This window comes from Bidens hawaiensis, unplaced genomic scaffold (genome assembly GCF_021521415.1).
Source record: "Bidens hawaiensis isolate Kalapana, Puna unplaced genomic scaffold, B.hawaiensis_p1.1 tig00005061_1, whole genome shotgun sequence".
In the NCBI taxonomy this organism is placed as follows: domain Eukaryota; kingdom Viridiplantae; phylum Streptophyta; class Magnoliopsida; order Asterales; family Asteraceae; genus Bidens; species Bidens hawaiensis.
In genome coordinates this window covers 1,757,683-1,829,771 of record NW_027491322.1, presented here as the reverse complement: position 1 = coordinate 1,829,771, position 72,089 = coordinate 1,757,683, and the positions used below count along the sequence as shown (strand labels likewise).

At 36.2% G+C, this 72,089-nt stretch overlaps 4 protein-coding genes and 1 pseudogene across 4 annotated transcripts in view; 3 read left to right on the top strand and 2 right to left on the bottom strand.

Moving 5' to 3' along the window:
• The window catches only part of LOC143628794 (uncharacterized), a 1,801-nt gene extending 778 nt beyond the window's left edge, over nt 1–1,023 (top strand). The window contains exon 2 of the mRNA XM_077098279.1: nt 200–1,023. Within this exon, the coding sequence (XP_076954394.1) occupies nt 200–862 (663 nt within the window). The 3' untranslated portion in view covers nt 863–1,023. The remainder of the gene's footprint in view (nt 1–199) is intronic.
• Nucleotides 1,024–37,114: 36,091 nt separating this feature from the next.
• On the top strand, nt 37,115–41,536 carry LOC143628793 (uncharacterized). Its single transcript, XM_077098278.1, has 5 exons — nt 37,115–37,255; nt 37,478–37,746; nt 37,865–37,958; nt 38,455–38,566; nt 41,287–41,536. Exons 1-5 carry the CDS (start codon nt 37,117–37,119, stop codon nt 41,456–41,458), a joined length of 786 nt encoding a protein of 261 aa, XP_076954393.1. The 5' UTR covers nt 37,115–37,116; the 3' UTR covers nt 41,459–41,536.
• Nucleotides 41,537–44,694: 3,158 nt separating this feature from the next.
• Nucleotides 44,695–48,927, bottom strand: LOC143628718 (putative disease resistance protein At5g66900). The gene is made up of 5 exons (XM_077098222.1): nt 48,360–48,927; nt 47,566–47,969; nt 47,144–47,484; nt 46,519–46,721; nt 44,695–45,566 (listed from the first exon to the last, which is right to left on the bottom strand). The coding sequence occupies exons 1-5, from the start codon at nt 48,925–48,927 to the stop codon at nt 44,725–44,727; spliced, it is 2,358 nt and encodes a 785-aa protein (XP_076954337.1). The 3' UTR covers nt 44,695–44,724.
• Nucleotides 48,928–50,933: 2,006 nt separating this feature from the next.
• On the bottom strand, nt 50,934–56,650 carry LOC143628717 (putative disease resistance protein At5g66900; annotated as a pseudogene).
• A 944-nt stretch (nt 56,651–57,594) lies between these two features.
• Nucleotides 57,595–59,959, top strand: LOC143628716 (uncharacterized). Its single transcript, XM_077098219.1, has 4 exons — nt 57,595–57,607; nt 57,646–57,882; nt 57,972–58,648; nt 59,136–59,959. The coding sequence occupies exons 1-4, from the start codon at nt 57,595–57,597 to the stop codon at nt 59,796–59,798; spliced, it is 1,590 nt and encodes a 529-aa protein (XP_076954334.1). The 3' UTR covers nt 59,799–59,959.
• Nucleotides 59,960–72,089: the final 12,130 nt, after the last annotated feature.

Genomic DNA, 72,089 nt, shown 5'->3' with positions numbered 1-72,089 from the left:
GGTAAATATGAAGTTTTTGAAAATTAGCGGTAAAATTGTCATTTCTTTAACCGTTTTTTTGTTGAAATGTGTATTTTTAGTATTTTAAGTAGTTTTAAAGGGCATACATAATATTTATGTTTCTGTTGGTATATGAGAGGCATATATGAAGTTCACTTGTTTCTATAAATACTGAATGAACTTATTCAAATATGACCAGACCGCGCCAGACATGACGGTCCAAGCTCGGTGGTCTCAGGTACCCGCATCACCGCTTCATCCGGTCCCTATGTCACTGCCCTTACAGCAACAAACTGAAGCCATAACCGGACCTTCCCAGTTTAGCAGCCATGTAGGGCACTCAGTTGATCAGTCAACATTTCCTCCCAATAGATTATCCGAACCTCAACCTTCAAACCCTTCTCTGGTGTACCCGGTTGTTAGAGACTCAACCATCACCCATTTCCCAGACGAGTTCGGGTTGGTTGACTCATCCGGGCCACCCTCTTCCGTCACATCAGCTCTGGTTACCGTCAGTCACATCTCTTCAGGAACCATAAAGAACAACAATAATAGTGGCGGAGGTGTTGAGTTCAAGAATCAACACCAACCGGTGAAAACCTCGTCTTCTCAACATTACAATAATAACCATGCTGGCGGTTACGGGTATCAAAGAGGCGGTTTAGGCGTGTCTCCAAAGAACAAACCCGTTGGCGGCCAGTGGGCTCACCGTAGGCCCGGGTTTCATGGAAGATACCACCACCAACAATCCATGGGGACAGATAAAGGTTTCCCGTCTTCGACGAAAGTAAAACAGATTTATGTTGCAAAACAGCCGGGGCCAGGTGGGTCTGGGTCGGGTTCGGGTTCTACAATGGGTTGAGGTTTTTGTGTTTTGTTTTGAGGTTTGATTGAATAGTTATTTATGTAGAAGGTTTTAGAACAATTATGGGGTTGGAAATTAGCAAGGGAAGAGAAGAATTTAGAATGTTATGTTTTTTGTTTATTGGTTGGTGTTGATGTATTGATGTTTGATTTACTTGTTTTTCAAGGTGTAATAAAACTGAACCCAATACAACTAATATTTCACACATGACTTGTTTAGATTATACACAACTTGTTACTTCATTTACAAAACACACATATGTGACTATCAACAACTACTTAAAAAAACCCATCTTTTTAATGAAAACACAATTCAGAAAACAACAAAATCTCATTCACATTTAAGAAAAACACAGCGCCACCGATCGATTGTGACTAGCAGCGAAGAAAGTTGATCGATTGTGACTAGCAGCGAAGAAAGTAGCACTGGTGAGTTGTCTAACTCCGCCGCTTCAATCTTACTTTATCCATTTTCTTTCTTGTTCCTTTCTCTCCCTTTGAACTCTTGTTAAGACATCACTATTGTGACAATGTTATGGAAGGGGATAAGTTAACCAAAAGTATTGCCTTGTCAAAACCAATGATTAGTTAATCAAAGGTATAATTACGTCAATGTCATGTAAGTAGTGGGATGTCACTAACTAAACCATCAAACATGTGTAATGATTTAACTAACCCACCAAATTATTAATTTAGCGTGCGTTTGACACGAAGGAACGAAAGGTGAAATGGAATAGATCATTCCAAAAGAATGAAATTAAACATGCTTGATTGTCATGAATTATTATTATATTATCCATATTATTATTTTAAATTTGCTGAATTAACACTTTATAACACGCATACGGTATTCAACGTTTTTGTGATTGTTTTTATTCGGTTTAACAATGTCGCCGCAATGCGTGGATCTATTAATATTCGTATTATTATTAATATAATTTATTATTGTTAATAATAGTATAAATAATAATAATAAAGTGATGAATCACTCTATTCCTACACGGTAATCAAACAATATAATTGAATGTTAATGATCAATTTCATTCATTTGTCCATTCAATTACTCCGTCCATTCCATTCACCCATTCATTTCGTTAATTTATACCAAACAAACAATGTTTTTTTAAAGATAAAAAAGTTGGTGGAAAGCTGATTGGCCGTAAAAATAAAGGCCCCTCACTATGATGACATGGAGGTGGTTGCACCCACTCACAACACTCAACTTTAGACTATGCGTTGTGGCAAGCGAGCGACCGGCTTCAGAGAGTGGCGCGAGCCACGTCGGCCACGAACACCACAACACCCTCGCTTCACCGCTCGTCGCGACCTCGGTCGAGCGTGCTCGCTTGGGCTAAAGGAAGAAAATTGATGGGTTGGCTCGCGAATGGATGAATTCAGCGGACGCGAACGACAATGGGGTGAATTCACCGGTGTCGCGGTCAACAAGGGTTGAAGGGTTGGATCCAGTCAGCGCCATGCAACACAATATGTTTGAATGAATTAACACGTCGGCTTCAACGACAACACACAGCTAATAATACTAGTAGGCTTAGTTGAATCAACAAAACGGCCATATTAAAATACCTATAAATAATAAGCTCATCTCTAAACCACCCATAAATCTAAAAAGATCGCTAAATTCTTCTAAGGTTATTCATGATGGTGTTTATTTTTTTTGGACATTAAGTCTACATGATTCTATTAGATATTTTAATATAATTTGATTTATTTTTCAACCAATGTAAATTTTAATATACATTAAATAAGTTAAGAGGTGTGAGGTTATGATGCTAGGGATGAAACTCCTAACCATTTAACCAACAGGAGTTCGTGGGCAACGACCCCTAACTACAGTCGAAAATTTATTTTGATCATTATTGCTATGTTGAAAGTTCATTAAAAAATGAAATTTTGGATTTTGTTAATATTATAAGTCAAATATAGACGAGTTTTAATGAAAATTCAAAATTCAAAATGGTAATAGCCTTTGGCACATACCAACCCTAATCCACAAATGTGATTTCCTGACAAATTCGTACGCTCTTTAATCTGGTTCATGAAACTCACAATCAAAATCATATTACGATTTTGACTCGTCTGAGTTTATCTGGCTGAATATTTGAAGAATCATCAAATAATTTCAATTTAAAAGTACATACGACTCTTACATGATTCAAGTTATCCGTTTGAAAATTGCGTGACAGATTAGTGTAAAGACATGAATAATATGGGGCTCTTCAAAGTTACTATCATAATCATTCGTTGACCATAGTATGTTAGATTATTATTAGCACTGCCGCCTCACTACCGCCAACCATTATTAACAATCATTAGACCATTAATCTCATCTTTTAATCTTTTATTATTATCATTTTAAGTGGGAGGATGAGGCTAGGAATATACTTCCAAAGCTTGAGGAGCCAACTAGGCAATTTCCTGCACAAAAGTAATCAAGTCTGTACAGTTGATATCGTAAATATATCAGTGGTATATCGGTTATCGGTCCATTGACGATATATAAGTCAGAATATCGGTTTAGAATATCGGTATTGATAATATCAACGATATTGACAGATATTTGACCGATATTGGACCGATATTTGACCGATATATCACCGATATTCCCGATATCAGTGTTTTAATTCTTAATTATCAACTTTTAGTGTTCAATGTTATTGTTTTAAGTCTTAATTAATTCTTATTTGCTACGATTGTTAGTGTTTTGCAATTTGCAAAAGGTTAATTTGTTAATGGTAGGAGACGTATTGAATTATTAGTGTTGTATTGCTATATATATATGAATTTTACATGATATTAAAATTACCGATATCCCATCGATATCTCACTGCGATAACCGATCCGATATCTGATATTTTTCCGCATTAACTGCTTAACTAAGTAGGCATGTAAATGAACGGAATGTTTATGAACTGTTCGATGAGAAGTTCGTTTATTTAATAAATAATTAAATAAACGAACATAAACAAACTTTTTTATATTTATTTAAGTAAACTAAAGAACATGAACACACGTTTTGTTTTTTAATTCCCGAGCGTCCATTTATGTTTGTTTATTTATAGTCGTTTATGTTCATATTAATTTTAATAAATACTTAAGTAGTTATGTTTTTATATATACAAATATAAAGGGGGCAATGAAGGTCTTGTGCTAGGCCTTATGCAAAGGTTGTCAGTTTGAATCCCGACCCCAACCGGGTTTTCGTGTCACCGTGTGTTACACTAGAGAGTTATACTCTTATGGTGGCACAACGACTGTCAAGTGGCAGTCGGCGATATGGTTTCCCGGGGGAATGCCCAAGCCAAACTTTGAAAGCCAGCGTAGGCCCGGTTAAAACAACATAGTCTGGCCAGAGTGGGACAACGGGGCTCTCCAAATTTAGAAAGTGCGATAGTCTAAATACAAAAAAGTTGCCGTTATAAATAGAGGGGGGGGGGGGGGGTTGTTTAAATCATATGGTATATACGTGTGCTTGTGTGTATTAAAGGGGGCTCATACTTGGTTATGTTTGGTAAGTTATGCTTATTTGTGCTCATGTGTGTTTGTTCTATTATATTCGTTTAAGTTTGTTTTTGTTCATTAACGTTTGTGAATTGTTTGTTTAGGTTTTAAACGAACGAGCATGAACGAACACGATCACGCCCGTATTATTGAACGAACATGAACACAAAATTTTGTTCGATTATATGTTTGTGTTTACGTCAGTGTTCGGTTAAAGTTGAATGAACAGAAACATACCCGGGTTTATATTCGCTCGGTTTGTTTACAAACCTATGATTAACTCATGGATTTCACATTTTAAACTATTTGGAAGTTGGTTTCACAGCCAATAAAAGTGGTAGGGCTGCAAGAGGCTGGTGAATCTTTTAAATTTGAGAGTTTAGTTCTTTTATACCGACCATGTAATCTTATACATGAAGAGCATCCACCCACCCAAAAAAAAGTGAACTAATCGTATTGAAAATGTGCGTTGGTTTTTGTTAATTATAACTAACATCTTTTGGTTGCTGTTGGTTTCAACTAACGAATTGGCTGATAAAGATCCATCTTTTATCATATTTGTTCCCAACGGTCCGCGACTAACATAATTCTAACGCCGTTAGTTGAAAGTCGCCGAAGAAACACTTTTTCCCCAGAAAACTCACATTTTTTCTCGGAAAACTCAACATTTTCGTCCCAAACATCTTTGTAACCTTATATAGGATCTTTTTTCAAGCAAAAGCCCCCAATTATTGAGTTTGCCGGAACCCTAGAACCATCATCGGAATCCGTTCGTGGCACTCAAGTGGTGGTGGTGAGTAAGTTGATGGTGACGGTGATGTTTAGGTTGAGTTTTGTAGCAAAAAAATGTGACTTTCAGGCCAAAAACATTTTTCCGGCGACCTACAAGTAACGACGTTAGGATTCTGTTAGTCACAGACCGTTGGGAACAAATACGTTTAAAGATGAGACCGTTAGCAGCCAACTAGTATGACTAAAATATGATAGTTGAGATTAATAAAAAACAACACATCTATTGAAAATCAATCTTTGCAAGTGTTAAGCTATATTATGTTTTCTTTTCCTAGAAAAGACTTAAAAGATCCCTCACATACACAAACCTATTGCTTAATTGACGCATAACACGATTAAAATGAGTCGCGTATTATATAAGTGTTTTTATAGAGAACTCTTTAGTTGCTATATTAGGAGGTCATTATGTAAACATGTATAGTTAGTAATGGATGAAACTACATGGTTTGTATCTGTAACATTTCGGGTTTTCCGTTCTTGTTTTGTAATCTTTACCCGACGCGGTTCGTAGGCGGGTAAATTATCAATAAAGGATTTCATTTGTTTATTTATTTTTTTTATATATAATTATTTAACTATCCAAAATATACAAATATAACCCTTAACTAAACATTGGATCTCCTTTGTACCCTTAGCTAAATAGAAGGACCAAACTGCAATTACCATTCAAAATTATATCAACCTTCTTCTTCTTCTTCTTCTTCTCATCCCATTCCCCCACGTATGGCAACTCGCGTTCTTTGTCCCCAATCGCGGAATTGGTTGTATGAAAATGATTCTCCGCCCAATTTCGATTCCACCGACACCTTAAACTTGGAAAACGCTTAACAAATGACAGCTAATTAACCAAAAAAATAAACCGCGGCTAACCTAGACTCTAAAACACTATAAATACACGTCTAGAATTCAATTAAACTCGCTCACACCTTTCTCTCAATCTTGTGACACTAATCCCTAAGCTAATTACATTTTCGAAGCCATCAAGAACCAGTTCTGTTATCAAGAATCGGCCGTGACCCGTTTTGCTCGATAACCCTCATTTCATAACTGTTAACGGTAATCATTATATGCATTATATTCGTTTTTAGTTGATAATCAATAACCCTAAATCAATTTGAACAAACAACAAACAAATCAACAGATTCAAGATTTTAGGGTTTATGGTTGGTTTGGGGATGTATATTCCATTCTGTATTTAATTGTTTGGACCTGCTCTAAATCGCAAACTGAAGCACCAGCCATCATAAGTGGATAAAACTCTGAACGGTCCAGGGCGCGGGATCTAACCCCTGGACCCGTTTTCTTTTTTATTTATTTATTTGAAGCTTTTAAATCGACCTTTGGTATGTATATTGTATGCATAACACTAAATAATCATTAGTGTAACGAAACCGAACCCTAAAGTCATATTTTTTAGCGCAAACCTTCATTTATCGATTTATTGATAACATATATGTATGTATATAATATATGTATATATAATTATATAGGAGTTCACAATATATATAACAAAATGTGATTCCTTCTAAACCAATTATATATTTTATATGTAAGCTCACTATATATATTTCGTTAATATACACGATTATACATAATATTTGTCATCTATCAATATTCCACTAAAATTTATAATAATAATAATGATAAATAATAATAAATATGATAATAATAATAATAATGATAATAATAATAGTAATGATAATATTAAATAATAAATAACCATTATAATAATAATTTAAAACCTTAAAAGACGCCAAATCTTTCAAAACGATTAAATCACAATAATGACGTTGAAACTAATAATATCCCACCAAACTCAAATCGTTATATTAATTCCTTTCCTCATTTATTAATTACACTATTGTTAACATTAGGTCCTTTTGTTGATGCATTTCAAGGAGCTTGACCGTTTTATCTTAACTCTTATCGTCACTCTTATCTTCTTTAATCTACTCGATAAAGTAAGTAATTCACATCTCCTTTTTATCGTTTTATATTTTGGGGGCGCTATGCGTTAATTCAATTTTTCACTACAATTCCACTATTTGCGTTATATGATATTGTTTAATTAGTTATACTTGCAAATGTGACTATGTGTTTATTTTTATGTTTTGGTGGTTGGTGTCTCATCCTCGTCCTCATCTTCATCCTCATTAGTATGATCATATACCGTCGGAGTAGCTCGTTATCCATGGGATTCGAGTGAAAAGCCAACTTTTTATATTATTGTTATATTGTTGTTATGCTAATTGTAGTATTTCATATTATCGCAAGGAATTGTCATTTTTATATTATATGTATTCAAAACCGTAATTACTTGCTCAACGTTATGTTGACAAACTATGTATTTTCCCGCATGGCGCAGGTAGCTATATTGGATGAAGAATAAAGGGATTAAAGAATAGTTGGACCTTAGGATGCATGATGAATAATGATGAACTTTATTTCTATTATTTTTAGTTGTAATTTCTTTTGAAACAATGTTTGTGCTTTACGTGTTTGGATTATATGAAATAAATAATTTAGATATTGACACGTGTATTTACTTAGTGTCTTTTGAGCTATGATACAATTATGTCGCGCCCCGGCATATTCCGTCGTAGGTTGGGGTGTGACAGTATCTGTAGATATACGTTGTCTATACCTAACGTAAAAAACCGTGTTGTTCAACTAATTCAAGATTGTGTTTAGGGTTTCATCTTTCTTGTTCTTGATTGAATGGTTGAATCGTGCTCTACAGGTCCTATAGTTTTCTTGGGAGATTGACCGCCTCGAATATGTCGCTACAAAGAAATTAATATTATGCACTAATTTTATTAATCACTAAAGCCGGACTATATCGTTTTGAGTCGTCGCCATGGGGTGCTGAGACTCCTCAATTAATCATTGGCTACCTGAGACCCTCCTTTGCATTCTTTCTCTTACACACACTCTCTCTCTCTTGAACACGATTCACTTCTGTAACGAATTTCATCACTACGAATCTAGAAGAAAAGTTGAGGGGTGGCGCACACTGTTTTTTTTTTGTTCATGGGTAGAGGATACATAGAACGAAGAAGAAAAAAAATTTTCATTAAAAATGTTTTTAGCCAATAAAGTTTGAGGGGTAGCGCATGCTACCCCTCAAACTATGCTAGATCCGCTCTTGCCACCCACAGGTCCCACAACCAATTTTCACCGCCTAAAGCCACCATTATCCGCCTCTAGCACCGTGTGCAAATCCCCGCTTGCAATCTTCAAGAAGTAAGTTACCCATCTTTTTATTGAGTTTTAACCTAAATTATTGTTTTTTTATTGTTAATCCAAACTAATTGTAGGAATAATCTAGTTGATTGAGTTTTCAAGCACTCTATAACTTGTCCCGACGACATCTCATATCCATAGCTAAAAGTTAGTGACTCTTAAAGAAATTTGGAGGTATGATTATAATTTTGTTTAATTAATTAATTTCATGTCTTTAAAGAATTTTTTCACCCTATAGCGACGACATGTGGCTACTAAAGATTGGAAATTTATTTTATTAAATATATTTTTTTATATTTTAAAAATACCATATAGCGACAACATGTCATCGGTACAACTGAATATTAACTTCATTAAATTTTTATTTGCCAGAAAATTCGGCGACAAACTCTAAGGCGACGCCCGACGGCATGGCTGACGACGTTTAGGACCCTTAGGGGCTACAGCTTCGCAACAACCCTATAGCGACAACATGTTGTCGCCATATGCTGACAACATGATGCCACTATAGAGGGTAAAAATTTCGTCGTGTCAGATAATACTTTCAAGTGATTACATATGCCAGAAAAGAAGCAACTTCACAATAACTATAAAATTGCATACAAATCTAAGCTTCTAAACTTTCCAATTTAGTTGTGCATCGAATGACCTGCTCCCGGGCTGTGGCCATGTTCTGTACTAGACGGATCGATGCGAGTGAAATTAACCACTACTTCTGATTACTTATCAACCCGGTCCTCTGTGAAAGAATGGCCTGCACCTGGGCTCTTGCCCGGCGTTGTTGGTCGAAACGCAGTTTCTGCATGTTTCTCATCGTTTTGGCTATGCGAATCATCTCGTCTCTCTATCGATATTAGAAGCCGTCCCTCGGTTATAAGCGTCGAGTGACACATAAATATAAAAATAAGAATGAATGAAGAGTATGATGGAACCATGACCACTAATATAAGTTCTGATATAATTAAAACTTGATATAAAACTGCTACTTTTCGAGAAACTTACCCAAAAAACTGTGAAAGACAGTGAATGTTGCAACTTGCAATGAAAACCGTTGTATTTATATAGTATTTAGGTGTGTAATGTAAGACCAATAATGTCAAACTAATTAATATTATTATATTCTGCAGGTCAAACCTGGGAAAGCCATAATAAATTAAATTGTCCACACTGCCTTCTAGGTAGGGCCGTCCAAATCGTCCGTCGCTTGCTCGAAAATTGCTCGGAAAATGCTTGCTCGTTTTTTCTGCTCAATTGTAAAGGAGCCGCTTTGCTCGGTTCGGTTTGTAAATGAACCAAACAACGAACAAAGGTCTGCCCGGTTCGGTTTGCTCGAATATTTTTAATTTATTTTATATATAATTATATATAAACAAATATATAAATACGTAGACAAACACATAAAATATAAGTATATATTTTTTTAAACCCTTTAAAATTTTTCCTATTGCGTCAATATTATAGTATCATTATTCAATTCAAGTTTTCATAATAATAAAAGTTTGTTTACATGTTTATTATATCTCACTTTAAAGTTCTTTCATCTAAAAAATTTAAACCTGTTCACGTTTGTCTAAAAACTACTAATTTGTTTACAAAATATATTATTTACAACCTTCAAACTTGTTTCTTATTGAAAATTTTAAAGTAAAAAAGAAATAAATAATGCTTGAAAATCACTCGATGTTTGATCGAAAAATGTCGATTTTCACTCGGTTTGAATTTCAGCCGTTCGGTTCGATTGTAAACGAGCCAAGCAATAAGCAACCCTTCGCTTGATTTGGCTCGGCTCGGCTCGTGAAGAACAGTCCTACTTCTAGGGCCTTTTCTATTATTATTTAAAGGGTGGAAAATGAATATTATTTTAAGCATGTAGTGGTCTTTGACTGCTTACTGGCACAGGTGTTAAATACATTAGTTGATTTATGTATTTTCATATTACTATATTAGATGGATCATGGATGGGATCAAGGGATTAGTTAGATTGTTAACTTACAATATCCTGCAACTATCTTTACCTCCACCAAGAGATTCTCCTGTATTTTCCACTAATTAATGTAATATTAATTAATGTTTGGGTGTATATGTAGGTGAACGGCACATGACTTGTCATCTACATATTAATGTAGGTGGAAGCTTTGGTTACTAAATTGTGTTAACGAATTGAACCACTAATGTAATGAACTGAAACGATACCGATAAAACCATTTTTTTATTACTTCGGTATTATATAATTACTTTTGAGTATATAAACCATTTTTTGTATTACTTAGGTATTATATAATTACTTTTGAGTATATGCTGTTTTATCTTTTAGAACTTTAAATTTTTGATTTTTTTAGTAAAGTTTTATGTCATGGCGACATGCTCCTTTTATTTATGACTTGATATAAATTTAATTCGGTGTCGAGTTTTGATTAGTAATCTACCAATAGTTGAAGCACAAGCGTTTATGTTATCATAGGTACTCACAATTTAGTTTTTATTTGTAATAAAGTGGCGTTTTTTAGGTTTTTGTTGTTTTAACAATTAAAATATAATGATTTATAAAATTCTAAATATATGGGTGCGATGTCCTTATTTTTTATCACGTTTTGATAAATTTTTATATAACTTTTGGTAAGCTATAATGAGTGTCGATACCATGACGAATCGAATTGATACCATCCGAACGTACTGGTACCGGTTTCGTTTTCGTTTTTAAGGTTTTTGATTGATGTAAATCTCTTGTGCGTATACTTTTGCTATAGTGCTGATATCATACTTCCGCTATAACAAACTGAACCGATACTGACAGAATTCCCGCCGTGTAAGCGTGGAAAATCCTACTGGTTTAGATACAATCTTTAATCATCTTCCATATGAAAAGGGCTCCAAGCCCATTGCAATATTAGCAAAGGCCTACGTTTTCTTTAGCAAAAGCCCAACTTAAAATAAGAAAGAAGACATTCTTGCCAGCATCTTTCGATGGCATAGCATGATATATAGGCTATATAGCAACAAAGAACATGTACAAATTTCTATTGCCAACAATGAACAGCTGACTGATATTTATTTTAATTTTAATGTTGGAAAAAAACCCGGAACCGGGTTTTTAATACCCGGGCGTTTAATACCCGATCCTACCCGTAGCCCGTAGGGTATGGATAGGGTATGCATTTCAGTACCAAAACCATACCTGAACCGAACCCGATTTGTACCCGGTATTACCCAAAAACTGGAACCGGTTCCATACCCGGAACCGGGTTTTTCCAATACCCGAAATTGGGTTTTTTCAAATACCCGATCTATACCTGAAATTAACCGAAAAATACCTTAAAGTACCCAAAAATACCCCTAAAAAGTGCAACATTTTAAAAAATCCAATCTATACCCGAAAAATACCTTAAAAAAAGCCCGAAAAACATGAAAACAGGGTTTTTTCAATACCCGAAAATATGGTATTCAAATACTTGGTTTTAGAATACCTGGTTATATATCCGACCCGAACCTGATGCATAGGGTATGGTTTTTAGAGACAATACCCGGACCCGAACTTGACCCGGGTATTACCAATATCCGATTTTCCAGTACCGAGTCATACCCGAACCTGATTTCATACCCGAATCCAATTCCATACCCAAAACCAAGTATTAAAAAAACACTATTTGTGCTAGGGCTGAGCATAGTTCGGTTCGGTTCGGTTATCAGGCGAAACCCAAACCGAAACCGAAGTAATCAGTTATTTGAATATGCAAACAGTTCGGTTTTCGGTTTTTCGGTTAATTTCGGTTTCGGTTCGGTTATTTTCGGTTTCGGTTCGGTTATTTTCGGTTTTTTCCAATTATGTGTTGACATTGCAAAAAGAAATTAAAAAATGAAAATGTATATTTTAAGTTTGTATAAGAACGTGTTATAGTACCACAGTTCATATATATATATATTGAATTCAAAAACAAAAAATAGGCACGTGTTATGTGGAACTATACGAATACAAAGTCGCTAAATATAGTTTAAAAATTAAAAAGCATTAAAAGTTTAGTCCAGATCTTCATCATCATCTTATTTATTTATCTTAAACGTTTAGTCCATTCCTCCTAATCTTGATAAACTTTATCATAATCAATATGTTCGGTTCGGTTTTTTTCGGTTTTTTAAAAATGGATAACCGAATCGAAACCGAAATTTTGGTTTTTCAAAAAAACAAAAAATTAACTGTCGGTTAATGATTCGGTTCGGTTTTTCCGATACGGTTTTTTCGATTAATTCGATTTCGATTCCGTTAATTCGGTTTTCTACTCGTTCCTAATTTATGCATCTCTAATACTCAGCCAAAGACTTTCCTAGAAAGGCAAATTATACATTCTATTCTTGGAAAAGGTTTCTTTCCTTACTGTCAACCACCCAAAAAGGCAAAATGATTGGCCAGTGGGTTGGTCCCCAAAGACACTTTGTCGGGGTATGGTACTAAGAACCCTAATTTATTGTGTTTTGGGCTTATTTTATTATATGGGCTAATACATTTGTTTTTGGGCTGAGGGGGTTTTGTGGAGGTAACCCTAACTGGGCTAGGCCCATTAGGGTACTATGTTGGTGGCCATGAAGCTCCCTATATAAGGAGGTCTCCACCTCCTTATCAAGGGTTGGCAAATAGCTCAATAAGAGCCACCACCATATTTTTGTTTCTGTGAACAAGAGATCCTCTGGATTTCTTAGCGGTCACCTCCACACCCCCAAAAGTCACAGCAGATCACAGCAGCGGTCGGAGCAGAAGCAAGCAAGTCGTGGTTCGTTCATCTCAAAATCCGTGGAAACATCGTCATGGATCAGGTAAGATTCATTTCATGATTCGACATTGGCGCCATCCGTGGGACGGCAATGAACCACACTTCGCTTCTCGTTTCGGCCCTCCGATCTGTCCATCAGCATCTCAGATCTACGGATCTGTTCATCAGATCTACGGATCTGTTCATCAAGATCTACAGATCTGTTCATCAAGATCTCAGATATACGGATCAATATTCCAGATCTGTTCATCAATATTCCAGATCTGTTCATCAATATCTCAGATCTGTTCATCAATATTCCAGATCTGTTCATCGATATCTCAGATCTACGATTTCTTCTCTCAGATATGTTCTTCCGTAGATCTAAAAAATATTTCCAGATCTGGAAATACTATCAGATCTGTTGGAAGAAATACACAGGAAGAAATACTATCGGATCTGAACAATGATCTGGAAATACACAGGAAGAAATACCCGATATTTAGGTGAAAACCCTCATATCTGTGCTGAATCAGATCTGGGTTCGCTCACGCGTCAAGCATGCTCAAACATCAAGCATGCTCAAACATGCGCGCAGGCACCGAGCGCGCGAAAGGTCAACCCACAAGATAAAGACCGAGGCTTAAAATCAAGATGTCATGAACACAGCCAAAACCTATGCTCATGGCGCATAGCACATGCTCAAGCATGCTCAAGCATCAAGCATGCTCAAACATTTGCATTCTCACGCATCAAGCATGCTCAAGCATCAAGCATCCTCACGCATCGATGCTCAAGCATCAAGCATGCTCAAACATCAAGCATGCTCAAACATCTAAGTATGCTCACGCATCGATGCTCAAGCATCAAGCATGCTCACGCATCGATGCTCAAGCATCAAGCATGCTCACGCATCAAGCATGCTCAAACATCAAGCATGCTCGAGCATCAAGCATGCTCAAACATCAAGCATGCTCACGCATCACGCATGCTCACACATCACAGATGCTCACGCATTCAAAATCTCTAGATCATGCGCGCCACCGCGGATCAACTTCGGATTCCGCATGCGCGCTCCCGGCGATCACTCTTCGCCACAACGGTTTGCATTCGCGCCACCGCATACATGTTTTTGCATACATGTTTCACACTTCCTTTCATTAATTTGAGCAATATGACAACATTATATTGACATCAAACTAAAAATAAAACGAAGTAAAACATACATGCGCGAGCTTCAAGCTCAAACGCGTTGACGAGTCTTAACTCTAAAACGTCAGGGCCTTAGCCCAAAAATATGAGCCTTAGCTCAAACTTAAAAGTTGGGAATCCTCATAGACCCACAGGCCTCGCGCCAAGGGTGGAATACTCATAGACCCACAGGCCTCGCGCCAAGGGTGGAATACTCATAGACCCACAGGCCTCGCGCCAAGGGTGGAATACTCATAGACCCACAGGCCTCGCGCCAAGGGTGGAATACTCATAGACCCACAGGCCTCGCGCCAAGGGTGGAATAGTCATAGACCCACAGGCCTCGCGCCAAGGGTGGAATACTCATAGACCCACAGGCCTCGCGCCATACTAAAAGGTTCGGCCACGAGCCGCGCAAGCACCTGTGACATCATTATTATTATCTGGCCGTTTGTGCCTCCATTATTATTTTGAAGACAAGCCGGGATAGTCATCCTGCGCAGAAGAGGCCCTTGTCGGCCAGTCATTATCGTCATATTACAGCTCGTAAGCCGCCTCGCGCGCCAGCTTCTTTATTGTTACAGCTCGTAAGTCGCCATGCGCGCAGGCTCTTATTACTCTCAGCTCGTAAGTCGCCTCGCGCGCAGGCTTTTATTATTCTCAGCTCGTAAGTCGCCTCACGCGCCAGCTTTATTATTCTACAGCTCGTAAGTCGCCTTGCGCGCCAGCTTCATTATTCTACAAGCTCGTAAGTCGCCTCGCGCGCCAGCTTCTTTATTATTACAGCTCGTAAGTCGCCATGCGCCCAGGCTCTTATTATTCTTAGCTCGTAAGTCGCCTCACGCGCCAGCTTCATTATTCTACAAGCTCGTAAGTCGCCTCGCGCGCCAGCTTCTTTATTATTACAGCTCGTAAGTCGCCATGCGCGCAGGCTCTTATTATTCTTAGCTCGTAAGTCGCCTCACGCGCCAGCTTTATTATTTTACAGCTCGTAAGTCGCCTCGCGCGCCAGCTTCTTTATTACTACAGCTCGTAAGTCGCCATGCGCGCAGGCTCTTATTATTCTTCGCTCGTAAGTCGCCTCACGCGCCAGCTTTATTATTTTACAGCTCGTAAGTCGCCTTGCGCGCCAGCTTCATTATTCTACAAGCTCGTAAGTCGCCTCGCGCGCCAGCTTCTTTATTATTACAGCTCGTAAGTCGCAATGCGCGCAGGCTCTTATTATTCTTAGCTCGTAAGTCGCCTCACGCGCCAGCTTTATTATTTTACAGCTCGTAAGTCGCCTTGCGCGCCAGCTTCATTATTCTACAAGCTCGTAAGTCGCCTCGCGCGCCAGCTTCTTTATTATTACAGCTCGTAAGTCGCAATGCGCGCAGGCTCTCATTATTCTACAAGCTCGTAAGTCGTCTCACGCGCCAGCTTTATTATTTTACAGCTCGTAAGCCGCCTTGCGCGCCAGCTTCATTATTCTACAAGCTCGTAAGTCGCCTTGCGCGCCAGCTTCATTATTCTACAAGCTCGTAAGTCGCCTCGCGCGCCAGCTTCTTTATTATTACAGCTCGTAAGTCGCCATACGCGCAGGCTCTCATTATTCTACAAGCTCGTAAGTCGCCTCACGCGCCAGCTTTATTATTCTACAGCTCGTAGGTCGCCGCGCGCGCCAAGCTTTATTATTCTTAGCTCGTAAGTCGCCGCACGCACCAGCTTTATTACTCTCAGCTCGTAAGTCGCCTCGCGCGCAGGCTTTTATTATTCTCAGCTCGTAAGTCGCTTCGCGCGCAGGCTTTTGTTATTATTATAGCTCATAAGTCGCCTCGCGCGCAAGCTTTATTATCAGGCCCCGCGCCACTATTATTATGATGCGTGCTATATCTTATTCATACTAGTGCACCATCATCATCATAAGGATCACAACATGTCACCATCATGGAGAAAACCTCCAAAAACTCAAAGACAAGGCCGAAGAAAAGGGAAGAAACCGCCTCACGATCTAGCACACCTTATAAAGTCCAGTGCTCCACCTAAACGCTTGCACGCCTAGGAGCAACACTGGACTTGGGGGGCTTGTCGGGGTATGGTACTAAGAACCCTAATTTATTGTGTTTTGGGCTTATTTTATTATATGGGCTAATACATTTGTTTGTGGGCTGAGGGGGTTTTGTGGAGGTAACCCTAACTGGGCTAGGCCCATTAGGGTACCATGATTAGAGGTGGACAACAAAACCGGTTCCTGGAACCGGTTCGGTGGAACCGAACCGTAACCGAACCGGTTCCTACCCGTTTTTCGTAGGAACCGGTTCGGTTCCGTTTCAACCCGACGATCCGGGACCGGTTTGACATGTTTGGAGGTGGACCGAGTAGGAACCGGAACCGAACCGGAACCGGTTCTGGAACCGGTTCGACCGTAACCGGTTCGGAACCGGTTATAGCCGTTGGAGTGGTTCTAGCCGTTGGGAAACGGTTTTATGGCCGTTTTTTGACCGTTGGGGTCAAAAATGGCCGTTTTTTGGCTCCCCAAACACCCCACTATTACAGGTATTTGGTGTAATGGGTTCATCACAACACTCAAAACGCAAACCCGAACGCAAAAAAATACAAAAAAACGCTATTACAACGTTCTGAGTTCTCTAATCTCTTGTTTTCTCTTCTTCTATATTCATATTTGTTGTTATGGCTGCCTCACAATCATCGGTTGGTCAAGGTTCCACCGCCGGACCAAGTTTCGTTCGTATTGTACCTCATAATCGTAATCAAGAGATTTGGTGCAATTGGGATTTGGTTGAATTGAGTGACCATTCATTGAAGGCTCGGTGCAAGTTTTGTGGGATTTATTTAAACCCACTTTCGAATTCAAATTTGAAGAAACACATCGAAAGACCGTATTGCAGGGCGTTGAAACAGAACGTCGAGTCGCAACAAACGCAAATGGATAGTGAAGGCGGAATATTTACATACCAAATTGATCGAGTTCAAGATCGTATGGCGAAGTTTGTGATTCAAGAAGCTTTGCCGTTTAGCCACTTCGACAACCCTCGCTTAACCGCCATGATTCGAGATACGCTTCAACCACAATACACTCACGTAAGTCGTCATACTCTTAAACGTTATTGTTTAAAATTGTGGAAGAAGGCCAAAGAGGTACTAATTGCATATTTTGAAAATATAAATACGGGAATAAACTTAACTACTGATGTTTGGTCGGCTCCACATGGTCTACCCGAATCTTATCTTTGTGTCACCGCTCATTGGGTAGACCCGTCATCGTGGGAAATGATAAAACACACCATTGCTTTCGAACTCTTTGAGTATCCACATACGGGAGATAATTTGTTTGAAATTTTAGATTATGTTATAAAAACTTATAAACTAGAAAATAAAATATTTTCAATTGCATTTGATAACGCGTCGAATAATACATCGGCGGTTGATAAATTAAAATTAAAATATACGCCGATTTGCAATGGTGTATTTTTTCACTCAAGGTGTGTTGCACATATCATTAATTTAATCGTGCAAGACGGACTTGCTTCGGATGAGGTTACATCGGTTATAAACGATTTTAGAGTAATGCTACATGAAGTTTTTAAGAAAAGTAAAAAAAGACAAATGGATTATAGAAAATTTTGTAAAGATACGGGAAGAAAAGCTTTGGGAGCTAATTGGGATGTACCTCATCGATGGAATTCCACTTGCATAATGTTTCAAAGTGCTTTGAAACAAAGAGACACTTTACAAATGTTTCATTCTAGTCTTGCCGAGAATGATTTGGCAATCCCCTTTTCAAATGAGAAATGGGAAATTATCAATGACTTATTGACTTTTCTTGAAGTTTTTAAAACATCAACTACGAAACTATCGGGAACGTATTATCCGACAAGTCCCTTGGTTCTTTCGGAGTTATTTTTAATCGTTAACAATCTTAAAGAATTTGAAAATAAAAGCCCAATGTTTTCAAACATCATATTACCAATGAAGTTTAAATTAAAAAAATACTTTCTTGAATTGCCACCGATTTTTACTTGCGCCGCCGCTTTAAACCCAATGTTAAATGTTACGGGGGTTGAATGTGTGATAGACGAAATTTTTTCAGCCTTAGATATGCATGAAGTTGACCCAAACTTTTCAACAGAGGCACAAAATGATTTTAACTTGAATTTTAAATTTATGTATGACTTTTATATAAATAAATATGGGTCAAACATACACATGCCTACGCCGGGGGGGTCTTCATCAAGTTCAAGTGCTCCTAGAGTACGAGACCCCATGATTAGCCTTATGAACACCGTTCGCAACGTAACGGCTAAAAAACAAAGGGGTAACACCCCTTCAAGCGAACTAGGAAGGTATAGTGCATATGATTTCTCTACCGGTTTATCCGAAGAGGAATATGGCACTTTTGATGTTTTGGCTTGGTGGAAGGTAAAGGAAACCGAGTTTCCGATTCTTGCCACCATGGCCCGTGATTTACTAACCGCCCAAGCTTCTACGGTAGCTTCGGAATCTGCTTTTTCTCTTAGTGGCAGGGTAATATCGGGAAGAAGAACAAGATAGAATTCGGAGTCGGTGGAGATGTGCATTTGCTTGAAGGATCACTTGGACTCAATCGATCGTGTTCAACACGTAACCACTCTGGAAGACGAAACACCACTTGATGTTCGAGTGCACGACGAACAAGAAGGCGTTTCTACAAGTAATTCTGATGAATAAGTCGCCACTCAATAATTACGACGAACAAGAAGGCTTTTCTAGAAATAATATGTCACAACTTTATATTTATAAGTTTAATGTTTTGTTAGTTTGTTTTTGAATATTTTAAAACATGTAACCTTTTTTTTTTGAACTTCTTAAAGTAAATAAAATGAATTTTATGTTAATTGTTTTTTTTATTTAACATGTTATACAAATACGAATCGTATAACACCGCTCTTGATTATAATTCAGCATTTGACTTGCGTAAGCCAAAAGACTATAATACATAGCAAACTCAACAAATGTAACACGATACAGATTTAAGTTCACCATTACACGATACACGATACAGACTAATCAATTCAAACACGCTGACACTCATAGCATTAAGTTCAATATGTTGTTTACCATTGCTCTGTGGGTGAACAACAAAAGTAGCATGAGCCTCTTCAGAAATCAGAAGAACACAAATCATCACCTACACAAGCAGCGGAAACGAAAAACGAAAAAAAAATAATATTTTACACTGTAACCGGTTGGAACCGGTTACAGTGTAAGAACCGGTTTAGGAACCGGTCAGAACCGGTTCCACCGGTTCCGGGTCCGAGGGTTGGGGAACCGGTTCGGTTCCCTAACCGGTTCGACCATGGAACCGGTTTAAACAGTGATGTTGACTAATGGAACCGGTTCTGAACCGGTTCCGGTTCCTTTGACCAACCCGATTTGATCACCTATAACCATGATGGTGGCCATGAGGCTCCCTATATAAGGAGGTCTCCACCTCCTTATCAAGGGTTGGCAAATAGCTCAATAAGAGCCACCACCATATTTTTGTGTCTGTGAACAAGAGATCCTCTGGATTTCTTAGCGGTCACATCCACACCCCCAAAAGTCACAGCAGATCACAGCAGCGGTCGGAGCAGAAGCAAGCAAGTCGTGGTTCATTCATCTCAAAATCCGTGGAAACATCGTCATGGATCAGGTAAGATTCATTTCATGATTCGACACACTTGTCCAAGCAAATATATATTTTTTAACTCTCTTGTGTTTATTAAAGATAATGTATGATCTGTGCTTCCTGATATAAATGGGGGTTAAGATGATAACAGCTTTCTAGTGGTCATATGTATAACTTTCCTCTTATTAGACACAATGTAATTAAGAGAAGTTAGAGGTAATATTTTGTAATTGTGGTTAGTATATAACCATTTCTTGTAAACCCCCTAAAACTGTCAATGTAAATAAACGTGCTTTACTTTTCAAAAATCAAATAACCAAATAAGCAAGTTTGAAAGCCCACCCAAACAACCCCCTAAAACGGTCAAGGTAATTCTATGTGCTTGTATCATAGATTTTGGAAATAGTTGGGTTAGTTACTTACTAATGGTTGAGTTTTCATAAAACAATAGTTATCGTTCTAGCATTGAATGCTCCTTGTAAAATGTTAATACGGTATAAAGCATAGAACACCTATTAGTTGGGGTGAAAGCGGCCAACGAGAGCTTGTTGGTAACGAAGTGGATACTACTAAAAATAACCATAAAGTGGCATATAAAAATAAGAAACCAATGGAATTTCAAGTGATAGATCATGTCATGTTGAAACTATCCCCATGAAATGGAGTAATTTAGGGGTGTTTGAGATTGCTTATTTTAAGCAACTTATGATTTATTAACTTTTGAAAAAGTTAAAAGGTGTTTGGTATTATGTGTTATTGTGAGTGAATAAGTTAATAAGTTACAAAATTGTGTTTATATCAGTATCGTACGAAAACGAGCAACAAGCTGCGCCGCTAGCCCATTTTTAAATAGCAAAACTAAATCGTTAAACATAACATTAATAGAACGTGGGGTCATAACCGTAATTGAAATGAAGATTTAGGCCTTTTGGAGTTCTTGAATAATGTGGTGTACTGGTGTGTAATTTGACATGGCATGGTTTTTCTTTGAGGATTATCGTATTTCAATCCTCTTTAGTTGATGAAAATTAAGCAAAGGTACAATGGGAAAAATTTGAAATTAATAGATATATAAACATGAAAAAGGTAAAATACAAAGGAAGACAAAAATGGAAGGTGCGAGAAGGATTTGTAGTCACACAAAAAACCCAAAAAAAAGAAAGGTAAAAATAATTATGACTCAAAAGATAAATAAAAAATGAATTTTTTTTAAAATGTTTCCTTCGTCATTTTCGTTAAAAAAAATGACGAAAAGACACAATTATAACTAAAAATGACACAACAGATCGCAAAATATAACGCAATGCCGAACAAAATATAACACAATGTTGAGCAATATAACACAATATCAAGAAAAAAAAAGACACAGTGTCAAAGAAAAAAGAGACAATCAACGATGAAAATAAATACAAAACACAATGATAAACAAAAAGACACAATGATCTTTTTCACTCAACATTGTACTTTTTTTAGAACGAGAAAGACGGTGGAAATATTTTTGTGTTTTTACTTTTTTCATTTTTTATTAAATTTTGAGTTATTATTATTTTTATTTTATTTTAAGGATTTTCTATGTGGCTATAAATTCTTCTCATTTTTGTCTCCCGTTACAGAATAAATTCACTACATTGACAAAATCATAACATATGTTGCTTAAATTTTAAAAAAGAAAAAGAAAAAAGAAGAAAAAAGTCTCATTCAACTGGATCACAAAAAGATATTCGTGTCTATCAACAATAAATAAATAAAACAATAAGAACAAAATAAATAGTAATTGCCATTTATTATTGTATGTATAGCCCCGGCCATAATGTCTACATGCCTTAACCCAACTCCAATCATATGCGTTTGCATTAAGAATGTAGACCGGCCACCCATTAGTGATCACTTGCTAACTCGTGAACAAAGCTTAATTAGTCCCGTAATATGGTAGATTTTCTGTTAATCACTAATATCGTTAACTCGTGAATACAACATATGTTTGGCTCGTTGATTACATATACCCTCTGTGAACAAAGCTTAATTAGTCCCGTAATATGGTAGATTTTCTGTTAACCATTAATATCGCTAACTCGTGAATACAACATATGTTTGGCTCGTTGATTACATATACTCTCTGGAATCAATGAAAAAGGAGTTCTCAGTGATCTATATCCTCTGTGGTATATATATCTATATTGACTAGTGGGATGTCCGCACGATACCACGGTGAACAACACTTAAATGCTATTAATGAGCAAAGATGAGCCAAGGCTAGCTTGAGTTTGACTCGAACTTAATGAGCAGAAATTATTTTATGCTTTATAAGATTGTACAATGTATTTTAATACTTGTAATCACCTAAACTCTTAAATTTTTATATAAAATTATGTTTTTTTCCATCTTACATATGTAATATTAGTCAAGTACTCGCACGATGTAGCAGGAAACAATGACTAAAGGTTGTTAGCGAGCCAAGTCTAGCCATGCCAAGGCTAGCTCGACTCAAGTTCGCCTTGATTATTTTGATATTTAATTATTTATATAATTTGAGTACTTTTAATCATATTTTTGTGCAACATATAAGAAGCAAAAAAAAAAAAAAAAAAAAAAACAAATAAATGTAGACATTATGGCCGGGGCTATACATATAATAAGCCCCTCATATATTTAAACCGTTCCATCTGCTTTAAAAAAAATTATATTGAAATGCCGATAACAATAAGTCCGTTTAAATAGATATGTTTGGGTTTTTTAATCATATTTTTATAAAACACATATGAAGAAAACCAAAAAGAATAAAGTTGAATAAAAGTGGATAAACATGAAGGATCAAACTTGTAACTAATTCTTAAATTAACAAATTTTAAGTAAAGTTGAGATACCATACTTATAATTATATTTATAGAATTCAAATGACTTGAATGATATATTTGTTTATAAGATGAGTTCATATATTTTTATACATGTACCTTATGCAACTAAATGTGTAAAACACTTATAATTAAGTATTTTAATTTGCTCTTGTTTCATGCATTATATATATATAATATATATACAGATAACACAGTATATACATGTACATAGAAAAAGACGGTCTTAACATTTATTTGCTTGATTAAAGATTAAGGTACTTAATGAATGGCAATTGTATATGAGGGATAGAGGTCGACATAATGTGTGGAGCCGTGAAGGGGGGTATATGGGCATCTAATGATTAGCCATCACTTTATTGGCAGCTAAGCTGGGACCATCTCCCCCTTCTCTTATTTTTCTTCTCTTCCACATATATACTAATGAAACAAAATAATGTAAATATAATAACTTATGCAAGAAAGGGTGAGATATTTAATGAGATTCTGTTACTATGTTACAATTCATTGGAACGTTTTTACTATATGAAAAATACTACCTGTTAGAATTCGAATATTACACCGGATTTGTCAAATGATAAAAATAAATAAGGTTCATCATTTTAATTATGACTCTCAAGATACTTATGAATTAAAGTGCTAAAGTTGCGTAGTTAGTCAAATTTCAGGTATGCAAATAACACTTAACTCAATAATGAATAAAATACATATGCTATAACCCAATTGACAAAATGGTTTTGATCCATCACCCATGATTAAGGCCGTCTCTGAGAACTCTTTAAAATTTTGGGGCCTGGACTAGCTCTAAAATCGACTTCTCAATTATGTAATAGATAATTTGACAATTTTACTAAAAAGATTGTCTTTCAAAAACCCAAAACAAACAAATAATAATAAACATGCTATTAAAATGACTCATATGAAACAAATGAAAGTTTTTTTTTTCTATTAAAAAAAAAGTACTTATTATGGAAATTGAACTCATGACCTTTGTTTTCATAGCCTAGGAAACTTTCCATTCAACAATAGAGTCATTTTGTGGGCTTTTGTGTTAAAACAATATATATATATATATATATATATATATATATATATAATATAAATTTTAAATTTTTAACAGTTATGGGCATCTCAGGAGAGTGGGCCTGGGTCCGTCGCCCTCCTCGCCCTCCCATTGGGCTGGGTCTGCCCATGATAGCTAGAGTGAATGAGATGAGAGATTAGGAATTAGAAGAAATGTAGGCTTGACACCTAAGCTTCAACATTTTCTTTTATTAGTTACCCAACTCCAATCATGGATAATAAGATACTTAACTTATTAGTTAAACTAGGTTGATTAGTGACTCGTTTATCACACGAGTGAAAATTATAGAAAAATGAGCATGTAAATATATGTTTATATATTTGAAAAACTAGGTTAGATTCCGTATTACACACGAACGGAAAATATATAAAACTTCATATACATATGTGTGCGCGCGCGTGCATGTGTGTTAATGTGTTATATACATTTTAACGAATTGTAAACGTCAGATAATCTAGCATTATTATTATAAGGTATCATATTGTTATTTTAATTAAACGAGCCTAACATACAAAGACAAATAGAGAAAAATAACAATTTAAAACATAATTCTAAGATGTGCCACATATTTCTAACTTATACCATGAAACAAAAAAGACATATTAGTTAAAACTTCATCATCTACCAAAGTCATATGTTGTAAACTATGAAGCGTAAACATGTAGATGTTGTAACATAAGTTGTGTGTTATAAAAACTATTTTTATTGAAATTATAAAACATTTAAGTACACAAGATAAAAAATGCTAAAAATATGATTATAACAATGAGATATAATTATAATTTTTAATAAACCGCGCGTTCAATAAGCAACAATATAATCTAAACCTCGTGACTTAAACCACCATTTCAATCCAAACAACCAATCCAAACGTTCATAAATAATTTTCCAAAATCCAAAATAAAATAAAATAACAAAGTCTCAAAATTAAAAAAAATAACAATGAAAACAATTAGTTGTCTTAGTACTCAATAAATGATGATTTTAACAATTTATTTTGAAACTTTCTTTAACTTAGGAGTTAATGTTTAAAATTAATGTTCAAATTAACATGTTGAAATTATATAAATGGAGAATTGATGAGTTGAAAGCCTATGTGGATCATGCTAGTTGAATATTATGTGGAAACCTTGTATTGCTTTAATAGTAGACAGAATTACAAATTTTGTCCTTTAAAATAAGACGAATTTCGGTTCGTGTCCTTTTCTAAGTTTCCTTTCAGGCGGTGTACTTTAAACTTTTTTTTCCTACAAGTTTTGTCCTTTACGCTAACTGGGTTAGAAAAACTCAGTTAAATGCCCTCACGTGAGACGCATGTGAGGGCATTTTTGTCCTTTCTTATATCTCTGCAACTAAGCCTCTGTATCACTCTTCCCCCTCCCTCTCAATCGAATCAAGTGCCGGCGATCAAAAACCTTAAACCCTCGTGTCCGACGCGACTCAATTAGGGCTTCAATCAATTAGGGCTCGATGCGAAATTCAAATACCAGGGCTCAATTGATGATGGCTTACTGTGTTTGTGGCAAGGTAGCAGTTGTTCGAACTTCATGGACTGATAGAAATCCAGGTCGTCGGTTTTTCTCTTGTCCGGACATGGTGAGTGTGTAATTCGATTTAAGTTCCAGTCAATTGTTTATACTTCATGTTTCTCCTCTTTTCCAGACATCGGATTGCCCTTTTCTTGGATGGCGTGACCCACCAATGTGTGAACGGGCATTGGAGATTATCCCGGGCTTATTGAAGTCGAAAAACAAGGTTGAACAAAGTTTAGAGAGTTATAAAGAACAAGCAAGGAAGATGAAGAACAGATTGGTCATTAGTTGGATCATTTTCATTGCAATTGTAATTGCAATGAAAATGTAACTAGTTGACTGAATTTGAAGTTGTTGACTATTTGTATTTTGACTTTATTAGTTAATTTAGGACTTTATGCAGTTTAAGTATTATGTATTTTGACTTTATTTTGGATGTAATTTTGGATCCCTTTTAAGCAATGTATCATCAGTTTATTTTGGATCTTTGGTTAGTTTATTTTGGACTTTTGGATGGATTGTATACACAATCTGCACATTGTGCACTATCTACACATGATGCACAATCTGCACATTGTGCACTATCTACACATTATGCACAATCTACACATTATGCAGAATCTGCACATTATGCACAATCTGCACATCATACACAATCTGCACATCCATCTATCTGCACATCATGCACAATCTGCACATTGTGCACTATCTATCTACACATCCATCTATCTGCACATCATGCACAATCTGCACATCATACACAATCTGCACATCCATCTATCTGCACATCATGCACAATCTGCACATTGTGCACTATCTATCTACACATCCATCTATCTGCACATCATGCACAATCTGCACATCATACACAATCTGCACATCCATCTATCTGCACATCATGCACAATCTGCACATTGTGCACTATCTATCTACACATCCATCTATCTGCACATCATGCACAATCTGCACATCATACACAATCTGCACATCCATCTATCTGCACATCATGCACAATCTGCACATTGTGCACTATCTATCTACACATCCATCTATCTGCACATCATGCACAATCTGCACTATCTATCTGCACATCTGATCCAAGGACAAATAAGTAAAAACTGCCAAACCATTAAATTAAGTAAAATCTGATCCAAGGGCAAATATGTCCAAACCCTTAAAATAAGTAACATCTGATCCATCAATCTGCAGTTATGCACAACCATTACCATACCATGAAAAACTTCAAAAACATGAAAAGCTTAATACATCCATAACAACTTAATACATCCATACAAGTGTTTGAAAAACTTAAAATAAGTCCAGACAACAACTTAATACATCCATACCATGAAAAACTTCAAAAAAAGTCTAACAACTTAATCTGCAAAAACAGTCATAACAGTAGGCACATTAATCTGCAAAATTTTTCATGCATGATCTCTTGTTGTGACCCTTTTGACCACATGTCCCACAAGTGTTTGATCCTTTTGGCTTTGTCTTTCTCACTGCCTTCACTTTCTGGCCTTCACCCTCCACAGCCTTTCCCTTGCCCTTTGCATCAACCTTTGACTTTTTCCTTGAACCACCATCTTCCCTTTCCACTGCTGACTTTTTCCTTGATTTCTTTGGCCTTCCAGTTTGCTTTTTTAATTTAGGAGATGTGATCTGGATTGGGACTTGTGATGTGGGCCACATACTCATACCATTGATGGGATACACCTTGTAGCTATACACTGCCTTCCACCTATCCATTGTGTAAATTGGTTTGACAAATGTTTCTGGCCTGCCAACAGATCTGTCATGTGCACCCTTCACCCAAATACATGCCACCACATGTCTACAAGGTATCCCAGTTATCTCCCATCTCCTACATGCACATGTACTTGTGCTCATGTTCACTACACACTGATCACCATATGGACCTGTTACCTGATAATGATCCTCACCGTTCCAATGCACAGAGTACCTATCATCCAAATATGTAAACCATTCACATCATTTACAAGACAAGTAAATATTCACATACAACTCACCTGCTTGCTTCCTTCTTCACTGACTCCATAATTTGTGTAGCATATGGTGTTAGTAACCCTGATGACCTATCAATTACCTTCAACACAGTAACAATCTTCCTCATCACATATTCTCTGATGTATTCCAGCAATGTGATAATAGGCTTGTCCCTTCCATCTACCAGCTTTGAATTGAAACATTCACACATGTTGTTGGTCAACACATCAGACATTGCTCTACCTATTATAACAAAACACAACAGATAAAGGACAAAACTTGAAAGTTATGAGAGAATAAAGGATACAAAATTAAAAACTTACCAGAGAAGTGTGACCTTGACCATGTTTCTGGTGGGATCTTAGATACCCAAAGATGACACCTTTTGTTCAAGTTTTTTAGGTTGTTCATCTCTCTCTCATATTGTGTAGGTGATGTATATCTAGCCAGCTTCCAAAGAGCATCCCTTAAAAGCTTTCCTTTGAAGAGTGATCTTAGGTTATCTTCAATGTGCCTCACACAAAACCTATGCTCTGCAGAAGGAAACAACTTATCTACAGCCTTGTAATTTTCCATGAAGCTGTTCTCTTTTGGTATGACAACAACAGTACCCAAGGGCATCTAATAGCAAGTGGGTCTTTCCTTTTTCCCCTACCCCCAATACTTTTCTGGACTGGTCCCTCATCTTTATTAGCACTGCTAGATCCAACCCCCTGCACTTCCATATCTCCTTCACACACAGCCCTGACCCTTACCAAATCATCTTTTCTTATCCTAATTTGTCTTCTTGTTTCAACTGCATGTGCCTTGATCATATCCTTCACCTCTGCTTTTGTACCAAAAACTTGTCCCACATGGAAAAGATAATCCATGTCCCCCTCATTTCTTTGTTTCTCATTATACATCCTATCATTATCCAACATCACATCATCCATTTCTATGTCCAAAACCTCAACTCTGAAATTTGCATCCTGCTGTTCAACTTCAAAATCAGTATGCAGTCTGAAATCCCTCATATCTACATCTACATCATGTATTTCACCATCTTCATAGTTGAAGTCACTATCTGAATCACTTTCTGAATCTTCATCACCATCCCTAGTTTTCTTAACATTTTTAGATTTCTTTTTGTTCTTAGATTTCTTCACATTCTTTGGTTTCTTAACTGGACAACCCTCTAGATGTTCATCATCATCAGAACTCTCATCTCTCATTTCATAGTTAGAATCCCTACTATCATCAGTTCCACTTTCATCTGAACTTGAAGACTCATCTCCACTTTCTTCATCTGAAATTGAAGAATCTTCACTATCTTCATCCCCACCTCCATCCCCACCTCCATCCCCACCTCCATTGTAATCCATATCCACCTCATTTGTAGGCTGCACACCATATCCACCTCCATCCCCACCTCCATCTACATCACCATTGTAATCAATCTCCACCTCATTTGTAGGTTGCACACCAAAAGCATCCTCTCCAAACATAGGGTCAAATTCTGGATCCTCATGACATATATCAATCTGGTCTTGTTGTTCAACAACACCAACATTATTCTCTTCTACAACATTCACATTTGCATCCTGTTTGTCTTGTTCCACAACTACCTCATTTGTGCTATCTTGCCATTCCAACAACAACATTTTCTTAACTGAGTTTGCTTTATCTAGTACGACCTCACTTGCAAGAAACTCCTCATCTGTTATCTCTTCAATGGTAAACTTTGAGGGTGAGCAGAAGTATGTGTGTATAGAGGTGAACTCATGCTCAACATACACATTCATTAACTGATTAAAAGCTCCAATATACTTAGCAAATCCCCTAACATCATCATCACTTCCCAAAGCTCTAAGCCCCCAATCCAATTCTGAACCCGGTACTACATAATGGTAGAATCTAACCTTATCTGTAGGATAGGATAATTCAAGCAAGATTCGATCAAGCTCGTGAACTGAAAACTTGTCAATATCTAGCATGTCAACAAAATGGACAACGGCTCTCTTATAAACCCGTCCTGGAAATTTAGTGAAACTGCCACCATGGTGCATCTTGATCGTGAACAAATGTGGATTATTTACTATACAAACAAGATTAAACAGCTGTTAGTCAAATAAACCCAATTATAAACCCTAAAGTTTTAACTTACCATAAAACGCATCAGCATCTGATTGTTCATCAGCTTCACGAATGTAGAATGGAGGATGAGGAGGATCATCCATCTTACGTGTTTAAGTTCTGAGAATGATGTGCAATTGATTGAAGCCCTAATTGAGTCGCGTCGGACACGAGGGTTTAAGGTTTTTGATCGCCGGCACTTGATTCGATTGAGAGGGAGGGGGAAGAGTGATACAGAGGCTTAGTTGCAGAGATATAAGAAAGGACAAAAATGCCCTCACATGCGTCTCACGTGAGGGCATTTAACTGAGTTTTTCTAACCCAGTTAGCGTAAAGGACAAAACTTGTAGGAAAAAAAAGTTTAAAGTACACCGCCTGCAAGGAAACTTAGAAAAGGACACGAACCGAAATTCGTCTTATTTTAAAGGACAAAATTTGTAATTCTGTCTTAATAGTATAGTAAGATTTGTATATATGAAGTTTACATGTCTTCAAATTTCAAAGATCCTAAAACATGTTTTATTGATTTGAGTTCTGACCGTGAGTGGCATTTGCCTTCGTCTTTAAAGTTGCCCTCAACGAACTTTATTTTTAGAAACCTACCCATTGGCCATTACATCATCTATCAAAACTTTTGTAAGAAATTCACTTGAAATTTTCTTGAATCCTTGGAGCACTGCTGCACTAGAGCCGTGGAGTCTGTCGATGCTGCGAAAGTGTCAATCCCGTATTTTTTTTAAATAGCCAATTAGGCTTAAACAGTTATGGGCTATGTTATTGGTTAATGGGTTACACTTCTAGAATAAATGTTATGGGTTTAACTATCATTTTTAATTTAAATTTGGTTTAAGGTTCGTTGTCAAGATTTCTAATGGTTCGGTGTAAAGGTTTCCACGGGTTTAATACCAAAATTTCTACGGGTGCGATATCGAAATACATAAATATATAACACTATTTTTTTACGGGCTCGAGCAAACGAACTACGTAATTTTATTACAAAAATGGCAGAATGATCTTATTAGCTTTATGCCTTGAAAAGGTTGAGTTGACCATAAAACTTGAAGATCGTTTAAAGAATTGGAAGTGATGTAGACTAATGATCGATTGGTAGTTGTTAGAATTTTTGAAAAGATCATGCTTCCAAAATGTGTGGGACGTCAGCGAGATGCCAAAACTATTGTTGGACCATTGATAGCCAACACAATTATATAAAACTGTCTATCACTTAATCCCAAGTTCATTAATCATCTTAAGTTTTATCTAATTCTGTTATAATATTGTGCTTGATCAACATATATAAAATGTGTCACTAAGCAATAAAGCTGATATCAAATTGATGGAGATAGTTCATGATGTCACAATTCGGTTTTGATGAACCTTGCAAAACCCAAGTCCGGTTTTTCTAGTTCGAGTTGAGTTGCTATATTTGCTCCAGATAAGGCTTGAGACACACTAGGTACCTTCATAAAGCAGCTTTATGAAGGTACCTAATGTGCCTCAAGCAATAGGTATCTACATATGCTTTATTAAATTTTACGAGAACCTTCTCTTTCAATAGTTAAAGGATGATAAGTCAATATAATTTTATTATCCGGTAAGGAGTAGGTCCTTTGGAAGGACGTTTGGGCTTGACGGCGTTGGAGCAGGCTACCTACCCGAGGTTAGCATCTCTTTATGCTTATCGTTATAGGCACTAACACTTTATGTTGTATTTAAGGATTTGTAATCCATCTGTTGAACAAAGTTTGAGAAATTCGGACATCTCCTAATGCATGAACTTAGACCTAGAATGGGACACAGTAAAAAATGCCAATATGGGTAGATCGATGCCACAACGTATAGTATGAGATAGATGATATAATGCCTCATAGACTCTTACGCACCTCGTAAGAGGTGAATAATAGTACAGGGAGGTTGTCCCTGGTGAGGAACGTAGAACACAAATAGTAAAATGAAGCGTTAATAGAACTTGATCAACTTTATTAACAATTTAGCTTACTCGCAGAGTCCTAAATGATTACCTAGCATGAACACAATAGTGTTTCGCATCTAATTACCAACTACTGAAACGGCTAGATAGGGAGGTGTTAAGCATGTTGGAGGTTGTACTAGAGGTCTCGGCTGATTGCCACTTAACAAGGATCAAAGGAAAGGTAAAGAGAACGAGAACACTCATGTTGACTATGAGGCTAGTGGAATTAAGAACAATGTATCCAAGCATAATTCTACTTACAGAAAGTGAGAATGATGAATGGATCAATCTTGAACCCGTTGTTAGGATAGTCAATGCCAAAGAGGTTGTTTGGGTACTTTTTGAAAAAACAATGGTTTAAACTTTGATGGTTTTAATAATGATCAATTAACTTAATGTGACTTGAAATATTAATAGCGCATCAATGATGCTAAGTCACATACATGCCCCTAAACACTTTATTAATCATCATTAGTCACTAAAAACTTATGATTAAAACAACCAAGTGTTAAATCTACATCAAAGATTGAAAATTATGTAATTGCAAGTCCAACCCATTGAACATTAATAAAATGAAGAAATCTAGTTTTATAAACTTAGAAAAAATTTATAAACTTATTTAAACAAAAATGTTTAAATAAATATTATTTGAAAATCAAATAATAGTTATAGGAATAATTCGAGTTAGGGAATGTCTTCACTCAATCTAGCTGTCTTGAAGATCCAACTTTGATAAAGATGCTTAAGCTAGTAAAAAGCAAGAATGGAATGCATAATTCTACTCAAGGTGAAGACTTACTTTCAATACCTAGCTACCTGAGAATTTGATCCCCAAGACCCAGTATAATCACAATATGAGCCTTCTTAGGACCGGCCCTGCTCCTAAACCAATTGTTATGAAATTCAACACTAGAGGAAATAACACAGGAACGAAGTCATTCATGTTACGAATGTACACCAACAAAAAAAGTTGTATACCAATGGTTATACTATATATATATATATAGGGGAAAGTTAACGTACAAATAAAATTAACGTGCTAAACATGAGAATCAAGTAGAGTAATTATATATACAAGTAGAGTAATTATGTAATTACATCATAGAGTAATTACGTAATTACTCTATGATACTTATATATATAATTACTCTACTTAATTCTCACATTTAGCACGTTATATATATATATATATATATATATATATATAGTTGTCACTGATGGAATAAATCGATCAATATACTATATATATGAGCTAAAATAGATAGAAGTTCATGGTTTACAATCGTTCTATTATAGTGGTAGTGATCTTTACACAAATTTTATGTACAAAACGTTTAAAAGAAAACCCCTAGCTAGATGATTTTGTAAAAATTATAATCACCCTAGCGGCGATTAATAATTACATAGGAACTCAAGTAACCTCAATAGACATGATATGATGGTAAAATGTTTCATTTCTATTCAAGATGTGTGAATGATTTAAATCTTGCAAAAACCTAGATAGTTAGACCATCCATAGTGGATGAATTATGTGGCGTTTTGGAGCCATATGATTGGGAACACCGCCCCCAGACATTATGGTGAAGAACGTTATGTACATAACGTGGTGTTGGCTCGAATTTTGAGGGTTTTGTGTGAAAGAGAGAGGCGTTTTGAAGGTATTTTCCCACTACACCCACCTTATGCAAAATGTCCAAAAACTGACTAGATGCCACATGACGTAAAATGACAGGAAGTGCCTAGTTTTAACTATGCATGGTCCGCGATGTGGTCGCTCCCCCTTTTATGGAAACCACCAGATTTCTTAATTTTTAAATGAAGGCCTCTAATTGATTTAACCTAAATTCATGGGTATGGGTCTTACAAAAACCAAATAGCTCTTAAACGGTTATAACATCTCATTAAATTAAAAATTAATCTTACCAATTATTTGATATGAAAATCCTATAAAATAGGGATATACTAAAATTTAATATTTAATTTAAAAAGAAAAATATATTATTTATAATCAATAAACAATTTTATGGTAAAAAAACATAAGCGGGTCAAGGGTCACAAAATCCAGATAACTTTTAAACGAATTCACGGGTAAAGGTCTCACCAAACCCAGATAGCTCTTAAACGAGTTATTATTACATCTCAATATATTAAAAAATTAATCTCATCAAATATTGGATTATAAAATATCATTTATTTGTGAAACCATTTCATCATCAAACCTTATGTATATTAATTATTAACTATTCTTACAATAAATAAAATTAAAATCCAAATATACATATATAAATATTAAAAACGAATAACGTAAAACAACCCCCGTAATACGTGGGATAAAATCTAGTATATATATATACATAGGTTACTTAAGGGTAAGGTTAAAATGAAAACCCACTTGAGTTGTGAAAACCCGTGAAAACCCTATATAACATCATTTTTTTGGTTACACGTAATATATGTTGTAACATTTAATACAAAACATCGAAACATCGAAAAAAAATGTTTTGCTATTTTTTAACATTTTTTAAAATAATTTTTAAATATGTTTTCAGGAGAGAGAAAAAGTTATATTCATATTTACATTTTTTACTCACTTTAATTGTGGACCACAAGATTTAAACATTAATTAAAAACATGTGGTTGAGAATAAGTTTCTAGAGTTTTCACAACTCAAGTGGGTTTTCATTTTATACTTAGCCTATATATATATATATAGAGAGAGAGAGAAGGGATTTTTTGAGAACCATGTTGAGTCTTAAGAACTCCATTCTAGGCCACACATTTAATTAAATTGATTGAAATATGTGATTGTGATTAAATTTGGTAAAAAGTCAAAGAGGAGAGAGAATAACTATTTTCAGTGATTACACAACTTTAAACGTACGTTACACATATGTAATAAGTTGACTCGGCGCGTAAAAAATTATGTAATTTTTTTACGTGTATCTACATATATTACGCATGTGTAAAAAAAATTCGAAAAAAAACAATCGTTACACTGAGTTCTTTCAAGTTCTTCAAACTCAAAGGGGTTCTCATTTGAAATCTCCCCTATATATATATATATATATATATATATATATATATATATATATATATATATAGGGTAAGGTTAAAATGAAAACCCACTTGAGTTATGAAAACCCGCGAAAACCCTATGTAACATCGTTTTTTTTTTGTTACATGTAATATATGTTGTAACATTTAATACAAAACATCGAAACATCGAAAAAAAATGTTTTGCTATTTTTTAACATTTTTTTAATAATTTTTATATATGTTTTCAGGAGAGAGAAAAAGTTATATTTATATTTACATTTTTTATTCACTTTAATTGTGGACCACAAGATTTAAACATTAATTAAAACATGTGATTGATAATGAGTTTTTAGAATTTTCACAAACTCAAGTAGGTTTTTATTTTAAACTTAGCTGGTTACTTAAAACATAAAAAAACATTAAACTCACGTTGGTTTTTAGCCTCTAGAATATAATCTTGAAAGTCAGTTCACCCCTTGAGTTAAGGCTGAGGGGTGTGGAGCGCGAGAGGGGGCGCGTGTGCCAATCCGGGGCGCGAGCACCACACCACCGAGGCGCGAGAGAGGCGCGAGAGGGGCGCGAGCACGCAGACCAAGGCAGGCGCAAGAGGGCTAGCGGGTGAAAGTGGGCGTAAAGTTGGCCTGGGAATGCGTGAAGAGCCGTTGGGGCTTGAAATAGAGCCGTTGGCTCTTTATTTTTATTAAAAAAAAAATTTTTTTTTCTCTATAAAACCAATATCACATACCACCCAAAACCAATATCACATACCACACCCAAAACCCAAAATCACCCCATCTTCCAAACCTTTTTTTAAAAACATGGCTGGAAATTGGTACCCAAACCTAGATTCAGATTACAGTTACGACGATTTATGGTCGGCACCGGACCAACCGATGTTTTATTCGGGGTCGCAACAATCATCCGGCTTTCAACCATCCAACATACAACCGTCTCCTAACTTTGTTGTTCCGGAGACACAAGAACCAGAAGGTGAAGCTGCGGGACAAAGAAGACGCGTCCACCGGAAAAAACAAGTTGCAACGGACGGGTCGGGTTCGGCTTCGACTGGAAGGACGAAACGGAAAACCACTCTGTGGTCATCGGATGAGAAAGAAGCCCTGTGTCGGGCTTGGATAGTCATTTCTGAGGATCGGCGTTGCGGTAATTGTTTTAACGTTTTTAAAAATGATTTTTAATAAAAAAGTTAAATGACTTACAAATTTATTTATGCATTTTGCAGCGGACTACCAAAAGAGCAAGGTCTTTTGGACAAAGGTTAGGGAGACATTCTATTCGCTCGTTGGGAGTACAGAGCGGAACGCCGATATGATTTCGGGTCGGTGGACCGAAATCAGAAAATTTGACGGCTTGTTTACTAATCTGTTCAACAGGAACGCCGGTCGTATGAGACCAAGTGGCAGTGATGATTTGGCGGTTTATAATTTCACTGTCGAAGAGTGGAAGCAGAAGTGCCTGCGGAGGTATGGGACGGTGAAGACGTGGGACGATGTAAAGGTGTGGGAGATGTTGAGAAGGTGTTCTAAGTGGGTTGAGCTGGTGGCGCCGGACCTTGATGCGGAAGTAGGGCCGAAACGGACTAAAACTAGTTCGTCTGGAGCGTATAGCACTTCCGCCGGGTCGGATTGCCGGGTTGGATTCGACCTAAACGTTGCGGGGGAGGAAACGTCTTCACCGCCGAGGAGGCGGCCATCGGGAAGGGACGCCAGGGGGAAAAAACCGGCTGAGGGGGAAGCCGTAAACATCACCGATCTTGTTAAATCCCTCAATAAATTCAACAAAACCATGGAGGTGGTCTCTAATGACAAAAAGGAAAAAAAAAGAATGAGAGATTTGGACTTCCTTACAAGAGACTTCAATAACCTAAATCCGGTCGACCAAATGCTGATGGAAAAACAAAAGGAACGTATCCGGAAGAGGTTGATCGAAGAAGACCAAGCCGAAGAATAAGAATAATGTTTTTTTTTAGTACTTTAATTTTTTTTTTAGATATTAATGTGTTTTTTTAATTAATGTGTGTTTTTTTAAATAATTTATGAGTTTTTTTAATAATACGTTTTTTTAATACATTTATAAAAAAATAAAAAAAAAACCGCTCGCGCCCCTCCACACCAGGGCCCGGGGCGCGAGCACCACAACCAACACTCATCTTATCAAGTTTCTCTCTCTGCCACACGTCACAATATTATTGGCTGGAGCCCCCACTCTCGCCCCCCACACCCCTCAGCCTAATAGGGTAAAAGACCTGCAAGTGGCAGTGAACCCGACAATAACCCGAGTCAAGGCTACAGAGGTAGGGTTGGCAGTTGGCTTGGCTTGCCTGCATTTAAACCCAAGGCTAGCTAGCTAGCTTCATCACCAATATATTATTATTACAATTATTCTACAATAAACATTAAGCCATATGTATCCTCTCTAGGAGGCAACTCAAACCTTTTTAAACTCCTCATCTTCTTCTCTATCTTATAATAATTCATTCATTTTAATCACTCACCTAATATGTTGCGTAGTGTCACAAGCTCTAGCTCCACTAGAGGCATCGCGGCCATTGTTGGCGTCGGTCCCAATCTCGGGCGCTCAGTCGCCCGGAAGTTCGCTCACGAAGGATACACCGTCGCAATACTCGCTAGAGACCTCGGTATTCTAACTCTATCATTCAGATCTATAATACCAGCTATTTAGTCTATGTTTAACTGGTCATGAATATTTTAATGACATGACACAAACATTTTTGAGCATAGTTTTTGAAAATGAAAACATTGTTTTGGTATTAAAAAATGGCTAGCTGCGCAGATTGTTTCCAGCTTGGTTCTGTTTGCCTTCTGTCTTGACGTAAATGATAAATACCAGTCGTTTTCAGGGAGGTTATCAAGATTCGCGGACGAGATAGCGAGGGAAGAGAAAGCACAAGTGTACGCTATTCGTATCGATTGCTCCGATACTCAAAGCGTACGAGAAGCATTCGAAGGTGTCTTGTCGTTAGGTTTTGTCGAGGTTTTGGTTTACAACGCGTACCAACCAATTCCATGGCAGTACGGCGGTCCATCCAGCTTCACCGACATTCGTCTAGATTCGTTTCAGAAATCGCTAGCCGTCTCTTCTGTTAGCGCTTTCCATTGTGCTCAGCAGGTACACAATAACTTATAACATATCACATATGTCATTGTTTACTGTTCTTAGTTCTTACACTTTGTTTACTAGTGTTTCTAATTGTAATTGTTATATATATTTGCTCAAACACAATCAGGTGTTGCCGGGAATGGTTGAAAGAGGACGAGGGAGCATATTATTCACCGGATGTGCTGCTTCTCTAGCGGGGGTCGCCGGATTCTCTGAATTATGTGCGCATGCGTCTTTTATATTCTTCGGTTCATCAATCTTATCATAATCTACTCTTTTCATTTTCTACACGTTTTCAGTACGATATTCGTTCAAAAATTCCCATGTCATAAGTATTTTACCAAAGAACATAAGTTCTTGGATCAGCAACTTATTTAATTTGTTACAGAAACGCCTACTTGAGTCCATTTTTTTACCGCAAAAACCTTCTACACGTTTTCAGTATGATATTCGTTCAAAAATTTCCCTGCCATAAGTATTTATCAAAGAACATAAGTTCTTGGATCAACAATTTATTTAATACGTCACAAAAACCCTTTACTTGAGTCTATTTTTTTACTGTAAAACGTTCTATACATTTTCGGTACGATATTCGTTCAAAAATTCCCATGTCATAAGTATTTTATCAAAGAACATAAGTTCTTGGATCAACAATTTATTATGTATCCAACATAGGATTATACAAACAATACTAATTTTGTTATAAATGTTACATAGGTTGTGGGAAGTTTGCATTAAGAGGATTATCCCAATGTTTGGCTAAAGAATATCATCCACTTGGGATACACATAGCACATGTCATCATCGATGGTGTGATCGGTTCATCTCGGTGCGTTTATTTCCTTTATTAATATTCTTGACATACTATTATATGGCAAATCAGCAGAAGAAAACCAGGTTTATCAAAGTTTGATTGGTTTCGTAATTCTTTTTGAAAGAATGAATCAAAAGATATTTTTTATTTCCTTTGATTGTAGATTCTTCTTGATGGCCATCTTTTGTTGTCATGGTCAACTATCCTTTCAATGATTTTAGAATATGCGATTTCTATTTTCTTAGTTATCTTAAACACTACAAAGATGACTTTCATCATGATCTTTCGAAATGTTTGTAATCCGTCAGTGATTATATGCCAACGGATTACCTTTACAATATTCAATGACGGATTACTGACACAAACCCTATCGATTAACAATGATGGGTGTTGTCACATATCACCAATCGATGACATGTTGTCGTTATGTCACTGATGGGTTGCCGGCGGTCTTTTTTGACCACGTGTTTTGTCGACTGATTGTTGCTAGATGGGAATCCACCTATGCCCATTTGTCAAGCGATCCGTCATATCTCAGTGTGATATGTCATTGATTGCAGATTAATCAACATTGACAAGCAAAAAATTAACTATAAGTTTCTATTTTATTTTTTAAATTAACCTAATACGGTGATCCGTTCATGTGTGTTGATAACATTCCGTTGATGAAAGTTATTTTCCTAGTAGTGAAATGATCATCTATCATCACCAATAACTAACATATAATGTAGTGATCATGCCCTATTTTTTTTTTCTTTTTTCGAGAATAAGAGAACTATAATAGAAACTGATTAGAAGTAACAATCCGGGTCCCGTTTCTTTTTAACTTGTTAGTGCGTTGATATTATTTTTTTAACATCAACTCACACTCTTTAGTTTTAGTCATAAATTACACGCTTGACAACTACCGAAATTGAGCTCAAACCTCTTGTAAAAGTAAAGGCTTATAACATTTTTTGTTACCACTAGACTAAAGACGCTTTGGAGCGTTGATATTGTTCAATTTCTGTCTTTTAAAGCTGGATTATACGTGTAATTGTATATTTTAATACTATATTTTGATACCCTATAAAGTTTTGGATTCAAATTCTTTGTTCCCATCTTTTTCAATCAGAAGCGTAAAGAAAACTCAAAAACCTTCAAACTTTGGTCCCAAACATATTCAATTAGGACAACATGACTAAAACAACTTAAAACCTTAAATCTAATCTAAGCTTCACAGCCCACAAAACGAAGATATTATCAAGACAAACATGAATTTTATTTTGTAAAGCTGCTTTCATACGATAAACGAATCGAAATAAGTAAACTTTAATTACTTCATTTCTAAACAATCGGATGATTAGTTATTTGTTCAATTGTTCGTTTGTTTTATGATCAAAACAAGCGCGGTTTATTTAACGCCCGTTATGGCCCCGACACTAGATGTCTAGTAACAAGCTTTAACCTTTTTATCAATAATTGGGTGAACGCCCTGCTTGCGGTGCGCACATATAATGTATATATGTGTGAACCCTTGGGTGGGCAAAAGTAAAATTGCACTAATTTTGACGTTATTTTACTAATCACGTGAAAATAACGTTAAAAGTGGCGGAAGGTTAATCAGGCATCATGTGGTGGCGTTGATAGCCGAAAGACAAGGGCACATGCACCAATCAGCCGGTGTCCCGATGATTGAGTGTTATGTGTCTTATGTCCAAGGCTTGATTCAAAACTACTATCGAGCCGGGGGTCTCACCGGAAGCAGCCTCTCTATCCCTGTGGGATAGAGGTAAGGCTGTCTACATCTTACCCTCCTCAGACCCTACCATAGCATTGCTATTGGTGGGATATACTGAGTACGATGATGATGATGATCAATAATTGGGTGACCCCAGAAAAAGTTTAGGAGACTAGTTTGCAACGTCATATTCTGTTCATCATTGGCTAGATCAACTTTACACTACTGGGGCCCACATGCATCTTGTCTTGTGATGACGTGCTACTTTCTTTATCTTTCGTTCAGCCAATTGATCAAGATTGTTTGCAAGGTTGCATCCGTTATTTAGATTGTGAATCAGTTGTCATTTTGTATATATGTTTGTATGTATGTTTGTATATAAATAGGAAGAGAGGTATATATATGTATCTATGGTGTGGATACACATTTTATATATTTTTTTTTCTACTGTTGTCTTTCTAAAAAGCTAATCTTTCATAAATTAGTTTAAATATATAGATTTTTTTAAGGAATAAGAATATAGATTTTTATTCAATTAGCAAATGTTAATGAATTTTGATTACATCGAAATAGAAAGCAAGTGGGCAACACGTTGCGCCGCTACCCCTTTTTAAATTCCAAAACCTTATAGAAATTAGGTATAATATTATGGAGGTTATGTTTTGTGACAGAACATGATGTCTTATTTTGGAATACTATTTGTTGCTCACTTGTGCATTCGATTTTATTTATCACATTAGCAAAAGCATGGTGAAATATCATAAAATGACAAACATCTTAGTTTTATTTTACATCAAATCCGTGACTTTTTCGTTAGTTTTATTGCACATCAAATCCGTTTCTTTTTCGTTCTTAGATCGACATGGTTATCTAAATATTATAATCAAAACCCTTATATACTTTGATGGAGTTGAGTAGAAAGTTGTTTCAATATATATACTTGTGGCATGTTTTGGACACTTGGTGTTCATGAACATTATCACATGACTAAAATATAGAAAAACTTGTTTTGCAGCGCATCGTCAATGCCACAAAGATCAATGGTTGGGGAACACGAGAGTGTAGGAGGGGACGGATATATCGACCCTGATTCAGTGGCTCAAACCTACTGGTATTTGCACATTCAGCCTCGGGCTGCTTGGACTCAAGAAATAGATATCCGCTCACCCAACCCGAAATTCTTCTAAAAAGATGCAGCAAACAAATGATCATTGTATATTACTTATCTTTTACTTGATAGTTTGTTTTGTGTTTACTTATATGCGTGATGTTCTTGATTCAACCATTTCAGCTCATAACTTTGGAAATAGAATTTATTGTTGTACAAGTTCCATTACATAGGATGCCCTTGTGTTGGATTTGACTATATATTATTACTTCAAAGTTCAAATTTTATTTAAGTTTGATGGTGACTTGATGATACATTAATGACCAATGATTAGGATGTATACATTTATGTGGAGCATGCCAATTTGGTGGTTTAACTTTTTTTCCCATGAAAATAACTCCTAATCATGTTAATTGTATGTTTCACTTCTATGGTTTCGGATCCATGACATTTTCGGATCATGCCTTAAGTATAGGAAAAGTTCGAGATTGGTGATGACTAATGAGTAGCAGTGGCAAAAAGCTATCGACGGGAAATAGTTTATCGGTAGCAAAAAGCTAAGACGATATGCAGTAAGTCTATTAATCGTATTGCTGTTAGTTGGAAGTTGGAACTAAACTTAGGGTAGGTGCTAATTGTCAACAGGAATGATATTCCTATTTTGAGTTTGTGTGGTTGTTATATTCATTCCATATATCTTTCAGGTAATCCAGTTTAGCACCAATAAGCAACTCACCAAACATATCTAAATAGACATCCTATTTGTTTGCGAGAAAGTTCAACAAGGTCATATTCGAGTGCTACATGTACCCTCACGTTATCAGTTCATCACTGACATCTTCACCAAAGGATTACCTGGTGCTTTTTTTGACGACTTCCGCGCTAGTCTAAGTATCTATGATCATGCAGCTTAGACCTGGGTTGGTGGGGGGGATTAGAATATTTTGCCATGATTATCTCCTAAATCATTGGCCTAATTTATTCAATGTATTTGCATACATTATATTATGAAAGAATGGAGAGAAGTGGCGAAACATATTATCAAATTATAACCTTCTATCAAACAAAGGTTATAAATGTTAGTAGGAATAATTAGTGCTGACAAGAGGTATATAGTTACTAATGATGATAGTTACCTCAACAGGGAAAACATATATTTTTTCGTTTTCTGTTAGAAACCGTTAGAGGTGGTTATGCGAGTGTGTATAAGCGGCGCATAGGGAATTCTTTGATAGTAATTTCTCGTTGTATTTCTTCATATTCAGTTTTAATCTTACTAAGATAGAAACAATCAACAGAACCATATTTCATATTAACACCAATGTTACCTAGCATAAAATCACAATAATATTATGGAAAAATAGAGTTGGTCACCGTAAAAGCTCTCATTACTATTTACTGTTAGCTATATATAATGTTTATATATTAGAAAACAATTAATACACAAATGAAAATGGTAGCAAGATTAACATTAAGAATAAGAAAATAAAAATGGGATACATGGTACATAAAGGGAGTCGTGTTCTCATAGGGCACACACAACTAAAGTGTACCACTTGCATAAGACACCTAGTGAATCTCCCAGACTCACAACATGTCAGTCATACCAATAGTGTCATGTGATACACCTTCCTTTAACTTAATTGGTCTACTATTGCCAAGAGGGTCCTTGGTGTTTGCTTCCACTCACTTCTATTTCCTTCTTCTATTTCATGATTGTTGAGTGTGAGGTGTGACCTAGAATTGTCGGCGGTCCGCAATGATTCATAACCCTACTTGGTACTCGGAAAGTGGGATTTCAAATCGATAATTAAATAGATGTCTGCCAGACACGACGTATAGGGGTTTCATCATACCTAGAGCTTGTCCTATTCGCGGCTAGAGTACGTCTATTAGCTACATAGATTGCTTGCTAGATTTGTAAATCATTTTATGACATATGGGAAGAAGAAAAAAAATATTTAATTTTTCACCATATCAAGTGAAAATGAAAAACATTTTGTATTTTAGTGATTTTTTTAAACAAAAAAGAAGTGTTGTGTAAAGGGGGTGGTGGTGATTGGTGAAAAAATGATTGGGCTATCTTGCTTGAAAATAAGACACATGCAAGAGTTAGCTAGTTAAATTGACACTACTGTAAGGAAAAAAAAAACAAATTCTAAATGAAATATATCTGTCTGTAATTACCAATAGAACCTTGTGAGATTAAAAAGATAAATAAATAATGTAATTAATACTTTATCATTGGTGATTATCGACGAATTGCGTTGACCAAGGTCAACCAACACTTACCGATAGAAACTTGACAAGCACCTGTGGAAGAGATACGCGGGTTTCTTTGTTCTTTGGGAAGATACTTACTGATGGCATATACGTCGCTAATTTGCTGACAATACAAGATAAGATATTGACAAGATTTTTGCTAAAACTGTTCAGAACTTTCTTGTGGTGGTTGGATCGACGACGGGGCAGTCTTCTCTAATGTATTTGAGTCCCTTAAGGCGTAAATAGTTCCTACCCGACCTAGTTTTTGACTTTTGTTGACCAAACCCATAAAAGCTTCCTAAAAACCGGCTTGCCCAGCTCTACACACACGTATAAGATTATGTTGCTTCGTAAGGATATGCAAAGTTGGCCCAAACCCATTAAAACATGTCAAAGTCAATTAAGGCCCAATGTATATGTAACCAAAATATGTAAATGTGGCCCAACTTGTTAGATTATAATATTATATGTTGCTTTGTAAAATCTAAACCTACTTGGGTGTCTGAGTGAGCTTTTAAAACTTGCTTGTTTGCTTGTTGAAAAACAAAATGTGTTTGGCAAAGCTCCCCCAAAAGCTTCAAATTGGAGCTTTTCAAAAGTTACTTTTATTTTTTAAAAAGCAAATCAACAAAAAAGCAATTTAAAAAGCTCAGCCAAACACCTAGTTTTAATCCCTCGTATTACATGATTGTTTTACATTATTTATCTATATTTAAGTAAATTTTTGGATTTAAATTTTATTTATTGTAAGGAAGTTAATTATATACTTAGGATTTGATGATGAAAGGGTTTCACAAATAAATAAGATGCTATACCCATATGCTTATTTATGTTTGCTATAGTTAGTTACTTGTAATTGAGACATATACAAGATCTACAAATTTCAACTCGTGACGATGAAATCGAAAACTAAACCATCTAACTGAAAAATACTGCTAGTCACAAATTTCAACTCGTATCGATTCTCATGAAAGCATAAACATATCTGAGTTTGAAAATTAAAATCATAAATTGTCTATTGTTATTACTCATTACAACAGCAGTATTTTATAGTTTGACAAAGACAGAATTCAAGATAAGTTAATGGTAGATTTTCTTAAAAGTTTCAGATCTGTCCTCTTCAACAAGGTTCATCTTCACCTTACCAGGGTGGCTTTCAATACACTTCCACAAATGCGATCTCTCTTCGTCGCATGCCACAATTTTGAGCTTATCCAATCCAGCGAGAGATTGCGGCAACATTTCCAACCCTTCACAACCACTGATATCAATCGCTTGCAGGCTGCTTAGCTTGCCAATTTGTTCAGGCAGTGCAGTTATATCCGAACAATCAGATACATCAAGTATTCTCAGTTTACGGAGGCTTTTGATTGATTCAGGTAGTTCTTTTAGTTTTGTGCAGCAATGAAGGCTCACGATTTCAAGATTTGACAGATTCCCTACTTCATTTGGAAGAGAATCCAACTCTTGGCAATTGGTGATGACCAGTTTCTCGAGACGAACAGAATTGCATAGTACTGCTGGCAGTTCCTTCAGATCGTAACACAAATCGATTTCAAGATATTTGAGGTTTTCCAACGTGTAAGGATACTTGGTGGTACCACTACTGAGAGCATCACCTATCTTGCACATAACAAGGTTAAGTTTTTTTAGAGTCTTCAATGTGAAGATGGCTTGGATAAATGGAGAAACTGAAACGTATTCGAATCTGATTCTATGCACGTTGGATAAAGATTCTAAAACTTGAAGATTGTTTAGTTGAGTAGGATAAACTCCGTAGCCTGTCACAATTAAAACCTTTAGCTTGCTCATTTTCTTGATGAACTCGGGCAGTGTGTAGTTTTCACTCTTTATATTCAATATCAATACTTCAACATTTGGTGCATTTGGATCGTCATTCCATGTAGAACTGAATTTATCATCTGTAGTTAAAGATTGTGAGGTAAGGTTATTAAAGAGACAAGAGGATGCATATAATTATCCACATGTTGGGTGCTAAATAATAGTTGAGTATTAGTTAGGTAGGCAACATTCTCTATTACTGTAAACTCAAAGTTAGAGAACCTTCAAAACAAAAACCGAGTTTAAGAATATAAATGCACGAACCACATAGCCATGTTTGCCTAATGCTTTAACTATAGTACATAGTTATGTAACACTTAACTGCCCTGCTATATCTCACACTCTTACAAGTCACAAGCTCAACATACAAGCAAGGTTGCAAAAGTCGTTAGGCAGACCCTAAACGGCTGACTGGGAAGTTGGGTGTACTCGGAGTACTCGGGGAGTACTCGGAAACGGTGAATATAAAGAAAATTAATTTTTGGATATTAAATATATGTCAATGTCATAAGTATGCTAATATTTATAACAAAGTAACGGAATATCAATATAAATAAGAGAATATATATTTTTAAATACTAAATTATTCTAAAATTTGCTAATCATTAACTAAAAAAAAGTAATATTTTTTTATAATATTATAGAACTATGAATTATATTTTCTTTTTTAAGTCAAAATCGGCCTAAGTTAACCGACTAAATGTGGCTCTGGCTGGGGTTGACCACATTTGATCGATTCTCAGTAACTAGGAGGAGTTGAAGAAACTCTCGTCGGCGCCATACCTTGTAGCGACTACTTGGGGAGTACTCGACCTCGGAGACCTACTTTTACAACACTGCATACAAGTGATTGTGCAGTTCTCATAGTTCAGTGTATGTGTTCCTAGGAAGTTATATGCGTAATATTATCACTTGTAAACTATAATCACACTTTCTTCATATTCAAAATCCTTTGCGCTTTTTCTCTAGAGATTAGATTCTATTAGGATTTAACAAACTTTTCATTGGGTAGGCATAAAAGTGATCACAAACCTGTTGAAATAGATAAGACGCGTGCAATGATGGGTCGTTGAGCCCACCATTCAGGAAAGTCATTGCTAGGGATTTTTACGAACAGCCGTTTTCGATCTGCTTCAGACTCTTGCCTGCTCAGGTGGATGGCCAACTCTCTAAGCATATCATGCTGCGTCACACGATAATGACTACAATGGCCTTCTGGTTCACCTGCTTCTTTTCTGTAACATCATATGCTGGTTAGTTGATCAATGGTTTTAATAGATATAAGCTTAGCCATGTAGCAAAGAAAGAAACTACCCATGAAAGTAACGAACTATATAAAGTCATTATGGGTACAATAACATTATGGAAGAAACTTTGTATTATTTAGTAATACAAAAAAAAACAATAATAATAATAGAACTTATATATGCAGAGAATTGCCACATATGTGTTACAAGGTTTTCAGGGTGGAGAATGAGTTTTCAAGGTTTTCATAACCGTTATTCATTTAAGAAGCACTGAGGGTTTATGAATATTTTGAATTAACACGGAGAAGTAAATGGAAAGCCTTCTTTTTGTAGATTATCTTATCTGTTCTAAGTAGAGAATTAATTGTGTAAATCCAACCAAAGTCATGTATATGAGAATGTGGGAGTACCTGACTGGAACAAGATTGACAAGATTTTTTGATTTGAGTATGTTAAGGTTGCCAGAGGCACGCACACCGCCATCATCAAGATGGTACAACTCCACCCACATATCCATGAGAGTGGTACCCGCAATCTGGTCAACCTCAGGAAACAAACTTAAGTCCAAGAAACAATCTTTATGCAACTCACTCAGTGCATCGATACTGGTCCGGAGACAGAGCAGCAGCTGCTGATGAGACTCTAATATGGATTGCATGAGAGTGGATGTCCAAGTAACCTCAGGTTCATTACATAGTGACGCACCAACAACAATTAGCGCTAATGGAATCCGTTTGCAGAATGCAACCATCTGCATCCACAAGCACAAACAAAACCATATGAGAATTAGCAATTTAATTCCTAGCTATATAAGGAAATGTTATTCATCTACCTTGTCGATGAGATCATCTTGGACACTATTAACAGGACTCGAACCACCTGCAAACGCATGATAGCAGAAAAGAGCCTTTGCACTTTCACGGCTCAATAAGTTCAACTCATACGTCGTCGGGTTAAACTGTTTAAACAAGAACCTTGAGGTGGCCAGAATTTTGAATCCTGGTGTTGGGAGCATAAGATCCTGAATACGAGATTCCGGCCAGACATCATCAAGGACCAACAACACTTGACCGGATCCCCTTCGTTTAATTAGGTTCTTGATTTGATTCTTGGCGTCTTGTTCACTTCTAATTTCATAATTATTTATGCCATAATGTATGAATAGGCTTTTGGCAAGGCTCATAAGGCTGGCTTCAGCTGAGACAGTTAAATAGAGGATGTTGTCACCAAATTCTCCTGTCAATATTCAAACAAGAATGATTAACCATTAATAAACGATCTAAACTAGGGTTGACAAATGTAACCACCTAGCTCGGTGATTTTGGGTCATAATAAAAACTTTTTAGGGTTGTTTTTGGTTTAAATAGAATGTTTGATTTGTTACCCATTAAGCATTATCATACGCGCGAAACACGTTAATTGTGCCGTTACGCATTTTAATAATACATAGTTAACCATCGGTCTATAAAAAATTAAGTTAAATCATCTTGACCCAAACTCATCCTAACCTTTTTTTTTTAATTACACATCCTGACCCTAATCCATTCCGACGTAACAACAATCCAAACCAACCCATACATCTTGTCACCTGTGATCTAAAAGAACGTCAAGAAGAATTGTGGGTACCTTTGATATCATCATCGTGACAAAGCATATTGGCCAAAGTAGTCTTGCCAAAACCTGGAGGGGCTGAAACCACCAACACGCGTGTGGTATCCTTGAGCAGCATATGCTTCAATATTGCTAAATGCTGATCCAAACCAATAATGAACTCCGGGAGCTCTGGAACGCCGCACGATTCAAAAGGCCTGTTTCGGTCCAATAAAGCATTGATTCCAGCCAAAGTCGCCGCGGACGCTTCTATATGAAAGAACTTGCAGAGATTGTTGTCCAACTTAGTCAGCTCCTTTGTGTATTTTCTTATCTTTTTATTCAAACTACTGATGCTCGAGCACTTGAGAACGAGCTTCTTCCCATCGTCTAATAGGTCACGGAGCGTTGCCCTCTCATCAGCAGGACGATTCGAGAGTTTGTCAATATCAACGAATGATGGTTCGATCGTTTTCAAGGTTCTTTCGAAGCCTGTGAGTAGTGGTTTGAATTCCATGGGTTGTTGAATCGTGTCTATGACTAGTTTTAGTAATTCACCAAAGACAGCACCTAGAGCTGCTCCTGCAATAAGTGCCTCTGCCATTTGATCACAAATCAATTTGCTAGCTAGGAACTCTTGTTTCTGTCTCTTGTAATTCAAAAGATGGATTTGGATGAACAATATTTGTATTGACTTATGAGTTATGAAGGTTCTTTGCAATTTCTCTCTTTCTTAGATGGATGGTGATACAATAGTAAAATACTAGTGTTGGGACCTAAAGACTTTTTCAACAAATATAGCAAGTCTGAAACAAAGGATATTTTAAAACTTTCTTTATAATAATTATTAATTTATTATACATGTAACAATCACGACAATAGAATATTTAAAGAAAAACAACCAATCATAATTAAAGACTTTTAAAAGACTAAAGGAAGTTTTTTTATTTTTTATTTTTATTTTTTTTACTAACGACGAATTTCTTTATAATAATTATTAATTTATTATACATCACACTTTTTAATTTGAAGATCTTGTTTATGCTAGTTTTAGAGTTTAGCTTGGGTATTTCCCGGTAAATTATACTGTCAAAAGTCGTTAAATAATGACTCAAGGTTTGGATGAACGAATATTTTTATTGGGGTTTGGTTGACTTTTAAGTCGACGTTTAAAGGACCAGGAATTAAGGTTCTTTCTTTTCTTTGTAGATTCTCAATTATTCAGTGGATGGCGACAAAATTCTGTCGGGACACGGTTGTAAGTTGTAACCAAACTTTTTAAAACTTTTTTGGATGTTAATAATAATTTATAATCTTATCACGCGTAGTCAATAATCCCACCTTTCGTCCTATTATTTTTCATTGGACCTCCTTAAATAAAAAGAAAAAAACTTTGTTAATTTTTTTTGAATTTTAAATTGACGTTTTAGGATTTTTGATTGGAATAAGGATACGAGTTGATTGATGTAAAACTTATTTGAAATGGTACTAAACGGTTTGATTTTTGTTAATTGGACGTTTAAACACCATAATTTAAACGCCATTTCACCGTTTGGAGCACCGACAGGGTAATAATGTTCGTTAAACACTCAACATGAACCTTAGAGAAGCAGGAATTTAACACTAGACATGAACCGTTTTGCCTTCAAATAAATATATACTTAACAAAAAATAGCAAAAGAATTTAAAAAATAATAATAAACAAGTTGCTTATATGAACAAGCTATAATTATTGTATATATATATACATAGATATATATTATATAGACCTATTGAATTATTGACTCATTGAACTACTGTTTTCGACACATAGCAAAGGGAGGCCCTGAAAAACTATATGTGACCACATAAAAATTGAAATGTGATTATTTGATGCACCCATTGGTGGCTAGTAAATGTTATGCACAGAAAGGAAAGCCCGTCTACAAACACCAGTCAATCTCGTATATCATCAACCTACAAAAAGCTTGAGATTAATTTGTATTTTACGCTTGATGGTCTCATGACAAGGGGCTGGGTTTGACCTAGTTTGATTATCTTAAGAGGCCCACTGCCATCTCATGGGAGCAGCCGTTCACCTTAAAAAAATTAGTATTTTACGCTAGTGAAAATCCCGACCACTGCCCCCCCTCCCCCCCCCCAAAAAAAAAAAAAAAAACTTTGTAATCACCCCTTTAAACTTTTGAAACCAACCCCATGAATTTTAGAAACGACCCCTAAGAAATGCCAAATTTGTAATTTAAATATCTTTTAATTTAAATTTAATAACCTCTAATTATCAATATAACTTATATAGTTATCAATATCCAAATGCTAACACCTTGACGGGCCATCGATAGAACCCATGAAAAAGATTTGGGCCCACGACTGTCTTCAGTTTCAGGTCATTGCAGTCGTTTAGCTTGCTGGGATGCTAGCAACAGTTTGAGTTCTCCATCCTGGCAGCAACTTTCTTGATACTATCCATGTACTTATTAAACTTAGCTATAGTTAGTTAATTACTTATGGTAAAGCCAACTATGAAATCTACAAAATGGAACAACATATTTCAACTCATGCTGTTGAAGTTGAAAATTAAACTACTAACAAACATCTTATTTATAAAAAATTTTCAAATTAAAATCACAAATTTGCCAAGTTATTACACAAACAGTACTTCAAAGTTTGACAAAAACAACATCAAGATAAGTTACTGGCAGATTTTCTTTAAGGTTTCTAATCTGTCCTCCACAACAAGGTTTATTATCATCTTAGAGAGGACACTTTCAAATTTTTTCCACAAATGCAATCTCTCTTCATCGCATATCACATCCTCAAGCTGCACCAATTTGGCCAGAGATTCTGGCAAATCTTTCAACCCCTCACAACCGCTGATATCAATCACTTGCAGGCTGCTTAGCTCGCCAATTTCTTCAGGCAGTGCAGTTAGATGTGAACAATCAGATACATCAAGTGAGCTCAGTTTACGGAGACTTCCTATTGATGCAGGTAGTTCTTTTAGTTTTGTGCAACAATGAAGCCTCAAGTATTCAAGTTCTGATAGATTCCTAAATTTATAGGAAGAGAATATAGTTCTTGACATTTGGTGATGATCAGATTCTGGAGCCGAGCAGAACGAAAAAGTTCTTCTGGCAGTATCTTCAGATCATAGCATAAATCGATTTCGAGATCTTTGAGGTTGTCCAACATATAAAGAGACTGAGTGGTAACACTACGAAGAGCATCACCTATCTTGCACATATAAAAGTTAAGTTTCTTTATAGTATTTAATGTGAAGATGACTTGAATCGATGATGAAACTGAAACATGTTCGAATCTGATTCTATGCAATGTGGATAAAGATCCTAAAACTTCAAGATTGTCTAGTTGAGTAGGATAAGCTCCGTAGCCTGTCACAATTAAAACCTTTAGTTGGCTCATTTTCTTAATGAACTCAGGCAGAGTGTAGTTTTCACTCCTTATATTCATTATCAATACTTCAACATTAGGCGCATTTAGATCATCATTCCAAGTAGAGCTGAATTCTCTATATGTAGTTAAAGATGGTGAGGTAATTGTTATTAAAGAGACAAGAGGATGCATATAGCTCTAAACAAGTTGGGTGTAAAGAATATAGAGTAGATTTAGTTGAGTATTCGTTAGGTAGTACATAACATTCTCCACAGCTATAAGTATAAAGTAAAAAGTTAAGAGTGACGTTCAATAAGCAACCAATTTTGAGTGCATAAGAGCATTCTCAGCCAACCCCTCATTTTATGTGAGGGGTGTTTTTATAATTTATAGAGTGATTCAGGTTGTGAGTGGAAAGTTTTTATATTTTAGAAAAATTGGTGATTTTTCTGTATATTTAAAAAGTTATCGTTCACCCCCTATAATTTTTTAATATATTTTGAAAGTAGTTGTGAGTGAAGGAAAGAGAAAAGGTAATGATAAAAGGTATAAAAAGTAATATTTAATTGAAATAGAGAGAGAAAATGTAGTGAGTTTTAGTGTAATTTTTGGTTTAGGGATAGGGGGATGGGATGAGAATGCTCTAACTACTAGAACCACATAGCCATATATATATAATATTCATTAAAAAATCCAAAATGATTTATAATGAAGTGGCGGGTAAGCGGGCAATAAGCCGCGTCGCAACCCCTACACAACCGCCTCGCTCTTTCTCTCTCACGCTATCTGACTAGCATAATGTACTTCGAATTTGATTTTGTTATTTATTTATCGTGCTCTACAAAGCATGTATGTAATGTAATAACTTGTAAACTGTAATCACACTTTTCTTACTTTCAATATTCTCTTCACTTTGTCTAACAACATTAAATTATCTTAGGATTTAACAAAGTTTTCTTTGTGTAAGCATAAAAAATATCTCGAACCTGTTGAAATAGATAAGATGCGTGCATCGACAGGTTGTTTCCACCATTTGGGAAAGTCATCGCGATGGATTTCCGTGAACAGTCGCCTTCGTTTTGCTTCAGGCTCTTGTCTGTTCATGTAGATGGCCAACTCTCTAAGCAAATCATGCTTCATCACACGAAACTCACTACAATGGCCTTCAATATCAGCTACATCTTTCCTATAACATTAGATTTTGGTTAGTTGATCAATGGTACAATAAAAACCTTTTTCAGAATACGGAGTACCTGATTGGAACAAGATTGATGAGATTTCTCGATGAGAGCTCATTAAGGTTCACACTGGCATTCGTCCCCTCATCATCAAGATCGTACAACTCCACCTGCATATCCATTAAAGCTGAACCCGCAATCTGATCATCCTCAGGAAACAAACCTAAGTCCAAGAAACAATTTTATGCAACTCATCCAATGCATCGATACTGGTCTGGAGACAATCCAATAATTTTTCATGTGATTCTAATATCGATTGACCTTCAGACCATTTGTTGTCATGGGATCTCCATATGACTAAAGATTGACCGCGTAGTGATCTACCAACAACTTCTAGGGCTAATGGAAGTCCACTGCAGACTTTGACCATCTGAATCCACAAGCACCAAGAAAACCGCATGAGAATGTTACCATTTTAATTTTGAGAAAAAAAAACATGTTATTCATCTACCTTGTTGATGATATCATCTGGCACATTAACATGACTTTGGCCACTTGCAAACGCGTGATAGCGGAAAAGATTCATTGCATCTTCATCATTCAAAATCTTCAATTCGTAGGTGGAGTTAAACTCTGGAAATTTGTACCTCGATGTGACCAGAATTTTGTATCCTGGTATTTGGAATTTAAGATCCCAAATAACAGATTCAGACCAGACATCATCTAGGACCAGCAGCACTTTATCTGATCCCCCTTTGTTTAATTAGGTTCTCGATTTGATTCTTGGCGTCTTCTTCACTTCTAAATTCATTGTTATTTATGCGATAATGGTCATGTAGGGTCTGGCCAATGCTTTTTAGACTGGTCTCTTTGGAGACAGTAACATAGATGATATTGTCACCAAACACGCCTGTCAATATACAAGCAATTAAGATCCATGAAACCCATGTTGCAACCCAGAAGTTAACCATCTAAACTAGGGTGTTCAATGAAGAGAATTTCAAATATTCGACTAATTCGAATACTAATCGAATTTGTGTGGATTCGATTCGAATTCAATCAAAAAATATATATTTTATTTATAATTTTAAAGCCACCACAAGTTTGAGTTTTTATCAACAACAGATACAAATCTATGAAGTTAATAAACCATTCAAAATTCAGAGTTACATCATCCAATTTTTTACTCTTTAGAACTTAAAACTTCTAGAATTTTTTGTATGTATGTGTGTGTGATAAAAATAAAATGCAGTATCTTAATTCAAATTTCGAATCGAACTGAAAATCACCAATTTGTATTCAATTGCCGAAATCAAATTGAGTTCAAAGTTTTGAAAATCGAATTCAAACCTTGAAACTTAATTATGATTTGAATCGAATTTCGAGTTTTTCTAGTCCAGTTCCGATTTTGAACACCCATAATCTAAACAACAAAAAGAATTGTGGGTACCTTTGATTTCATCATGACAAAGCTTCTTGGCCAAAGTAGTCTTGCCAAAACCTCCATGGCCCAAAACCACCAACACCCGAGTTTCATCCTCAAGCAGCCTACGCTTCAAGTTTATGAGATGCTGATCCAAACCAACAGTGAACTCTGGGGGATCTGTAACTCTGCATATACCCGATGACCTGCCTCGGGCATTTAAAGCATTAACTCCAGCTAATGTCGCCGTGGACGCTTTTATATGAAAGAACCGCAAGAGCTCCTTGTCCAAATTAATCAACTGTCTTGCGTAGTAGTATTTCATTATTAAATTCCAACTCTTAGTCCTCGAGCACTTGACAACGAGCTTATTCCCATCGTCTAATAAGCGGTGGAGTATTGTCCTCTCTTGAAGAGGACGATTCGACAGTGTGTTAATATCAGCGCATGCTGGTTCAATCTGTTCCAAGGTTGTTTTAAGGCGTGTGAGTAGTTTTTTGAACGCGAGGGTTTGTTTAATCGTGCTTATGACAAGTTTCAGCAATTGACCAAAGGCAGCACCTAGAGCTGCTCCTCCAACCTCAAGTACATTTCTATATTGTCGCACAAATCAGTTTGTTAGTTAATTAGGCAAATATTTTTATTAAGGTTAGGTTGACTTATTAAGTCAACGGTGACACGACCAGGAAGGGTGAAGAAACACTAATCGACCCCAGGCAGATTACGGATAATCTGGGGGTTAAATAGATGTTTCCCACGAGGGGTTAGGTCTGGCAAAGATGGTTCTTCTGATGACCTGCAAAACAGACACCGTGAGCTCGTCACTGAGAAGGGGGGTACCTCCTTGTGACCACCCTCCGGCGTGAGAATCAGACTAGATTGCTCTTGAATATAAGTGTATATTAAGAGATTGCTAGTGAAGATAAGATAATATATGGAGATATCAGATAATGTAATGTGTCCATACCATTCCAAGGTGTTGGAGTATTTATAGCCGAAGGTAGGTTTCCAAGAAGGTACAGCCGGCTGAATAGTATTCCTGTTCTGCCAACTGTGGGCTACGCACATACCATGCTGGTGGTTGGTGGATAGGCAGCGGCTGATAGTGACCAGGCCGGCTGTGTACTATTCATTTTCCACCAACTGCAGGCTATGCACGTGTTACGACAGGTTGGTGAGTAGGCAGCGGCTGATAGTGACATTAAGTAATAGAGCATGCTGCTTGTTGTACTGTTGTCAGTGAGCTGTCGCAGCTTTGGTCAGATCTTTTGTCCATACCTCGTCAGGTACAGTACAAAAGATCCTCCAGTAGCGTACGGACTGGCTCATTTGGGCGGGAGTTTTCCCGGCTTTGTACGGGAATGTTCCCGGCTTTGCTCACTCCTTCTTCAGGTGACATTACTGAATTATTTAAGAGTTAAGTGCCTTGTGCGTGTAGCCTTGCTGCGCGGGTAGCCTTCCCTAATGGATAGTATCCGTTGCTGCGGGAACAGGCGGAGTACGTCGACCATTGGGAGGCTTTTCCTGCGGGAACAGCTTGCGTACTGCGCGTAAGGACGTCACGTCTCTGATCATGGTGGGTCCTGCAGATCCAGTTGGTTTCTGCGCAGACGTCTCTCTTCAAGGTGTCTTGCGAGTTTAGCCTTTGCGCAGACGTCCCTGTTGAATGTGAGTCTTGCGGGTTCAACTGCGCAGACGTCCCTCTTTGAGGTGAGTCTTGCGGGTCCAACTGGGCTCTGCTGGGACCTACCTCTTCAAAGGGTCTTAGTAATGTCCCTCAATTATTGTTGGAACAAAATGTCAAAATCTCAAAGAGTAAACGATTTTATTCATCAATTATAATCAAATTTACAAAAGTGTTTGATACATCTTCTCAACAATCTCAGTTAAAATCTTAAATCAAAAACTGTATATATACTATGATGAAATCTAACCTGCAACAACGTGTAGCAGATCTATAAACAGAAGATGAAGAAATCCATCAGATTGTGAATTCTTTATATTAAGAAATATAAGTTCCAACTTTTAGTCCTTCTAATATTGGCTTGACTTTCCATCCGGTCCCTCCTATTTTGCAGCAAAACCCTTCCCAGCTAAAACTTGACACTTTGCTTCCTCCAGGATGTATGAGCTTGTCACATGCCATCCAAACATGAAAATACAAAAATACCCAAAGAATAAATCACTAAACATATTATACGATTTTTTTCTTAAAATAGTACTTTTAATATAAAAGAAATGGTTTTCAGGTACCTGACAATGAAGCCACTACACCATTTTTCTTTTTTCATAACCCCCTTGTTGACACGACATACACGTGTCGCATAACGTCTCATAAGAGGGCTTATGACTACGCATAGTCTTAAATGAAAGAAAAGATCGTAACCGATTTATTAGCATCAGTCCACATAATCAACATCTAGACTTAATTAAAATCTATATCTATAATAATATAAAACTACATGTTTTAACACTAGTCTCTCCCAAGTTCCTCATAATTTTTTTTAAAATTATTATTATTATTGTTATTAAATACATAATTTTAATAACGGCTAATTTAATACATATTATTTGCAATTTTCTTTTATCTTTTCAGCAACCGCGAAAGGCGTCTGTAACCCCCACTGGTCCAAATAAAGTCTCTGCATCAAACAACACTCGTTCTGTTGCTGCTAAAAAAGAACCGTGTGCTGAGTTCTCCACTCAATTATTGGCTCCAGCTGACACACATACTGTGGATAATAGCAAGTATATTTTCTCTAATTGAATTAAAAATAGCATAGAAGAGTCTTTATTAAATATTTTACACTATACATTACTTGCAGGAATCTGCAAAGAGAATCTGCATCTGCAATATCTGATGCTGCAGAAGATCATGGTTCAAATCTAATATTCGAGTCTGAAAATAAGGTTGTGGATGATGTTCAAACGTCCCTGGGCGACTGGGGTAATGCACAAATGGACCAACAGGTGAAAAGTGAAAGCCTTACTATTTTGGTGTTTATTCTTAGCATGTAAATCTGAATTGTATTATTATTTTAAAAACAACCTACAGGTTATCCCCTTAACTCAGACACAACTGGATGAGGCTATGAAGCCAGCACGGTTCAATACTACTATCAATAAGACACATGTAACATCTATAGGCGATCATATCACATTGGTTAGTGAACCTGTTTTGTCATCTACATCAATCTTGACAAAGGGAAAGCCAATTTCATCATCTTCAAGCCCAGTCAACTCTCTACTTGCGGGTGAAAAAATTCAGTTTGGTAAGAATATGTTAAAATACTGTATTGAGTTCATATTTCTGATGATGTCTCATGAACAGGGGCGGTTACTTCCCCAACAGTACTTCCTCCCAGTACACGTGTTGCTTCACATGGGATTGGGGTTCCCGGGTTATTCCGTCCTGACGTGACTCAAAATACTCAAAATGCTTTAAAAACAGAGAATGACTGTGTTACTGAAGTTGAAGATGTTGTTTCAGCTGTGGATGTGGCCGCCATTGATACAAATGAGATAATTGGAAACGGGTTGGGGACTGTTTCTGTTTCAGACCCAAAAGGTGAGAATCAAATAAATTTTATTACTTTTTTATTATTTTATTCATCTATTTATTGAATTTAATCTGTTGATACTTGAAATGTTTTGTAGATCAACAATCTGGAAGTCAATCTAAGCCGGAAGAATCACTTAGTGTATCACTTCCTGCTGATCTGTCGGTTGAAACCACACCGATATCGTTGTGGACCCCACTCCCGAGTCCACAAGGCTCATCACCCCAAATGTTATCTCATTTCCCTGGGCCCACACCTTCTCACTTTCCGTTCTATGATATGAACCACCCCATGATGAGTGGTCCGGTCTATGCATTTGGCCCACATGACAAATCTGATGGGCCCAATTCACAAGCCCAAAAACCCACCGGGCCAGGTTCAAGGCATATTGGTGCATGGCAAAACCATTCCGGCATGGACTCATTCTATGGTCCTGCTGGATTCACAGGGCAGTTCATTGCTCCACCTGGAGGTCTTCCTGTTGTCCAAGCTCCACCACATATGGTGGTTTATAACCATTATGCACCTGTCGGTCAGTTCGGGCAGGTGGGTTTGAGCTTTATGGGTGCTACATATATCCCGTCTGGCAAACAACCGGATTGGAAGCATGATGCGACTTCTAGTAGAGGTGAAGAGGACATGAGTTCCATGAATATGGCTTCCATGCCTCGTAACCCAACTAACATGCAGCCGCCAAGCCAGCATCTTGGCCTGGGCTCACCCTTAATGCCCATGGGTCCACCGTTGACCATGTTCGATGTGCCTCCATTTCAGGTAACTGTTTGGGCTCTTCTAATAGTTAGTTATTTGCTGCTTATTTAACCCAACTTTAAATATTATAATTACAAAAATGAATGAATTTTAGTTGATGACCATTTTACCCCTATATATATGGTTTTTAACTTGCTAATTCTTTCTTAATTATTATTATTATTATATATTATATATTGAGTAGAAAGGTGCCAAAAACATTTTATAAAATGAGAGTTTTGTTTAAATACTTTAGGTAGACAATTATTTATTTATAAACGCAGTAAAAAACAATAAGCATTTTTCAGAACGGGTAAATATGAAGTTTTTGAAAATTAGCGGTAAAATTGTCATTTCTTTAACCGTTTTTTTGTTGAAATGTGTATTTTTAGTATTTTAAGTAGTTTTAAAGGGCATACATAATATTTATGTTTCTGTTGGTATATGAGAGGCATATATGAAGTTCACTTGTTTCTATAAATACTGAATGAACTTATTCAAATATGACCAGACCGCGCCAGACATGACGGTCCAAGCTCGGTGGTCTCAGGTACCCGCATCACCGCTTCATCCGGTCCCTATGTCACTGTCCTTACAGCAACAAACTGAAGCCATAACCGGACCTTCCCAGTTTAGCAGCCATGTAGGGCACTCAGTTGATCAGTCAACATTTCCTCCCAATAGATTATCCGAACCTCAACCTTCAAACCCTTCTCTGGTGTACCCGGTTGTTAGAGACTCAACCATCACCCATTTCCCAGACGAGTTCGGGTTGGTTGACTCATCCGGGCCACCCTCTTCCGTCACATCAGCTCTGGTTACCGTCAGTCACATCTCTTCAGGAACCATAAAGAACAACAATAATAGTGGCGGAGGTGTTGAGTTCAAGAATCAACCCCAACCGGTGAAAACCTCGTCTTCTCAACATTACAATAATAACCATGCTGGCGGTTACGGGTATCAAAGAGGCGGTTTAGGCGTGTCTCCAAAGAACAAACCCGTTGGCGGCCAGTGGGCTCACCGTAGGCCCGGGTTTCATGGAAGATACCACCACCAACAATCCATGGGGACAGATAAAGGTTTCCCGTCTTCGACGAAAGTAAAACAGATTTATGTTGCAAAACAGCCGGGGCCAGGTGGGTCTGGGTCGGGTTCGGGTTCTACAATGGGTTGAGGTTTTTGTGTTTTGTTTTGAGGTTTGATTGAATAGTTATTTATGTAGAAGGTTTTAGAACAATTATGGGGTTGGAAATTAGCAAGGGAAGAGAAGAATTTAGAATGTTATGTTTTTTGTTTATTGGTTGGTGTTGATGTATTGATGTTTGATTTACTTGTTTTTCAAGGTGTAATAAAACTGAACCCAATACAACTAATATTTCACACATGACTTGTTTAGATTATACACAACTTGTTACTTCATTTACAAAACACACATATGTGACTATCAACAACTACTTAAAAAAACCCATCTTTTTAATGAAAACACAATTCAGAAAACAACAAAATCTCATTCACATTTAAGAAAAACACAGCGCCACCGATCGATTGTGACTAGCAGCGAAGAAAGTTGATCGATTGTGACTAGCAGCGAAGAAAGTAGCACTGGTGAGTTGTCTAACTCCGCCGCTTCAATCTTACTTTATCCATTTTCTTTCTTGTTCCTTTCTCTCCCTTTGAACTCTTGTTAAGACATCACTATTGTGACAATGTTATGGAAGGGGATAAGTTAACCAAAAGTATTGCCTTGTCAAAACCAATGATTAGTTAATCAAAGGTATAATTACGTCAATGTCATGTAAGTAGTGGGATGTCACTAACTAAACCATCAAACATGTGTAATGATTTAACTAACCCACCAAATTATTAATTTAGCGTGCGTTTGACACGAAGGAACGAAAGGTGAAATGGAATAGATCATTCCAAAAGAATGAAATTAAACATGCTTGATTGTCATGAATTATTATTATATTATCCATATTATTATTTTAAATTTGCTGAATTAACACTTTATAACACGCATACGGTATTCAACGTTTTTGTGATTGTTTTTATTCGGTTTAACAATGTCGCCGCAATGCGTGGATCTATTAATATTCGTATTATTATTAATATAATTTATTATTGTTAATAATAGTATAAATAATAATAATAAAGTGATGAATCACTCTATTCCTACACGGTAATCAAACAATATAATTGAATGTTAATGATCAATTTCATTCATTTGTCCATTCAATTACTCCGTCCATTCCATTCACCCATTCATTTCGTTAATTTATACCAAACAAACAATGTTTTTTTAAAGATAAAAAAGTTGGTGGAAAGCTGATTGGCCGTAAAAATAAAGGCCCCTCACTATGATGACATGGAGGTGGTTGCACCCACTCACAACACTCAACTTTAGACTATGCGTTGTGGCAAGCGAGCGACCGGCTTCAGAGAGTGGCGCGAGCCACGTCGGCCACGAACACCACAACACCCTCGCTTCACCGCTCGTCGCGACCTCGGTCGAGCGTGCTCGCTTGGGCTAAAGGAAGAAAATTGATGGGTTGGCTCGCGAATGGATGAATTCAGCGGACGCGAACGACAATGGGGTGAATTCACCGGTGTCGCGGTCAACAAGGGTTGAAGGGTTGGATCCAGTCAGCGCCATGCAACACAATATGTTTGAATGAATTAACACGTCGGCTTCAACGACAACACACAGCTAATAATACTAGTAGGCTTAGTTGAATCAACAAAACGGCCATATTAAAATACCTATAAATAATAAGCTCATCTCTAAACCACCCATAAATCTAAAAAGATCGCTAAATTCTTCTAAGGTTATTCATGATGGTGTTTATTTTTTTTGGACATTAAGTCTACATGATTCTATTAGATATTTTAATATAATTTGATTTATTTTTCAACCAATGTAAATTTTAATATACATTAAATAAGTTAAGAGGTGTGAGGTTATGATGCTAGGGATGAAACTCCTAACCATTTAACCAACAGGAGTTCGTGGGCAACGACCCCTAACTACAGTCGAAAATTTATTTTGATCATTATTGCTATGTTGAAAGTTCATTAAAAAATGAAATTTTGGATTTTGTTAATATTATAAGTCAAATATAGACGAGTTTTAATGAAAATTCAAAATTCAAAATGGTAATAGCCTTTGGCACATACCAACCCTAATCCACAAATGTGATTTCCTGACAAATTCGTACGCTCTTTAATCTGGTTCATGAAACTCACAATCAAAATCATATTACGATTTTGACTCGTCTGAGTTTATCTGGCTGAATATTTGAAGAATCATCAAATAATTTCAATTTAAAAGTACATACGACTCTTACATGATTCAAGTTATCCGTTTGAAAATTGCGTGACAGATTAGTGTAAAGACATGAATAATATGGGGCTCTTCAAAGTTACTATCATAATCATTCGTTGACCATAGTATGTTAGATTATTATTAGCACTGCCGCCTCACTACCGCCAACCATTATTAACAATCATTAGACCATTAATCTCATCTTTTAATCTTTTATTATTATCATTTTAAGTGGGAGGATGAGGCTAGGAATATACTTCCAAAGCTTGAGGAGCCAACTAGGCAATTTCCTGCACAAAAGTAATCAAGTCTGTACAGTTGATATCGTAAATATATCAGTGGTATATCGGTTATCGGTCCATTGACGATATATAAGTCAGAATATCGGTTTAGAATATCGGTATTGATAATATCAACGATATTGACAGATATTTGACCGATATTGGACCGATATTTGACCGATATATCACCGATATTCCCGATATCAGTGTTTTAATTCTTAATTATCAACTTTTAGTGTTCAATGTTATTGTTTTAAGTCTTAATTAATTCTTATTTGCTACGATTGTTAGTGTTTTGCAATTTGCAAAAGGTTAATTTGTTAATGGTAGGAGACGTATTGAATTATTAGTGTTGTATTGCTATATATATATGAATTTTACATGATATTAAAATTACCGATATCCCATCGATATCTCACTGCGATAACCGATCCGATATCTGATATTTTTCCGCATTAACTGCTTAACTAAGTAGGCATGTAAATGAACGGAATGTTTATGAACTGTTCGATGAGAAGTTCGTTTATTTAATAAATAATTAAATAAACGAACATAAACAAACTTTTTTATATTTATTTAAGTAAACTAAAGAACATGAACACACGTTTTGTTTTTTAATTCCCGAGCGTCCATTTATGTTTGTTTATTTATAGTCGTTTATGTTCATATTAATTTTAATAAATACTTAAGTAGTTATGTTTTTATATATACAAATATAAAGGGGGCAATGAAGGTCTTGTGCTAGGCCTTATGCAAAGGTTGTCAGTTTGAATCCCGACCCCAACCGGGTTTTCGTGTCACCGTGTGTTACACTAGAGAGTTATACTCTTATGGTGGCACAACGACTGTCAAGTGGCAGTCGGCGATATGGTTTCCCGGGGGAATGCCCAAGCCAAACTTTGAAAGCCAGCGTAGGCCCGGTTAAAACAACATAGTCTGGCCAGAGTGGGACAACGGGGCTCTCCAAATTTAGAAAGTGCGATAGTCTAAATACAAAAAAGTTGCCGTTATAAATAGAGGGGGGGGGGGGTTGTTTAAATCATATGGTATATACGTGTGCTTGTGTGTATTAAAGGGGGCTCATACTTGGTTATGTTTGGTAAGTTATGCTTATTTGTGCTCATGTGTGTTTGTTCTATTATATTCGTTTAAGTTTGTTTTTGTTCATTAACGTTTGTGAATTGTTTGTTTAGGTTTTAAACGAACGAGCATGAACGAACACGATCACGCCCGTATTATTGAACGAACATGAACACAAAATTTTGTTCGATTATATGTTTGTGTTTACGTCAGTGTTCGGTTAAAGTTGAATGAACAGAAACATACCCGGGTTTATATTCGCTCGGTTTGTTTACAAACCTATGATTAACTCATGGATTTCACATTTTAAACTATTTGGAAGTTGGTTTCACAGCCAATAAAAGTGGTAGGGCTGCAAGAGGCTGGTGAATCTTTTAAATTTGAGAGTTTAGTTCTTTTATACCGACCATGTAATCTTATACATGAAGAGCATCCACCCACCCAAAAAAAAGTGAACTAATCGTATTGAAAATGTGCGTTGGTTTTTGTTAATTATAACTAACATCTTTTGGTTGCTGTTGGTTTCAACTAACGAATTGGCTGATAAAGATCCATCTTTTATCATATTTGTTCCCAACGGTCCGCGACTAACATAATTCTAACGCCGTTAGTTGAAAGTCGCCGAAGAAACACTTTTTCCCCAGAAAACTCACATTTTTTCTCGGAAAACTCAACATTTTCGTCCCAAACATCTTTGTAACCTTATATAGGATCTTTTTTCAAGCAAAAGCCCCCAATTATTGAGTTTGCCGGAACCCTAGAACCATCATCGGAATCCGTTCGTGGCACTCAAGTGGTGGTGGTGAGTAAGTTGATGGTGACGGTGATGTTTAGGTTGAGTTTTGTAGCAAAAAAATGTGACTTTCAGGCCAAAAACATTTTTCCGGCGACCTACAAGTAACGACGTTAGGATTCTGTTAGTCACAGACCGTTGGGAACAAATACGTTTAAAGATGAGACCGTTAGCAGCCAACTAGTATGACTAAAATATGATAGTTGAGATTAATAAAAAACAACACATCTATTGAAAATCAATCTTTGCAAGTGTTAAGCTATATTATGTTTTCTTTTCCTAGAAAAGACTTAAAAGATCCCTCACATACACAAACCTATTGCTTAATTGACGCATAACACGATTAAAATGAGTCGCGTATTATATAAGTGTTTTTATAGAGAACTCTTTAGTTGCTATATTAGGAGGTCATTATGTAAACATGTATAGTTAGTAATGGATGAAACTACATGGTTTGTATCTGTAACATTTCGGGTTTTCCGTTCTTGTTTTGTAATCTTTACCCGACGCGGTTCGTAGGCGGGTAAATTATCAATAAAGGATTTCATTTGTTTATTTATTTTTTTTATATATAATTATTTAACTATCCAAAATATACAAATATAACCCTTAACTAAACATTGGATCTCCTTTGTACCCTTAGCTAAATAGAAGGACCAAACTGCAATTACCATTCAAAATTATATCAACCTTCTTCTTCTTCTTCTTCTTCTTCTCATCCCATTCCCCCACGTATGGCAACTCGCGTTCTTTGTCCCCAATCGCGGAATTGGTTGTATGAAAATGATTCTCCGCCCAATTTCGATTCCACCGACACCTTAAACTTGGAAAACGCTTAACAAATGACAGCTAATTAACCAAAAAAATAAACCGCGGCTAACCTAGACTCTAAAACACTATAAATACACGTCTAGAATTCAATTAAACTCGCTCACACCTTTCTCTCAATCTTGTGACACTAATCCCTAAGCTAATTACATTTTCGAAGCCATCAAGAACCAGTTCTGTTATCAAGAATCGGCCGTGACCCGTTTTGCTCGATAACCCTCATTTCATAACTGTTAACGGTAATCATTATATGCATTATATTCGTTTTTAGTTGATAATCAATAACCCTAAATCAATTTGAACAAACAACAAACAAATCAACAGATTCAAGATTTTAGGGTTTATGGTTGGTTTGGGGATGTATATTCCATTCTGTATTTAATTGTTTGGACCTGCTCTAAATCGCAAACTGAAGCACCAGCCATCATAAGTGGATAAAACTCTGAACGGTCCAGGGCGCGGGATCTAACCCCTGGACCCGTTTTCTTTTTTATTTATTTATTTGAAGCTTTTAAATCGACCTTTGGTATGTATATTGTATGCATAACACTAAATAATCATTAGTGTAACGAAACCGAACCCTAAAGTCATATTTTTTAGCGCAAACCTTCATTTATCGATTTATTGATAACATATATGTATGTATATAATATATGTATATATAATTATATAGGAGTTCACAATATATATAACAAAATGTGATTCCTTCTAAACCAATTATATATTTTATATGTAAGCTCACTATATATATTTCGTTAATATACACGATTATACATAATATTTGTCATCTATCAATATTCCACTAAAATTTATAATAATAATAATGATAAATAATAATAAATATGATAATAATAATAATAATGATAATAATAATAGTAATGATAATATTAAATAATAAATAACCATTATAATAATAATTTAAAACCTTAAAAGACGCCAAATCTTTCAAAACGATTAAATCACAATAATGACGTTGAAACTAATAATATCCCACCAAACTCAAATCGTTATATTAATTCCTTTCCTCATTTATTAATTACACTATTGTTAACATTAGGTCCTTTTGTTGATGCATTTCAAGGAGCTTGACCGTTTTATCTTAACTCTTATCGTCACTCTTATCTTCTTTAATCTACTCGATAAAGTAAGTAATTCACATCTCCTTTTTATCGTTTTATATTTTGGGGGCGCTATGCGTTAATTCAATTTTTCACTACAATTCCACTATTTGCGTTATATGATATTGTTTAATTAGTTATACTTGCAAATGTGACTATGTGTTTATTTTTATGTTTTGGTGGTTGGTGTCTCATCCTCGTCCTCATCTTCATCCTCATTAGTATGATCATATACCGTCGGAGTAGCTCGTTATCCATGGGATTCGAGTGAAAAGCCAACTTTTTATATTATTGTTATATTGTTGTTATGCTAATTGTAGTATTTCATATTATCGCAAGGAATTGTCATTTTTATATTATATGTATTCAAAACCGTAATTACTTGCTCAACGTTATGTTGACAAACTATGTATTTTCCCGCATGGCGCAGGTAGCTATATTGGATGAAGAATAAAGGGATTAAAGAATAGTTGGACCTTAGGATGCATGATGAATAATGATGAACTTTATTTCTATTATTTTTAGTTGTAATTTCTTTTGAAACAATGTTTGTGCTTTACGTGTTTGGATTATATGAAATAAATAATTTAGATATTGACACGTGTATTTACTTAGTGTCTTTTGAGCTATGATACAATTATGTCGCGCCCCGGCATATTCCGTCGTAGGTTGGGGTGTGACAGTATCTGTAGATATACGTTGTCTATACCTAACGTAAAAAACCGTGTTGTTCAACTAATTCAAGATTGTGTTTAGGGTTTCATCTTTCTTGTTCTTGATTGAATGGTTGAATCGTGCTCTACAGGTCCTATAGTTTTCTTGGGAGATTGACCGCCTCGAATATGTCGCTACAAAGAAATTAATATTATGCACTAATTTTATTAATCACTAAAGCCGGACTATATCGTTTTGAGTCGTCGCCATGGGGTGCTGAGACTCCTAAATTAATCATTGGCTACCTGAGACCCTCCTTTGCATTCTTTCTCTTACACACACTCTCTCTCTCTTGAACACGATTCACTTCTGTAACGAATTTCATCACTACGAATCTAGAAGAAAAGTTGAGGGGTGGCGCACACTGTTTTTTTTTTGTTCATGGGTAGAGGATACATAGAACGAAGAAGAAAAAAAATTTTCATTAAAAATGTTTTTAGCCAATAAAGTTTGAGGGGTAGCGCATGCTACCCCTCAAACTATGCTAGATCCGCTCTTGCCACCCACAGGTCCCACAACCAATTTTCACCGCCTAAAGCCACCATTATCCGCCTCTAGCACCGTGTGCAAATCCCCGCTTGCAATCTTCAAGAAGTAAGTTACCCATCTTTTTATTGAGTTTTAACCTAAATTATTGTTTTTTTATTGTTAATCCAAACTAATTGTAGGAATAATCTAGTTGATTGAGTTTTCAAGCACTCTATAACTTGTCCCGACGACATCTCATATCCATAGCTAAAAGTTAGTGACTCTTAAAGAAATTTGGAGGTATGATTATAATTTTGTTTAATTAATTAATTTCATGTCTTTAAAGAATTTTTTCACCCTATAGCGACGACATGTGGCTACTAAAGATTGGAAATTTATTTTATTAAATATATTTTTTTATATTTTAAAAATACCATATAGCGACAACATGTCATCGGTACAACTGAATATTAACTTCATTAAATTTTTATTTGCCAGAAAATTCGGCGACAAACTCTAAGGCGACGCCCGACGGCATGGCTGACGACGTTTAGGACCCTTAGGGGCTACAGCTTCGCAACAACCCTATAGCGACAACATGTTGTCGCCATATGCTGACAACATGATGTTGTCGCCATATGCTGACAACATGATGCCACTATAGAGGGTAAAAATTTCGTCGTGTCAGATAATACTTTCAAGTGATTACATATGCCAGAAAAGAAGCAACTTCACAATAACTATAAAATTGCATACAAATCTAAGCTTCTAAACTTTCCAATTTAGTTGTGCATCGAATGACCTGCTCCCGGGCTGTGGCCATGTTCTGTACTAGACGGATCGATGCGAGTGAAATTAACCACTACTTCTGATTACTTATCAACCCGGTCCTCTGTGAAAGAATGGCCTGCACCTGGGCTCTTGCCCGGCGTTGTTGGTCGAAACGCAGTTTCTGCATGTTTCTCATCGTTTTGGCTATGCGAATCATCTCGTCTCTCTATCGATATTAGAAGCCGTCCCTCGGTTATAAGCGTCGAGTGACACATAAATATAAAAATAAGAATGAATGAAGAGTATGATGGAACCATGACCACTAATATAAGTTATGATATAATTAAAACTTGATATAAAACTGCTACTTTTCGAGAAACTTACCCAAAAAACTGTGAAAGACAGTGAATGTTGCAACTTGCAATGAAAACCGTTGTATTTATATAGTATTTAGGTGTGTAATGTAAGACCAATAATGTCAAACTAATTAATATTATTATATTCTGCAGGTCAAACCTGGGAAAGCCATAATAAATTAAATTGTCCACACTGCCTTCTAGGTAGGGCCGTCCAAATCGTCCGTCGCTTGCTCGAAAATTGCTCGGAAAATGCTTGCTCGTTTTTTCTGCTCAATTGTAAAGGAGCCGCTTTGCTCGGTTCGGTTTGTAAATGAACCAAACAACGAACAAAGGTCTGCCCGGTTCGGTTTGCTCGAATATTTTTAATTTATTTTATATATAATTATATATAAACAAATATATAAATACGTAGACAAACACATAAAATATAAGTATATATTTTTTTAAACCCTTTAAAATTTTTCCTATTGCGTCAATATTATAGTATCATTATTCAATTCAAGTTTTCATAATAATAAAAGTTTGTTTACATGTTTATTATATCTCACTTTAAAGTTCTTTCATCTAAAAAATTTAAACCTGTTCACGTTTGTCTAAAAACTACTAATTTGTTTACAAAATATATTATTTACAACCTTCAAACTTGTTTCTTATTGAAAATTTTAAAGTAAAAAAGAAATAAATAATGCTTGAAAATCACTCGATGTTTGATCGAAAAATGTCGATTTTCACTCGGTTTGAATTTCAGCCGTTCGGTTCGATTGTAAACGAGCCAAGCAATAAGCAACCCTTCGCTTGATTTGGCTCGGCTCGGCTCGTGAAGAACAGTCCTACTTCTAGGGCCTTTTCTATTATTATTTAAAGGGTGGAAAATGAATATTATTTTAAGCATGTAGTGGTCTTTGACTGCTTACTGGCACAGGTGTTAAATACATTAGTTGATTTATGTATTTTCATATTACTATATTAGATGGATCATGGATGGGATCAAGGGATTAGTTAGATTGTTAACTTACAATATCCTGCAACTATCTTTACCTCCACCAAGAGATTCTCCTGTATTTTCCACTAATTAATGTAATATTAATTAATGTTTGGGTGTATATGTAGGTGAACGGCACATGACTTGTCATCTACATATTAATGTAGGTGGAAGCTTTGGTTACTAAATTGTGTTAACGAATTGAACCACTAATGTAATGAACTGAAACGATACCGATAAAACCATTTTTTTATTACTTCGGTATTATATAATTACTTTTGAGTATATAAACCATTTTTTGTATTACTTAGGTATTATATAATTACTTTTGAGTATATGCTGTTTTATCTTTTAGAACTTTAAATTTTTGATTTTTTTAGTAAAGTTTTATGTCATGGCGACATGCTCCTTTTATTTATGACTTGATATAAATTTAATTCGGTGTCGAGTTTTGATTAGTAATCTACCAATAGTTGAAGCACAAGCGTTTATGTTATCATAGGTACTCACAATTTAGTTTTTATTTGTAATAAAGTGGCGTTTTTTAGGTTTTTGTTGTTTTAACAATTAAAATATAATGATTTATAAAATTCTAAATATATGGGTGCGATGTCCTTATTTTTTATCACGTTTTGATAAATTTTTATATAACTTTTGGTAAGCTATAATGAGTGTCGATACCATGACGAATCGAATTGATACCATCCGAACGTACTGGTACCGGTTTCGTTTTCGTTTTTAAGGTTTTTGATTGATGTAAATCTCTTGTGCGTATACTTTTGCTATAGTGCTGATATCATACTTCCGCTATAACAAACTGAACCGATACTGACAGAATTCCCGCCGTGTAAGCGTGGAAAATCCTACTGGTTTAGATACAATCTTTAATCATCTTCCATATGTGGAAAATCCTACTGGTTTAGATACAATCTTTAATCATCTTCCATATGAAAAGGGCTCCAAGCCCATTGCAATATTAGCAAAGGCCTACGTTTTCTTTAGCAAAAGCCCAACTTAAAATAAGAAAGAAGACATTCTTGCCAGCATCTTTCGATGGCATAGCATGATATATAGGCTATATAGCAACAAAGAACATGTACAAATTTCTATTGCCAACAATGAACAGCTGACTGATATTTATTTTAATTTTAATGTTGGAAAAAAACCCGGAACCGGGTTTTTAATACCCGGGCGTTTAATACCCGATCCTACCCGTAGCCCGTAGGGTATGGATAGGGTATGCATTTCAGTACCAAAACCATACCTGAACCGAACCCGATTTGTACCCGGTATTACCCAAAAACTGGAACCGGTTCCATACCCGGAACCGGGTTTTTCCAATACCCGAAATTGGGTTTTTTCAAATACCCGATCTATACCTGAAATTAACCGAAAAATACCTTAAAGTACCCAAAAATACCCCTAAAAAGTGCAACATTTTAAAAAATCCAATCTATACCCGAAAAATACCTTAAAAAAAGCCCGAAAAACATGAAAACAGGGTTTTTTCAATACCCGAAAATATGGTATTCAAATACTTGGTTTTAGAATACCTGGTTATATATCCGACCCGAACCTGATGCATAGGGTATGGTTTTTAGAGACAATACCCGGACCCGAACTTGACCCGGGTATTACCAATATCCGATTTTCCAGTACCGAGTCATACCCGAACCTGATTTCATACCCGAATCCAATTCCATACCCAAAACCAAGTATTAAAAAAACACTATTTGTGCTAGGGCTGAGCATAGTTCGGTTCGGTTCGGTTATCAGGCGAAACCCAAACCGAAACCGAAGTAATCAGTTATTTGAATATGCAAACAGTTCGGTTTTCGGTTTTTCGGTTAATTTCGGTTTCGGTTCGGTTATTTTCGGTTTCGGTTCGGTTATTTTCGGTTTTTTCCAATTATGTGTTGACATTGCAAAAAGAAATTAAAAAATGAAAATGTATATTTTAAGTTTGTATAAGAACGTGTTATAGTACCACAGTTCATATATATATATATTGAATTCAAAAACAAAAAATAGGCACGTGTTATGTGGAACTATACGAATACAAAGTCGCTAAATATAGTTTAAAAATTAAAAAGCATTAAAAGTTTAGTCCAGATCTTCATCATCATCTTATTTATTTATCTTAAACGTTTAGTCCATTCCTCCTAATCTTGATAAACTTTATCATAATCAATATGTTCGGTTCGGTTTTTTTCGGTTTTTTAAAAATGGATAACCGAATCGAAACCGAAATTTTGGTTTTTCAAAAAAACAAAAAATTAACTGTCGGTTAATGATTCGGTTCGGTTTTTCCGATACGGTTTTTTCGATTAATTCGATTTCGATTCCGTTAATTCGGTTTTCTACTCGTTCCTAATTTATGCATCTCTAATACTCAGCCAAAGACTTTCCTAGAAAGGCAAATTATACATTCTATTCTTGGAAAAGGTTTCTTTCCTTACTGTCAACCACCCAAAAAGGCAAAATGATTGGCCAGTGGGTTGGTCCCCAAAGACACTTTGTCGGGGTATGGTACTAAGAACCCTAATTTATTGTGTTTTGGGCTTATTTTATTATATGGGCTAATACATTTGTTTTTGGGCTGAGGGGGTTTTGTGGAGGTAACCCTAACTGGGCTAGGCCCATTAGGGTACTATGTTGGTGGCCATGAAGCTCCCTATATAAGGAGGTCTCCACCTCCTTATCAAGGGTTGGCAAATAGCTCAATAAGAGCCACCACCATATTTTTGTT

Excerpts from the sequence above, each read along its gene's own strand:
- LOC143628793 (XM_077098278.1), top strand. The coding sequence starts at position 37,117 with ATGTTGCGTAGTGTCACAAGCTCTAGCTCCACTAGAGGCATCGCGGCC. Across the intron at positions 37,959-38,454 it reads CGCCGGATTCTCTGAATTAT|GTTGTGGGAAGTTTGCATTA; the intron begins GTGCGCATGCGT and ends AATGTTACATAG. Across the intron at positions 38,567-41,286 it reads GGTGTGATCGGTTCATCTCG|CGCATCGTCAATGCCACAAA; the intron begins GTGCGTTTATTT and ends CTTGTTTTGCAG.
- LOC143628718 (XM_077098222.1), bottom strand. The coding sequence starts at position 48,927 with ATGGCAGAGGCACTTATTGCAGGAGCAGCTCTAGGTGCTGTCTTTGGT. Across the intron at positions 47,970-48,359 it reads TCACGATGATGATATCAAAG|GAGAATTTGGTGACAACATC; the intron begins GTACCCACAATT and ends GAATATTGACAG. Across the intron at positions 47,485-47,565 it reads AAGATGATCTCATCGACAAG|ATGGTTGCATTCTGCAAACG; the intron begins GTAGATGAATAA and ends TTGTGGATGCAG.
- LOC143628716 (XM_077098219.1), top strand. Across the intron at positions 57,883-57,971 it reads TTCTGTTTCAGACCCAAAAG|ATCAACAATCTGGAAGTCAA; the intron begins GTGAGAATCAAA and ends AATGTTTTGTAG. Across the intron at positions 58,649-59,135 it reads TCGATGTGCCTCCATTTCAG|ACCGCGCCAGACATGACGGT; the intron begins GTAACTGTTTGG and ends AAATATGACCAG.